This window comes from Tenrec ecaudatus, chromosome 5, assembly GCF_050624435.1.
Source record: "Tenrec ecaudatus isolate mTenEca1 chromosome 5, mTenEca1.hap1, whole genome shotgun sequence".
In the NCBI taxonomy this organism is placed as follows: Eukaryota; Metazoa; Chordata; class Mammalia; order Afrosoricida; family Tenrecidae; genus Tenrec; species Tenrec ecaudatus.
The window spans coordinates 157,865,607-157,937,695 of record NC_134534.1 but is presented as its reverse complement, the minus strand read 5'-3'; the positions used below and the strand labels follow the sequence as shown (position 1 = coordinate 157,937,695).

The following is a 72,089-nucleotide window of genomic DNA, read 5'->3' as shown; positions in this document are numbered from 1 at the left end:
CAACTTGTGAGCAACAGTACCTGTGGGACAAGCCAACCCATGGATCATGTCACCAGAGCTTGCAGTTCCTTCGAGACCTGCTTCACCACGCTGCTGTTGTGTATATCATTTGAGCTTGAGCCTGGTGGATCCTGTTGTCTTTCATTGCTTGAGTTCAATGTCCCTTCCAGGCCTGCTTCGCTAAGCTCCTGACTTGCTGACTGTTGGTGGCCCACCCTGCTGTTTGCTGCCTGGGGACAGATTCTACCTGCATTGTTCAAGGGAAGACTCAGCTGTTTGCTTCCTTGTCCTTGGACCCAGCAACCCTTGTCAGTTGAAGGGCTTCCAGTTAATTAACTAATTCATGGAAGTGAATTGAACTGAGCCCTCTGTACTGCTGTGTGGACTAATTAGTTGTATATTCCTTCATGCTCTATAAACCTAACTATCTATACACACACACACACTATATATATACTCACGTATAAGCCGAGTTTTCCAGCACATTTTTATGCAGTTTTTGTGGTGCCTTGGCTGATATTTGGGTCGGCTTATACTCGATATATATAGCAATCATAAGTGTCCTGGTTTGTTTCTCTAGAGAATGATGCCTAACACAGACCCATAGTGACACATGGGCCTGAACTGACTTTATGGCACTTTACAGCATTAACAATAACAAAGGAAGTGATTACTAGAGATTTTTATATGTATCATAACACCTAAATATTAAAATTCATTTTAAAACTTTCCCTTGTAATATACAAACTTAAAACAAAGGGAAGACATTGATAAGCAAATGAAGCAACCTCCTATGGCTCAAAAAGTATCGTAATTTTATATGTGAAACATCCACTCAGAAGCATCCTCAACTGTTCAATGTATGTTTTGGCAGACAAATCATCTGAACAGTTGGATAGTGGATCGTGGTACCTTCGTATTTGTACTTGTCCTTCCTGCAAGGATGAAACAGATCAAAATTATTAATGTGCTGCTCCCCTAAGATCTACAACTACCTACTATTGCTATAAAAGTGGGAAATCATTTACTGAATCTCTTTTAAGTTGTTAATAGTGAAGTATACAAAAGTGTTTTCAATTCCGTCATCCTAATGTTTCACCCCCTTTGTCTTACTAAATCCCAATATAAGTCAACTCAATACAAAACAAACTGACTGGCTAATGAATGACGTAGCATAGTACTCCTAGCGAAGAATACCATTCTACAAGAGTGTGTCGAAAAGTGCAATGGTGGGTCAAAACGTTGTGTCCTGGGGTTACTGTTCATACATGGGTGGGTTTGCTACAAACAAGGCACGTTTTAATATGACTCTTCAGTCAGTGGATGGTGGCTCACAAGTTCTCTCAGCAATATATATTTGTCTGGGCCTCGCGAGGGTGGCTTAACAAAAAGGATACTTAAACAGAACTGTCTTCTGACGATCAGCTTTCTCAACGAGCTGATATTTCCATCAATCTGTTAAGTAAATCAAACTAATGGAGACAGTTATGGAATAAATCGTAACTGAGGGTGAGTTTGAATGTCCCAATATGATGCAAAGAGCAAGATCCAACCAGAGCAGTGTCTTCTTGGGGGAATTTCTGGGTGAGTTCAATTTAAAGCTAGGGTCACCTCGAAAGGTTACAGCAAATGTTTCCCAGGATTCAAAGGAAGCAATCATGAGAGATTTTCTCAAAGGACACGGGATGACCACGGGGGCTTATTAGGAAGGAGTTTCCAGAAAAATGAAAACCGAATTGGTGTGAAAAAGCCAAAGAAGTGTCACCCTTGGATATACACTATGTCGAAAGGGTCGCTTGGGTATCCTTGATGAACACAAATTGTGTCCCTTTGCAATGTGCTTTGAGTTTGGAGAATAAAGGTAGTCTGAAGGGGCCAGGTGAGGGCTGTAAGGTGGATCTAGTCAGGTTTCCCCATGACAATGTCCTGAGACAACCCTGTGACCCTATAAGAATGAGCATGTGCATTGTGGAGGTAGAATTCCCTGGAGGAAATGTCATGGTCCTTTTCTCATCGGTGCTATTTTCAATTTTCTTTAAACACTTTCTTAATACACCTCCATGATCACCCTGTTTCATCAGCAGCAAAAAGAAATCTATCAAGATGACTCCTTTGGAGTTCTGAGAAGATCTTTCTGCCTTATATTGAACTGACCGAGCAGATTCTAAGACAAGTGTATTACTGAGAGAACTTGTCTGCAGCCATCACTGACCACAGAGACAGGGGTTGCGTAAGTGTGGGACCGTAGACCTCAAGTTGGGAATTTCAAACCTACCATCCATTCGTTGAGAGGAAGATGAGGCTTCCTGCTTCCAGAAAGATCTACAGCCTCCGAGATCCTATGTAGGAACTCTATGAACTGGAATTGACCCCGTAACAGTGGGTTTTGGGGGTAATGAGACTATAACAAATTTATTGCTGTGAGAACTGTCCACAGTCACCTACTGGTTCCAGACACAGGTTCAGACCAGCGTTGTCTGCGATGAACCCACACATCAATAGAAACCCTAGTAGCAATATTTTTAATCTACCCTTATGCTCGTGTGAGTGTATTTGTGTATGTACAGATATTTTCACCATAATACATATGCATGTATTTGCCCGTGTGTGTATGCATATAGGAAAGTTCCTGATTTGTTTTATCCCACAGAGGACTCCAGTCCCTGGACAGCAAAGCTAAATGTCAGACAGAAACTCCATTTTTCTAACTGGAGAAATCAGGAAAAGGGGTCACTATAGACTTAAGCTTATGAGGAAAATGGCAGAGCCAGACAAGGGACTCCAAATTCTATCTATGACTTTACACAAGCATCATCCTCAAGTTATGCTAACACAAGGAGAGACCCAGGCCAGAACGGAAAGGGTCCTAAGAATAAAACTGACATCTGGAACACATGCCCGAGGCTCAGCTAACCCCTGGAGTACCTCATAAAGATGGCAGATATCAGCCATTTAAAGAGACATATCACAAAGCAATGTATATAGAAGACAAATAAGGACAAGAAGAGAATGCTCAGCATCTTTAATTATCAGAGAAAGACAAATTAAAACCATAAGAGACATGACATTACTTGCTTTCAATGGACTCAAATGAAAAAGAACAATGACACTACTTTTGAGCAGAGTTGGGACAACTCGAGCACTTTTCCACAGCTAATGGAAATGGGAAATGGCACAACCACATTGGAAAACCATTTGGGAGCGTCTTAAAAGCTAAACATACACCAGCTATACAACCAGACCATTCCATCCCCAGCTATTTATCCCACCCTCAAGCCCAACCCACTGCCATCTCCTTGACTCTGACCCATAGCACGCCTTAGAGAGCATCGTCTGTCTCCAACTGAGCAGCTGGCGGGCTTGTTGGGCTGACCTGGTGGTTAGTGACCCAACTCCTAGCCCAACAGGACTCCTTCAGTGTTTATTATCCTAGGGGGAAATATATACATTCCCAACCTTGTGAGGCCCAAACTTGTGAAAATAAATATATCCACACAAAGGTTTATGCATGAATGTTCATAGTAGCTTTTTAATATTTTTTTAATAGTAGACTCAAACTGGGAACAAGAAAAAAAAATGTTTTACCAGGTCAAAAGATAAGCAAATTTTTATATCCAAAAATCCAAACCAACCCACCCCACTACCAGGGAGTCAGTTTGGAGTTAAAGCAGTGCTGTAAGACAGGGTAGAACTGCCCATCTGGGTTTATGAGACTGTAAATCATTATGGGAACACAAAGCCTCAGTCTCTCCCACAGAGCCACTGATGGGTTTGAACTGCTGACATTGCATTTAGATGCCCATGGATAACCCATTGTCACCAGGGCTCCTCGGTATATCCATAATCTACCACTTAATATTGTGTTACCAATAAATGAACTTACAAAGATTAATATGTTACCAATAAAATGAATGAATAATTGATACATGCTACAACATGGATACAAATTTAAAATAATTAAATCGAATTAAAGCAGTAAAAAAAAGGATATAATGTAGGATTTCACTAATGCAGATTAACCGAAAATTATAGAAAGTCAGTCAGTTTTGCCTGGGCATAGGAATAGAGAGAGGGTGGGATTACAAAGGTGCATGGAGAAACCTGTAGGAATGGATGACAACATGCTTGCTACTTGATTGTGGTAACAATTAATTAGGTATATGGTTATGTTAAAACAGATTAAACTGCACACAGTAAATATGTTAATTTTATTGTTTCAATTATCTCTCATTATCACCTAAGTGAATCAATTGGTAGCAATAACAGACAAAATATTATTTCCCAATGTGAGATATTCTTCAGAGGCATAAAAAGATCATTAATTCTTCTAGTAATATATTAGTGAAAATAGAATATACTTGCAGTGTGAATAATACAATTCAATGTATATTTTCTACCTGAATCCATATGAAAGTGACTAAAGTGGAACGGAATTATAAAGTAGTTCTTGCATGTGTTGAACCAATGTGCTGTCAATCATCAACGTGCCAGACATAGTTGTCAGCTCGGGGGCATAGCAGCACTCCAAGCACACAAAGAGCCCGCTCCGGGGTACTCGAATTCTACAATGGGGGTACGACAACCTGCAAATAAATATATTGTACGATGATCATTGATTTTAAATTGGTATTGTTACATTTCAGAGGACAGCAGGTTGTGGGGCTAGAGAGGGGCAGTGAGTGACCAGTCCTAGTGGCATGACCATGATGAACAATGGAATGAGGAAGGAGAGTTTACAAGCAGTACAGACAGCAAGTGCAAAAGCCCTAAGCAAAACACAGAAAGGTGAAGTTTCATAAAGAAAGAGAAGATGGTAAAATAAAGAGATGAGATTTCAGTCATAGGGAAACAAACTAAAGTTTGATACTAATATCAAAATCATTTTTCACAATCCAATATACCTAAGCAAAATTTTGCCTAAGCAAAATTTTTTGTTTCCTTTTACCTTCCAATTCGTAGCTTATGTACTGGATATTTTGCCCACACAATAAATCAACCTCGTTATAGAGAGGGAAGACGGTGCCTGCCCTTCCAAAGCTGATGAAGGCAAGCATTTACAGATATCTATCGCCATCCCTTCACACAGATTAACAACCCTCCCCCCAACACACACACACACACACACACACACACATCTGTACATCTCTCACCTTCTGTTGGTCCAAAACACCACAATTCTTCAACCCAAAGCTCAAACTCATTGACATCAACTTGAGTTATAGTGGCTGTATAGGACAGAGTCCAACTGCCCCTGTGCGTTTCCAATACTGGAACTATACGGAAGTAGGAAGCCACATCTTCAGGCAGCCCAAATAGTCTCAGGAAGCACCATTTGGAGAAAGAAGTATGACCACGATGCCATCACCAAATTTCCCCACCACCGAATCAGCCATGAGGAAAACGGAAGGCAACACTTGTGCTTATTGCTGCAAAAGCAGCCACGAGGTCACATCTGACCTTTGTCTACACACAGGAGGAGAATCCACCTCCCCAATGGCCCAAGGCCAATCGCCGCAAGGCAAGGTCAGACGTGCCTCCACCCTCCATCTTTCTTTACCTATTCTGCCACCAACCATTCCTCCCACAACACTGCTTTTCGGGTGGGTTCAGTGATTCCTTTTAATGGCCACACAGAACTCACAGACGACCCTCAAAAGTCTAGGGTTCATTAGGGAAGTTAACAGGTGACCAAAGCCGGGGTCAGAACACATTAAGTATGTCATCATTTGTCCACAGTGACACCTCTCCTCAGCCAGCAGCCAAGTCTATCTCTGGTCCTTAGTCATGATGGTCCATTGGGCACTGCTTCCATGGTCTAGGAAACCCGCCCACTGTCCTGCTTCACAGGCTCTAGTCTCAGCACTGCTCCTCTTAGGTGGTTCATGGTCTCTGCTTCAGCCCCTGGTCTCGGCTCTGCCTCCTCCACCCTTTGAAGCAGGATTTCAAACATATTCCACCAGTAGCTCTTCTTCCTTGATGGTCCTAGGAATTCCCTTTCCTTGCTCCCGAGATGTCTCATTCTTACAGCCGGGGAATGGCAAAATGGACCAATCTCCAAAGTAAAGTGCTGTACACCATATTTGCATGGTCCCACCCAATAAGTTGGTGGGAGTGATAGAGAAATTGACAGAGGAGCCATATTAAGAAATTTCACTTCACCACAAATGTGGATGCCTAGATCAACAGGCAGCAGATTAAATAGGCTGTGACGCAGCTCTGTGACATGACATTCTAAGACCTGGATCACCCAATGAAGAGAAGAAGGCCTATGCTCAACTGACTTTTCACTATAAAGCTTTGGGTGTTGCCCACGAAGTCAGTACAATCTGATCCGAGTACAGCCGGCTACTTTTAAACTGTCACCCCATACACCAAAGTCAAAGCTCTTCTTCCCAGGACCATTTAAATGTGGGTGCAGAAGAAAACGACCTTCCCTAAAATGACCAACACATCCAATCAGTCATCTCAATCTTTATTGAGGGTCGTTGGGGTGAAACACAGTTAAGAGCTTGTCTGACACCTGCAAGTTTGGCACTTCAGATCTACCCTAAATCACCTCTAAAGGAAGGCTATCAACTTAATCAACCACTGCAAACTCTGTGCGACAGAGTTCTAGCCTGGCCCACATGGTGTCTCTTTAAATTGAGGGCAATTGTGTAACTGGCTTTCTATTGTTTTTGTTGTTCAATCATGCTAACCTGTGTGTAATGATGGCATATTTTGACTGAATACACTATGCACTGAATTGTGTATGCTCTACATCAAATTGCCTGGCAGATGACACGTGAAGGTTGGATTAGCTTTTGCTACCCACTCCAAGTCACGTCTCCTGGTGCCAGTCTTCATTCACTCAGTCAAAGAGACTCCTTTACCTGCACCCAAAGGTGCCCTCTGTTCAGAAAGCCATGTGTTGTGTCTCGACTGCTAGGTCTTCCAGAGGAAGTGCCACTTTGTAGTTCCTATGAAGTTGCCATGGAAAAATGATGAACCTGATTTAATTAATCAGATTTCAAAAAGAATAAATGCAGGTGTTATCAGTAGGCAAAACGGAGTTAGACTTAAAGAGAAATGGTCATATGTAGGGAATAAAAAGAATTATCTCATAAACAGCTGGAAAATATTTGAACACTTCATCCTTGAGAGAGCTTTGCAGTATCATTGGTTGGTATATATTAGCTTGATAAACCATTCATCCCAAAGGAGCAGACTAAAGATCCCATGCTTTTGGTAAAATAAAGATTAAAAATGCAATGCATAAATCAATGGGACTAATTGCATTGCTATACAATAGAATAATTTAAGCACCATCAAACAGGAATAATTTCTATGGAGACACGAATCAACAGCAGCCCGATTTCATTTAATAAGTACTTGGAATGATTAAACTGAAGCAGCTCCAGCGCTCTAATTAAAAACAGTTTCTGATTGCTTTAACATTTGGGTCTCATGTTAGTTTTGAATGTCTGTATTATACTTGATACAATTAAACAATGTATAATACACATATATATTGATATATATTTTCTCCACAATATTCCAAAGTTACATCAAAATCACTTAAAAGAAGCAGGTTACAGTGGGGCGGGTGGGGGTGGAATGTCATCTTGAAATTATTCGTGATTCTGTTTCCACTACCTATTTAATTCTCTGGCGGGGCTATCAGGAAGTACCTGAATCGTTTGAAGGACTGCCAAATCACTCATGTCCAGCATTTCTCTCTGGTGAGGCTGACCTGGGAATGAGAGCTCTGGGCCTTAATGGTTTGTCCTTTTATGCACATTCCTTGAGCTGCCAAACCGATAGGAGGTCTTCTTAAAATTAACAGCAAATTACTGCGAGGTTTCGCCAGCATTTGAAAAGGTCAGCAATATCCAGTATATTAGCACTTACTTGGCAAGGTATTAACTAGAACTGGCTTTTAGGATACAATTAAAATTTTTCCTAAGAGCTTAAAAAGACTTCAAGCACCACATAAAAGATGTCAGTTCAAAGAACCGAATTCCCCAAACTCAATGAGACGGAATATATTGTAGCGTTTCGTAGTTTCTCCTGAATCCCATTTCTGTGACTATGGTTTATATAGGGCAACTCCTCTGATTATCTCTGTAACAAGGTCCCTAATAACAATGTGTTATTTGAGTCTGGATCCTGAACTTGCCACTCACCCACCATCTGATTTTGGGTAAATGGTTTAGTTTTATTTGCCTCAAATTCTTTACAGAATTGAATTCATTATTGATGTAAGACATTTAGGAAGGTGCCTGTTACATATTAACTACTTAGTAAGCGTTAGTCATTATAATTTTAATGGCTAAAATTTTTTAATGTACTGTCAAAATAAAGTAGAAAATATATTTCAAATTATTTACTTCTAAGTAATAAAATCCATGGAAATGATACCCCAGACATGCCTCTATTTGACCTAAGATGAATTTTATTTTAGTAATGACTCCTAATGCATATAAATAAATATATAATACAAGGGAGTATGGGTCAAATTGTCTCTAGACACAGACTGAATAGGATTTGAGAAACTATAAAGAGAAACTTATATAATAACTTCATAATTACCTTTAAATGTAAAATATTCTTGCCATGCTGTGATAAGCAAATATACAATTGAACCTGCTTCATTGACTGGCAGCTTCATGAGTCTGGAGGACTCATGGACGTGGGTTGAACTGCGCTATTTCAGTATAAAGTTATTTTGTGTGTGTGTGTGTGTGTGTTCTGATTTTTATTTCTCTAGAAAATTCTGCCTAATACAACATGGAAAGTTCTGGATACTTCAATATGCTAATATAACAAGAGTCAAAAGGAAAGAAACAGCTGTGAATGTTCATGTAATTATTGGAACATGGAGGGTATGAACTATGAATCTAGGAAAATTGGTAGTTTTCAAAAAATGAAATGGAATGCCTACAGATTGATATCCTAGGCATCTGAGAGCTGAAGGAGACTGATCTTGGCCATTTTCAGTTGGACAATCATCTGCTTTTATTATGCTAGAAATAACCAATTTCAGAGAAATGGTATTACATTCATTATCAAAAGGAAATTTCACCTACCTTGTACAATGTTGTCTGTACTTCCATAGAAGGCCTTTGACTATGTGGCTCATAACAAACAGGATAACATTTCAAAGGACATAAATATCAGAACACTTCATTGTGCTCATGAGGAACATGTATATAGTCTTTCAACCAGACAAGGGGTAATGAATGCTTTGAAATCCAGAAATATGTGCATCTGTGTTGTATCATTTCACCACACTTATTCAATCCATATACCAAGCAAATAACCCAAGAAATGGATCTATATGAAAAAGAATGCAACATCAGGATTGGGGGGAGGCTCCTTAACTACAAGCAATATGCAAATAAAACAACCTGTCTTCCAAAACCAGGAGGATGTGGAACACTTACTGATGAAGCTCTCAGAGCACCGCCTTTAGTATGAATTATAAGTCAACGCAAAGAAAACAGAAATCCTTACAATTGGACCAATACTGAACTTGTCCAGAATTTCATTTACATGGATCCACAATCAAAATGCATAGAAGCAGCCACCAGGAACTCAAATTAGATATTGCTTTAGGCAAACCTGCTGCACAAGACCACTTCCAAGTATTAATGAGCAGAGTTGTCACTTTGTAAATGAAGGCTTGCCTGACCTAAGTTATGGTATTTTCAATCACCTCATAAGCATTTGTAAGATCGACAGTGAATTAAGGAAAACTGGAGAATGATTGGTGTATTTTAATTGTGGCATTGATGAAGAATATCAAAGATACTGTGGACTTCCAGAAAGACCCTGGACTAGGACATACTTGGTCAAGTAGAGGTTAGTGACACAGCGGAAGAGCCTCCATGACATGGCTTGACCTTAGTGACTGGGATCAGATGTAACACTCAGTGTGAGCGTGGCACAGACTGGCAGTGTTCCCTTCTGCTGGCACGGGTCAGGAAGAGTTGGAAATGACTTGGTGGCCCCGATCAACAACAATAACAAGGTGTGTGGAATCTAAGAAGCCCACCCCCCAAATGCCTCTTTTCCAGATATTTTCACCCTTATGAAATCCTACCCCATGAGTGTGGGCTGTACATAATGACTTGTTTCTAACGAATAGAGTGCATCAGAAGTGACAACCTCCTGTATTAGGTAATAAAACACTGATTTCTCTCCATGTCCATTCTCTTAGGGGAGCACTGTAAAAGCTGTCGTTCGTTGCCATCAAGTTGGCTCTGGCTCACAGAAACTCATTACAACAGAACAAATGGAGTGCAATCTTTCTGGCCAGCGGTATCCTCAAGGCCATTGTAGCCACTGTCTATTTGGACAGTCTTCTAACTTAGTGAGCTCGTCTTTTAGCACTGTGTCGGTGATAGCAGAAAACATTCTGTTGTGATCCATTAGCCCTGAGAGGCTTAGTTGTAGCGGTAGCTGACTAGGTCTTTCTCCCTAGCTTGTCTTAGTCTGGAAATTCCATGACACTGTCCACTAGGGATGACCTGCTGGTGTTTGAAATATCTATGGACAGCTGCCAGCATCTCAGCACTACTCAAATCACTCTAGTATGACAAACTGACATATTCCAGGTAGAGGGAAATGTACGCCTTTTCTAAATAATTACCTCTTTTTACTAAAATAAAATAAATGCTCAATCTAGAGAAATATGCTTTTGTTATTTTGTTCTATTGATTATTTACCATTACTTTACTCAATTATTTATTAACCTCTCCATTACCCCCTCTCTCTTTCGCCCAGTCTTTCTTTCTCACTTACAGGGGAAGTCAACTACTACATTATGAATTACCCCATGGAGAGGTCCATACGACAATGAACTGAGGGAAACCTCCGGGCAATAGTCAGGATAGAACCGAGGACCTCTGTCCAATGACCTACAAGGAACCAAATCTTGCCAACAGCCATAGGCGTGAGCTTCAGAGGAAACTACCAGCTAGACCTTTGGAGGAGACAGCATCCCCAGATGGCACTGTGCTTGAGGCTTGTGATAGACATTGAGTCCAAAGCACCTGCTAAGCCGTGCTTGGATTCCTGCCCTACCTGAGATGTAGGGCAACTGTTGTTCTTAACTTCTGAATTTGGGGTGAGTTGTTGCACAACAATAAATAAATGATACAAGCAAACAACAAAGGCATCTATCTCTGTATGAGTAATTATTTCATTTAGTAAGGGAGGTAATTATTTCGGGAAATCTAATAATGCTTTAACTCCAGTTTTGCGATTATCAAAATATAATTCAATAATTATGAATCAAAATGACTGTGGAATTATTTTTAAAAGTTATCATCAATAAATGTAAAATCTAAAAGTATATATCCCTAGCATTTTGGTAACTAACACTACTTCTAATGGGTTTGTGGAAAAAACACAAGGGAATGCATTTCATTCATAAATAACCAGCTTCTCTATCCATAAATGATGAGTATATATATCTGATTGTAGTGAATTCAGAAATGCTGGGAAATATGGAAGTAAGTAATGTGGGGTGTAGATTAAGTCGACTGGTTGACTACTAAGCAGTCTTTTTGTTGACCCAGAAATAATTGAAGATTCTCTTTGACCGTGTACATAAGGAAAACAGAATTCATTTATAATGGCTATCCATACTGCATTCTGAAATTTAAAACACATCATTTAATTGTCTATATGCAGATTTATGAATAGTTACAGTTCTCTAATGTTCTCAGCAGTACATAGAACTACCTATAAGGCAGAATCATAAAGGATAAGAAGTGTTGTTGTTTCTTTGTTTTCAACATTCTAGAAACATCTTTTCAGCAAATAAATTAAAGAACCACTATTGACAATCTCTCTGATCATTAATACAAGTATACTTAACAAAATGGAAATATTGTTTCAATAGATGATCACATATTCAAAAATATTGCTGTTATTATTCCAATTCACACAAGCCAGGGGTTATTCCAAATAAAGCATGTTTTAAGACATCTTTGTGGCTGCAGACAAGTTAGCAACCTTAGCAATTCAAACCCATAAGCTGCTCTATGGGAATAAGACAAGACACCTTCCATAAAGAATGACAGTCTTGGAAACCCCGTAGAGAAATTCACCTCTGTCCTAGAGGGTGGCTATGAGTCAGAATCATCTCTATAGTTAGGGGTTGGTTTTGGGGATCAATGCCTCCAAAGTCAACCAGCTTAGACAAACTATCCCAAATTCCACCCTTGGAAGTCAATTGAATGCACCCAAATCTAATATCAATTATTACACCCATCAGAGTTTGAACAGTAAAAACCAAACACACCAGAAGCCATCTTAGATACTCTGTGAGGTGAATGTTGTTACCTGTGATGGAGACTGCACTGTACAGCAGAATGAAAAGCTGTCTGATTGGCTGGGGACTTGACTGTTGTGATCCATCATATTTTCACTGGTTGATTTTTGGAAGTAGATCACCAGGTCTTTATTCCTCATCCAGCTAAGTCTGAGAGTTCCACTGACACCTTTGTAACATCGTAGCAACACATGAGCTCCCACTGGCAGACGGGTGGCCGTTGTGCAGGAGGAGCGCTGGCTGGAACTTGGATCTGGTCCATTGCACGTAGGGCAAGAAATCTGTTACGGAGCCAACTCCGCCTTGAGAAGGGAGCATATTATAGAAAATTGCTTGCCGTTGTCAGGTGCCATTGAGTTGGCTCCGACCCACAGCGACCCTGTGCACAACGACAAAAGATTGCTCTGTCCTGCACCCTCCTCACGACCGTTCCTCTGCCTGAGCCCATCGAGGCAGCCATGGTGTCAATTCATCATGTTCAGGGCCTTTCCTCCACTTTACCAAGCATGATGTCCTTCCCCAGGGACTGCTTTCTCCTGACAACATGGCCAAAACATGTCAAATAAAATCTTACCATCCGTGCCTCTCAGGAGCACTCTAGCCTTACTTCTTCCAAGACAGATTAGACTGTCCTTTTAGCACTCTGTGGTACTTTCAACAGTCTTCCCCAGCCCCACACTTCAAATGTATCAATTCTTCTATGGTCTGTCTTAATCAGTATGAATTTTGGGCTCTAGAAAATGATAGAAAGATGGAAGGAGCAGGAGTCAGAAGATCAATACTGGAACTACTGAGTCGATGAACACATCACTGTACCTATGATCCTCGCCTTTAAACTCACTAGCAGCACCATGCTAGTGGTACCACGACTGCCTCCATGCCCAGGATGCTAATGACCGGATACTGGCATTCCGAGCCAGATAGAATCATACCCACTTGACCTTCACTGCCTGGCAGAAAACAGCAACTGAGTATGACGTCTGCCTCACCTCCACCTTAAGACTCTAGAATAAGGGAATGCCAGTTAGGAAAGACTAACTAGCCCTGCTTGGCGAGGACTCCAGTACAGGGAGCCTCCGCAAGAGAGGAAGACACACAGGTGAACAAAGGTTGAAAGATCCTCGTTACAAACATATAGTGCTCTAAAGGTATTTGTTTTATAGTTCTGAGACAGCAATACCAGCTGGGGAACTGGGAAACGAACTCAACTCTCTTGGAAATAAGTTAAACAAGCAAGCAAAAAAATTAATAAGAAAACAGAGAGCTTAAACAATACCTATAACAAACTTAATCTAATGTGTAATGGATGAGTATAAAACAATCTTCCAGAAGCAGCAAAAAAAATTTTTGTTTTGTTCCCAAACACAGAGGCATTCAAAAAACTGACCACATGATAGACAGTAACTAAATTGTCTCCATAAACTTCAAAATTTGGTATGAAATTGTGTTGACTTCAATGTGATTCATTTTTAAATTTATGTGGAAATTATTTTATATATGCTGCTAAACAATTCAAAGACTAAGAAATAATCATGGCTATCAGCATACATTTCATTGTAGAATTATAAAGAAAATGCCATATATGAAAACATGTAGGGTGTGACTAAATGAATACTTGGAAGAAAACAATTACAGCCTCAAACGTTATCAAAAATAGAGAGACATTGTGGCGAGTGTACAAACTGGAATATTACAGGGAAATTTTTAAATTAGCAAGTGGGAAATGGCAAAAATGAGAGGAAATTTTAGAAAAAATGTATTTTAAATAATATGAAGGCTAAAAAAAAATCCCAAAATTTGGTTCTTTGAATGATGCTGCTGTTCGGAGCTATCAAGTCTGTTCAGTTTTATAGCAAGTCTATGTCACACCGGCAGAAATTCTGCCATGTCCTGCAGCATCCTCACAATTGCGCTGTGATGCTTCAGTCTACTGTTGCACCCATGTGGCAACCCATCGCATCCAGGGTCTTCTCTTCTTCAACGCCCTTCCACTTAATCAGGCATGCTGTCTTTTTCCAGAGACTAGTCTCTCCTGATGACTTGTTCAAAGTGCTGGATACAAAGTCTGGCCATCCTTGCTTCCAAGGAGCATTCTGGCTACACTTCTTACAAGATGGACTTGTTCACTCTGCTGGCCATCCGTGGTATACTGAATATTCTTTGTCAATTCCAAAATTCAAAGGTATCGCTTCTTCTTTGGTCGTCCTTATTCGTTGTCCAGTTTTCACATGTATATGAGGCTCTAGAAACTACCCAGGGTTAGGTCATGTGTGCTTTAGCCTTCAAAGTGGCATTCTGTGGCTTTCAAGCTTCGAAGCACTGGGGAATTTTGCAGATTTGTCCAATGGAATTCATCACTTGACTTCTTAACTGCTGCTTCCATGAGCAATAATTAGAGACCTAAGCAAATAGAATCCTTGACAACTTCTATCTTATCTCGGTTTATCATGATGTTGCTTCTTAGTCTATTGGCCTATTTTATGTTGAGGTGTAATCAACACTGTCGGCTGCTGTCGCTGAGCTTCAACAGTAAGTGCTTCGAGTTTCCACCACTTTCAGTCATCAAAGTTGTGCCATCTTGCATATTGCATGTTGAAGTTGGATGAGTCCTGTATGCTCAGCGTATAGATTGAATAAATATGGCTACACGATACAACCCAGATGCATACCTTTTCATAGTTTAAGTAATGCAGAAGCCCATTGTTCTGTTCCTCTTGGTCTATGAATAGGTTCCATCTGAGCACTATTAAGTATTCCAGAATCCCCATTCTTCAAATGTTATCCATCATATGCTGTAATGATCACAATGTCATTACACAGATACCCATCTTTCTGTAAAAGAAACACAGATCCATATCTTTCTGAGATTCTCTACTTTAATATAAGCAAAGATATTCTTTGTTCCACTTCCACTTCTGAATCTAAATAGAATTTCTGGCAGTTTCCTTTTGATTTATTGTCATGACTGCTTTTGAATTTCTTCAGCCATATTTAAATTTTGTCAAGGTGGGATCTTCTCCAAGTTTCTTGACAGCTCAGGAATTAGAATTTCTCAAAAAAACACACAAAAACCCCACTTATTTAAGTCTTGACCCAATTAACCTGTAAGAGGGAATAGTACACAGTAAAATATATTTAAAAGATTACATTAAAGTGCTTCCTCCCCCACACTATGATGACCTCAATTCTACCTTACAAATCCAGCTAGACCAGAGCATGTACACTGGTACAGAGGAGAACTCACAACACAGGGACTCCAGGACAAATAAACCCCTCAGGACCAATAATGAGAGTAGTGATACCAGGAGGGGAAGGGGAAAGTAGGGAGAGAAAGGGAGAACCAATCACAATGATCTACATATAACTCCTTTCTAGGGGGATGGACAACAGAAAAGTGGGTGGTGAACAGAGACAATGGTTGGTGTAAGACACGGTAAAAAAAAAATTATCAAGGGTTCATTAGGGAAGAGAGTGGGAGAGGGGGAAAAATAGCTGATACCAAGGGCTCAAGTAGAAAGAAAATGTTTCGAAAATGATGATGGCAACATATGTACAGATGTGCTAAGCACAATGGATGGATGCATGGATTGTCATAAGAGCTGTAAGAGCCCCCAATAAAAGGATCTATTTAAAATTGTTAGAAAAGATTGTATGAAAGATTTTACATAAATATCTCATAATTTGCCTCCAGTAATTTTGAACTGATTGGTCCTAGGAGCTGTTTTAAGGAGCTCTGGTGATGGAGGGGGGTACTCATTGAGATTTAGCCACAAGGACAGAGGTTCGAATCCCTCAGTTGCAGCTGCTATGCAGGAGAAGCCTGTGGCTGTCTACTCCTGTAATGATTTACGTTTCAGAAACGGAAAGGGGCAATTCTACTCCTACAAGGTCACTTTGAATCAGAGTCATCTTGATGGCAGTGGGTTTTTTTTAGGAGTTATTATATCACCCCTGCCCAAGAATCCAATAGTTTCATCTCAGACTTCAGATCTTAATTACATTTCTAAATATTGAAACGTCTTTAGAACAACTCTCTATATATGAAGAATGTGTTAGCCTATTTCTTCAGATAAATCTAGTGTTTAAAAAACAAGACTAGATGCTGGCAAGGCCTTTGCATAAAAACTGAGAGAGAAAAAGACAGAGAGTTGGTGCTTCTTATCAAGCAAAAGATCATTAATGTGTAATGGTTTGAAATTGGGCCAGACAAAATGGGTGAAATTGATGTCTCTCCGAGGCAAAAAAACATTTATAAGATTTAAAAGCATCAAGCTCAGCTTGGAATTTGAAATACCTATCTACATAAAAATAGCTGTAATGCATTGCAAGTTCTTGAGTTAACGTGAATCATTTTTTCTTCTTGTCATTGTAATGAGATAGAACACTGGCTTAAACCCTTCCACGCTTTCAGATGTCTGAATTTTTACTCTAACTCTTTACCTTAATCTGTTTTCACTTGGTTATGCTGGTCTTGCTTGTGGTTCATACAAGGCACAAGACTGTTGACAAAAGTCAGCGGTCCGTTTTTAAATTATATTTATATATTTTATTTATGAAAAGTGTAAACTACTGGGGGATGACATAATATACAGCACTCTTTGGAGTTTCAGTGAACACTTTTGCAATCTCTCTGCAGGAAAATTTGTTAGGACTTAGCAGACCCTTAACCCAGAAGCATTATTTTTAGATACTTATGGGAAAAATTAGGGGAATGTAAACAAAAATGTAGCCATAAAATTGATGGCATAGCAGTCCCTGTACTGGGCACATATCCAGAATAGGTAAGAAATAGTCTGTGCTCCAATGTTCATTGTGGTGCAATTCACAATCGCAAAGAGTTGTAGATGAGTGGATTAGAAAACTCTAAATTTCCATCTGTAGGTGAGTGGATTAGAAAACTCTGCGACATACACACAATGGTGTACACACCACTAAAAAGCACTGATGATCACATGACGCACATCGTTTCGTGGGAAGAGTTGGAGGAAATTATTCTAAGCAAAGTTAGCTCATCACAAAAGGGCAAATACAACATGAATCCACTGACGGAAGTATAATCAGCACAGTAGGTATAGAAGAAAATCCACTTATTTCACTTACACAGGTTGAGATACAGGCATTTGGGTGGGGGAAAGTCCAAACCCCAGGATGCACATGCCATCTCAACACCAAGAAAGGGAGATGGTGGGGCAGGGGGAGTGAGAAGAGGGGGTAAAAAGGGGGAGATGATGGCATGGGGAGAGCAGGACACTAATCTACTCGGGGGGGGGGCGTTATTATTTATGTCTCCACAGAAATGGGAGTGTGAGTAGACCCTACCACATCGGGCCAAACCTTGAGGGTAACGTAACCCCATGGAACAACTCATGACAGAGAGGTCTTCTACAGGGCTGGGCCTAATCAGAGCCAAACGACCCCATTCCTAGAAGTCTGTGCTACTGAGAACAACACTAAACCTACAGGTTGGGGAGAGGGGCCAGCCTTCCACAGCCCCACAGAAGCAAAGCAAGAAGGAACAAGAGAGAGCATGGCACTAGACCCCTTACTGGCACATCAAACCCATAGGGGATATGCTATGAAATGCTAACTGCAAGGCCCGTGGTTCAAACTCACCAGCTGCTCCCGGCAAGAACGATAAAGCGACCAGCTCTTGTGAGGATTTACAGCAATGTTTCCCAAAGTGGGTGGCCACCCCTGGCAGGCACGTGCATGGTCCAGCAGTACAGCAAAGGCAGATCCCTGCATTTTATGGATTAGGGGCTATAGTATAAACATTTTTTAAATTGCCATAAGGCACCGAGTAATTTTTTTTCCGAAAAATAAGATGGTAAGTCAAATAAGTTTGGAAACTTGTAGCCTCAAAGACCATGTACACCGAGCAGCTGTGAGGTGGAAGGTTTTGCTTTTCCTTAGGGACACTGTCTGAGGATGCGGAGCGTTTAAAAATCTCCCCAAGTGCATCTACTGTGCAACCAAAGTTAATAAATTAAAAATGGTTAGCACATAATTACCACGTCTTAGGGTAACTAAAAAAGTGGAAGGTTTGTGTCTACCAAAAGTACCTCAGAAGACAAGAGCACAGTTGTACTATGACAAAGATAAGTAACATCGTGATAAATGGAGATGTGGAACCGACTAAGGATTTCGTCTTTCTTGGATCCACAATCAATGCTCACGGAAGCAACAGCCCAGGGATCAAGCAATGCAGTGCATATGGGCACATTTGCTGCACCAGACCTCTTTCTAGTGTTGAAAAGCAAAGAAGTCCTGCTCTTTTGAGAGGACTAAGGCACACCAGTCCAAGCCACAGTATTTTAGGTAGCTTCATATGCATGCGGAAGTTGGATATTGAATAAAGAACACTGAAGATCCCAAATGCTATCTTTTGATAGCTGGGCACCATCAGCTTTCTTCACCACAATGGATGTATGTATGTATTGTGATAAAAGTTGTACAGGCCTCCAATAACATGATTTAAAAAATAAAAATTAAAAAAAATAATTTAAAAGTTTTAATTAAAACAAACAGAAAAACACACTGAAGAATTCTATTGCAGGAGAATATTGAAAATGCCATGGGCTGTCAAAAGGACAAAGCAGTCTTGCTTGGATCAAGTGCAGCCAGGATGCTTCTTAGAAGCAAAGATGGTGAGATTCTTCTCACTTATTGTGGACATGCTGTCAGGAGAGACCAGTCCCTGGAGAATGACGTCAGGCTGGGTAAAGTAGAAGGGCATTGAGAAAGAGGAAGGCTCTCAACAAGATGGATTGACACAGTGGCTGCAACAATGGGCTCAAACATAAAAACAATTGTGAGGATGGAGCAGGGCAGGAGGGGGCTTCATTCTCTTGTATGTAGGATCATGCTGAGTCACAACCAAGTCAACAGCACCTAACAAGGACGATAGCAACTATTCATCACCATGTCCACCTCCACTCATCCCATTCAACTCATGATTTCTCCAAAGAGAATTGTTGTAAACGCTCCTGCAGGTTCTTCTGTTTCTTCAGTCCCCAGATGCCACTGACAGTGTTGTTCTCTACACAGCTCCGAGTCATTTGTATAAACCATGTCAGCTCATGCCTCTTCCCTGCATAAAACTTCCAATAGATTCACCTCACACTTAGCATAAAAGCCAGACTCCTTTCCCAGACACAGCTCTCTGATGGTCTCTCACTCACCTCAATGATTTTCTCACCCTGCTCTAGTCATAAGGCCTTTTGGTGTGGTTTGCTTATACTGGGCTTGTTCCTATCCCACGGGCTTTACACGTGGGAACCTCACATGAATGACCACTTCCTGTCTCTCATTATCTCCTCAAAAATCATCGCCACAGGACCCTTCCGGATCACTTAGACTCTGCCCTTTTCTCCACAACATTTATTCTTATTTCAAATTCTGTGCTCTTTGTTTGCTTCCTAGAACTTGCGCCTACTTGAAATTTCAGCATTTACTTATCAACTTACCTGTCACTTCTATTAGAATAAAAACCTCCTCCTATGCCGCATTCACCATGTGATCTGCAGTGAGCACCGAGCGACTGTTTGCTGTCATTGCATCAGCTCTTGTTCACAGTGACTTCATGTGCAACAGGACAACGTGCTCACGGGCTCTCTGCCACCTTCAAGATCAATGGCATGCTCCAGTCCACTGTTCCAATCACTGGGTGTTTTGAGTGTCTTCCAACCTGTGGGAGTTGTCTTCTGGCACCATATCAGACATTATTCTGTTGCGACATAAGGAAGTTATTCTTTAATTTTAGGTAAATCAGCAGCTTCTCTTCCTTGTCTTTCTTAGAATGGAAATTCTGCTGCTATCTGTCTACCTTGACTGACCCAGGTGATAATTGAATGCCAATGACATAGCTCTCTACATTACAACAACTTGTAAGTCACCATGTACAACCCACTGATGGATGGATGGTAGAAGCATATGATAGGTATTTGATTACAAGGTTTGCTTGAATATTAGTATGACTCCTAAGCAATGTTCTTTATGACTACATTGCACCCCTTTGATATGGAGAACTCTAGAACAGAAACTGAACATTTCCAAGGAAAAAGCCTAAAAAGAGCAATACATTTGCATGTGAACATGTCTGCTGTGCTTCTCTGTTCTGGCCAGCCACCCACCCCCCATCAAACTCCACCCAATACAGATATATTGGAAATTTTAAAAAGATAGCAGCAAGATGTTTATCCAGAAAGTTTCAAATCTTAGAAGACTTCATCTTCTTTGGCAATTGATTAGACTAGAGAGGAGCTTAATAGCAAGTTATGGTCCTGGCAGAATTACTTTCATTTGTTTTAATAGGAATATTTACATTATGATATTTTCCAATAAGTTTTAATTAGAAACTCAACCAAAAGACATGCACAAATCAGATCTCATATACATATTGGGCTCCTCAGAAATTGCCCCCGGGTAGACACTCAGCGCCCACACCGTGGACATTCTTCCAAAGGGAGATGAAGTTCCAAAGCGGCAGACCCTGATTCTTGGAGCTAACTTGTAATACTCAAAGTCAGTATTGGGCTGATCAGAGTAAATATCAATTACTGAAGGCTCATTTTCCACAGACATTAAAACGTTGCTGTGACTTGTTGGGTGGAAGATGGTATGATTTTACAAAATCATAATTTATTTCTTTAACATCAACAGAGGGCAACCCTTCCCACAGGAGTCAGTTTTCCAAAAAGCAGAAGTATATTGTCCATCATTATAAGGACACAGGCCTTCTTAATCAGAGAATGCTGACGATACTACAGATTTAATCTTATGACTCAGGGTCACTGAAATAAATGTCCAATCCTTTACTGAACTAAGAAAATAATATCCATGCTTGTATATTACTGAGAGGATTTAATAACAATGCAGATGAAGCACAGTGCCCAGGTCCTACCTTGTTCATATTAAATGCTTAATAGATCTTGGCCCTTTCTAGTCCCCTTATTCCTTAAATGTATTTTGTTGTATAGCTGTTTCTCTCTCCTTTATTTCTCTCTCTCTCTCTCTCTCTCTCTCTCTCTCTCTCTCTCTCTCTCTCTCTCTCTCCTGCCAATGCTTTGATTTGAAATCGAAGAATCTGGAATAGAATTCACACCTGATATGCCTGTCATTTTCAACAAATACTATCTCTGGGTTTCAGTTCCCTCATTTATAGGCTCTGGGAGACTCAAACAGTTCAGTTCAGCACTCAATGACTACACAAAAGGTTGGCGGTTCTAACCCACCCAGAGGTAACTTGAAAGAAAGACCTGCTTCTGAGAGACCACAGCTAATAATGACCTGTGGAGCACAGTGCTACTCTGACTCATGGGGGCACCATTCCAAAACCAAACTCCTGGCCACAGAGTTGATTCTGATTCACAGCGACGCTGTAGGACAGGGTAGACCTTCGTGGGTTTCTGAGACTGCAGCGCTTTATAAGAGTAGAAAGCCTCATCTTTCTCCAAAAGAGCACCTGGTGGTTTTGAACTGCTGACCTTGTGGTTTATGGTAAGTGTAAAAAAGTTCTTAGCTCTCTTTTCTCCACAACTACCCCAGGTAGTGCTTTCTCACGGTATAGCCACAGAGCTAAGCCATGTTTCGTGCATCACCTGGGAAACGATTGCTGTTCATGGGACATAGGACCCCTCCTCCGACAGTCAGGGATTCTGAGGCAAGGTCTTTTTCTCGTCTGACCCGAGACGATGGGTCTGTGAGACAGAACAACCGGCATAGTCAGAACAGAAGTCAGAACAACTGCCCTCTTGGTTTATGGAGGCAAAGGTCAAGGGAACACATGGCTGAGTGGCTGGGGACCAGAGAGACTCGCCAGCTGGCTGAGGAGAGGGGATGCTCTTCGTCAATGACTCTACCGTTACTGTCTGCTGATCCTGACTTGTAGTGACCTAGGAACGTCCCTAGTAATCCCCTTAGGTTATGAATATTGTCTGAGTTCTGTGAGGCTGTTGCACTGAAGGATCGATCCCAGGTGTGGGAGGAAGAGTTGATAAAGGATGGTGCGTGGAGGTATGGCTCACCCCTGCCCTGTGGCAATAGAGAAGCCAGAGGAGGTCAGAGAAGGCCCCCATTGCCCTCGGTCCACTAGCCTCCTCTCTTCACACAGTGGTCAGTCCTCTAGCCCACCCCACCCCCGTACCAGGGTTCAGGCATCTCTTGAGTGACACACTCCTACCAGCTCAAGAGTTCCTGTGCTGTAGCACATGATAAGTTCTCATCTTCCCTCCTTGGGCCATCTAGGACAGGCGGCTTAAAAATGAAGGTTTGCCTGGACTTGTATGGAAAGAATAGCACAGAGGCTGGCAGCTAGGCATCATCAGCCTTCTGAAGTGTGTGCGGAACAGGCTCAGTGGTGGGCCGCTCCGCTTAGTTCCTGGGACCTCGTGGATGCCTAACAAATACAGGACAGAGTGAGCGCCATTGCTTTAGACGCCGTGTGTCCTGCTGCAGTTCCCTGGCTCCTTATTTAGGAGGCTGGTTTTCATATATTACTTTGGTATTGTTGCTTTTCACATTAAACAAGACTGAGGAATACTTCATGGTTTGAAGGTCTTGGGTTTAGCTCAGGGATCGGGGACATGCTGGGAAACAGGTAGTGAATGGACATTTGCCGCGTGCGCCACAGAAAGGACGAGAACTCAAACAAATGAAGCTTTACTGGCTTACTAAGCCACATTTCGTTCCTTTATTAGAGATCTGTTTTCCCAGCACAGCACTTCTGGCAAACGAGCTAAAGGAAATCTCCTGTGGTTACTTTGTCGTCTTTTCTCTAAATGGGTTAGGTTTGCAAACTCATTGCTCACCTCTAGATGATGGCTGCTTTAGCACCGTGTCTACAATTTTAAAAATTCCATACAAGTATGCCTTTCTTACTGTGCATAAAACGTTCTATAAAATAAGACATTATTTGCTTTTGATGTGTGAGGACATCTGTGCCCATGGGGACAGGGCTCCTCGGGCACTGGCCCAGGGACTGCTGCCCTGTGCACAATCCCAGCACCGCTTGCTATTGAAGCCTTGCTTGGGTCCCCCTAGCTGTTGATAACACCCCCGTAAAGCCACCTGCGGGGAAGACTAGTTCACCCATAAGAATCCACCTATGGCCTGGGAAGAAGGGTGTAGACCAAGGAAGCAGAGGGTGCAGGAGTCAGGACTTGGACACCCAGGGCACATACCCTTCCATTATTGCTCCACACAAGACAAGCACAAGAACTAGGCCTATCTAGCCTCAGGGTGTCAGGAAATGAGGGACACGGGTTGGGATTTTGGGCTTGGGTGTCTATCTATGCCGACTAGTGGTTTCTGTCCCAGGCACACGGGTAGAAATGAGACTCTGACTCTGGTTGCCTGGCACTGACATATGGACAATCTAGCCCACTGATAAATATGCAGTTGGTCATTACCGACAGGGACAGTAAGCAGCCTATACCTACAGAGATAAAAAGCGAGTCTCCTTGTGCTCAAGACTAATGACAGTTTCCTTCTAGACCTTGTTTTTCTTTTCAATTATGTCCATGTTACTCTAAGAAGCTCCATATTGTCATAGCTTGGGTTCTTCAGAATCAGATATTGGACAGAGGTTGAGGTGCAAGGTTTTGATAAGCTATCGACACCTGTGAAGGAAAGCAGGCAAAACAGGATTGGACCGAAGTCCTAGTCCCAGGTGGACGCTGAGTTTGAAGTGCCCATCTGAGAACCCCATGGCCCCAGTCATTAGTGGGGTTGCCTTGGGAAGGATATGTTCTGAGAGTGGTGGCTCTGGGCAGCACAGACAGACACCGAGAGAATAGAGAACAGGAGACGGCTGGCTGCCTTCACACCCACAGCTCAGCCAGGGCTTTAAGGACATGGTTTCATCAACCTGTCCAACCAGTTGGCTTAATGCTGTTGTTAGGGTTTGCTGATGGCATAGTAGTAGGCACTGGGCTGCTAACCACAGGTCAGCCATTGAAAACGCCAGCTGCTCCTACCTGCACTATACTTTGTACCCTGTAAAGAGCTACAGTCTTGGAAACCCACGGGGGCAGTGCTATTGGGTCCTATGAGTGGAAATCGACTCAAGAGCAGTGAATTTGGCTGTTGTTTTGTTCTCTCTCCTCAGTCAGTCAGAGGTGCTGAAGGCCTTGGAAGCATTGGAGCAGCTCGTCATGAAACGACCGATCTGATTCACCCGAAACATCAGAGGAAGGAGGAAATCAACCCAGGAATCAGACTCCAGGCCTGACTGCCCTCCATGACCTGCTACCTCTTTTATCATGAGCCCAGAAGAAGTTGAATAGTGCCTAGCTCCTATTATTAAACGTTTTGGTCAAGGACCCAACAGCCTGATCATGATAAAAAGGAGGAAAAACATGGAATAGTATTTCAAATTCTCATTAGAAACTAGATTTTAAAATTAAACTGAAGAGATTCCTATAGTTATTGCCTATAATTAACCTGCAGCGAAAACTATACCAGAAAACCACCTTTAAACAACAATTTACCTCATTTAATAGACAATGATGGCCTTGGGCATGGTACACTTTTTGAATGTATTTATAGGAGATTAAAGGACAACAATTACTCTAAATCAGATGAGAACCTTAAGGGGCAAAGAATCTAAGTCAAGGGTGTTAAAGCAACATACAGAACAGAAAGGATGACACACTGTGAAATACATAGCCATCGTCAGTGAGCCACACATGTAAAAATTGTCAATTGAGTACATTATGCTGCTTATATTTTCACCAAAAATAAAATTTTAAATATAAGCTAAAGTTCCCTGAATTAATGTATTAGGCTGGGTTGTCTAGAGAAACAAAATCAGTGACAGTCCTATATGTATAAGGAGCTTTATAGCAAGAAGTGATTGTATACCAAGAAGGTGTCCCAGCCCAATGCAACTCAAATCCATAAACCCGATACTAGCTGGGGCCCACCTTAGACTCACTGAGCTGCAGACCAATGGAGGAAGATCATAGGCCAGTGGGTGCAGAACTGAATGGATCAAAGGTTGGGGGGAGGGGAAATGGCAGGGCGCCAATGGCCAGGAAGTCCACATGCACTGCCCCTGGAGGCAGCCGCACAGTCCCAGCAAGCAGGAGGTGAAAGGTAGAGAGGATAAGAGAGACATTCTCCATTTCTTCCTTACAAGAAGGACACTCCCAACTCCCCCACCCCCGCCCAAGGAGGCATCATCGTGACCTGGGTGACGGGGTGGGCTCCAGCTCTACATTTTCATACAAATTCAATAATCACTTCTAATGACCACCACTGAGTTGTTTGTTTGTTTCCAACCAGCCTAGTTTTTAGGCAGAGATAAAAAATAATTTCTCTCAAGCACCATTTTTCAGATAGGCATACAAAACTGAATGAATGAATGAATGAAACAAATGTCAAGCCTCCTGGCCACGGGCCATTCCCCCTCATAGCAGGCCTAAAGGATAGAGGAGCACTGGTCCAGAGGGCCTCCAGGCTGTCCGTCTGTTCAGAAGCAGACCGCCCCATCTTCCTGCCACACACAGCAGCCAGGGCACTTGGACCACCACCTTTTGGGTGGCAGTGAACGTCTTTGCCACAGCACCCCCAGGGCTGACGTACTGCCAGAGTGAGGACATTTGGTTCCTGTGTCTCCTTTATACTAGAGCCATAATTTCTGTCAAACTTGCTCACCTCTGAACTAGCAGGAACTATGAAGAGACAGATGGGAAATTCCCAGCAGCTATTCCCGGGATGGGTTTGTGATAAAGAGGACTGGGTGCAGAGGGCTTAACTTGTTCTTTTTTCTTTGATGTGCCTCTTTTTAATCAACAGCCCAAACTCACAGGAAACCATGTCAGAGGACACCTCTGTGGGTCAACAAATGACGAGAAGTACTTAGAGCAATGGGGCTTCAGAAGGATGGGAACAGCTAACACCTGAGCGAGGTCCAGTGAAGTTAGGAAAGACCAGGAATACAACTGATTGAATACCATTGGCTCAGGGTGGATATAGAAATATGCAAGCCACTAAGACTACATTTGAGGAATTCAAGAGAAGCCAAATCGCCCCTAAATATCTTCACCCCATCCTCCCAGTATCCAAGGACCAAGATATTTATTCTTTGGGGGTAAAACATTGAGAACTAATGAAATACAAATACCCTCTTGGAAATAAGATATAAGGTTAATTAACTCTTTAGTTAGATGGCGAGAACCTTTCTGCCTAATAGCCATGGAAGCAAGTTCTATTGGAGGAGAAAAGTAATCTGATTTCACACACTGCAATCAAGAGGAAACACTGGGAAAAGCAGGTGGCGCCTGAGCAGCCCAGAGCAGCTGGAGAAATAGCAGGTGAACGGAGATGGGTTGCAACCCAAAGTAAAGCCACCAAAGTAAAGCCACCCAAAGTAAAGCCACCAACGCTACGGTTTTACTTACCGAGGAGCCTAAGAAGAGACATTTATAAAATGACCCAGAGAGAAGCTGGTGTTGAGATGCAAAGCCAAGCTTTATCAAATTCTCTAAGTGACACTTTAAATACTTCAAGAATCTTTTTTTATAAATCATGTTATTGGGGCTCATACAACTCTTTTCACAATCCATACATACATCAATTGAGTAAAGCACCCTTATACATCCGTTGCCCTCGAGAATTTGATAAAGCTTGGTTCTAAAAGAAATACCTGGCTCAACGCATGGGCCCAAGGAAATATGATGAAACATCCGAGTGTTTGTTAAAAGGTGTCTTGTGTGTTTCATCATCTCCACTGTGTTGTCCTGGAAACTGCAGCAGTTCTGATACTGATGGTGGTGGTGGTGTGGATCGTGGTGATGGCAGGACCGATTTAGAAGGGATTGGCTGTTCTATAATACAGTGGACACTGTTTATACTTCCTTACTCAAGACCACTCTGTAAGTCCATGCCACAAGTGCTTCCTCATTTTATAGATAAGAGAGCTGAGAATTAAGAAAGAATGATTTGATTAGATCTAATTGCTAGGATACAGGTCCATCGCTACACTGTAACTACCTGACCATTATATTTAAGTCTGGAAAATCAGAGAAAATTGAAATTGTGGATGATGGGGAGATCCCTATTGCCTTTGGTTGTTTTGTGTTATTTTCTTCTCAGTTTAACAATGTTCTTTAGCTCTCTTAGAGCTGAAATAGGAAGACCATCTGGACTCCGAGTGAATGACCAGCTAGATGGAAGAAGGTTGGGTACCAAGCAGATGGTGCTAAGGTCCCTCAGAGTATGTAGTGTCATGCTCTGCTCCAATCAACCACTTAACCATCCTACCATCCATATCGCAACTTAAAATGTGAAAGATCAAAAAAAAAAAAAAGGGGGGGGGTACTTGCCGTAAGCTTATTTTCAATATCAACGATGCTCTTATAGGATAGACTATCACTCTGACTTTGGCTTTGTTGGGTATGCACAGCAAGTATTTCATAGCCAGAAACAAGAGTTTAAGATATAACATTGTTGTTTTGAGTTTGTATAGTATTGACAGTGTACATGTACTCCTCCCCTCAATTAGTTTATGATCTCATTGATAAGATAATATAAAGAAAGCAAAAAAGTAACTGAAAAAAGACAAGACCTGTGGTGGGTGTTTTAGGTTGAGTTCCGCTAGACACAGACTCTAAAGCCAAGTACCTGTAAGCTCGATGACTGGGAGGCATTTGCACTTCCTGGTGCAAACGGATGAGTGGCAAAGAGACACTGGAAAGAGATGGAAGCCCAAGAATGTATCACTATGGGCAACTGGATTCAAACTTTCTGAGGAACTTTGGAAGATAGTAGAGAGCAAGACCCCAAAATACCCCAAGCAAGAAGTGAAGACACTAGGACATTTATCCACCAGCTCAAGTCACTTATTGTTTCAGGGCAATTCCCAGGTCATCTGGCATACCCTCTGGGCAGTTAAATGGGTTACAGAAGCTAAACAACGATCTCATGTAAATTGTTATAAGTATTTGCAGTTAGAAAACAACACATTGTCATGCAGAGAAGATTAAGTGCCAGAGGGCTGTGGACAGAGTCTTATGAATGAAAAGGCTTCTTGGAACTTGAATCACTGAGGAAGTCTTCAGAGGGACTTAAGTCCTGAAAAAGAGTTGGTGATTCTGGGTGAGAAGGTAGAAAAAGACAACAGCACGGCCAACGAAATGGCCTGAACAAAGATGAGCAGCCGGGCCATTGTGGGTCAATGACTTGCAGAACCATCTGGATGGAAAAGAGACTTTTAATTTTATATGGAAAGAGTAGCCGAGGATTACGTAATGGAAGGACTTGATTTCATACGTTTTAAAAGTAAATTAAAAGCATACACCTAGATCCTATATTCCATGCTGCCACGACAGCTTACACCGGGAAGTAGGCTAGTTCTCTTATCCAAGGCAATCTCAAAGATTTGAATTGCTCTCAAACTTTACTGACCTTTAAGACAAGCATTAGGCCTTTTGCTACCAGGCGGACACCTCTTGTTTCTATTAGAAACAAGAGGCCATAGATTTGAGCTGTGTGCATTTCTTGGCTTGTTTGTTTTTATTCAAATGTACCTTGTAGACTAATAGATGTTGCCTGGGAATGAAAAGGTGGTAGGGATTTTAGAGTTGAAAACCTGTTTTAAGTATTGTACTAGTGGGCTGCCTCTACACCATGGGCAGTCAGTCCTCTCAGGGATGGAAAGCTAATTCTGCTGGACAAAGGCTTGGGCTGCAAACCTCAGGTCTCACTCAGCATTTCCCCCTCCTTCTGCCCCCTCACAATCAGGCAATTACTAAGACCTCAACTACTAAATGGGCCCTTATTTTCTCGTCATGATTTTGTGTTTTTAAGAATTTTGCTTTTCCCCTCAAAGCAACTGATCAGCTGCAGGGTGTCACTCGTCCCCAAAAAGCTCAAGGTTTCATTTAGAACCTGTTCAGCGCTTTCTCCTTTCCCAACATCCAAACCGGGAGACAAGACCCCCTTCTCTTATTGTTGTTACTTCTGGGTAGTTAGTCTACAATTGGCTTGGGAGGATTCTGCGGAGAAATAGCACGGCCCATTAACTTGTTGCATCCTGAATGGCATGTGCCTCTAGTAGCTGGCTTTCCCACTGGCCCAAGTCCGGCAGTCTCCCGCTGCCGCATAGCACACAGTTCTCAGAGGGCCTTTGGCTGGTGGCTCAGGCCTCAGGTTCCTCGAAACTTGAGCCAGAAGCGTGTTTTTTGAATATCCACTTCTCCTTTGTGACTGGCTGTGACCCTACCACAGGCAGAGAAGACTGGCTTTCCTGTCCAAGTCAGAGGAGGAAGAGTGGAAAGATGGCTTAGGGCAGGATACCAGGGACAGTGATTTATCCCAAAAAAGGAGTGGGGGAAAAACCTTCCCAGGAGAACTTAGTAAGGGAATGAGAAAGCAGATAGGAAAGAAGGAACCAAGCAAAGGTGAGATTCGGGTGAAGCCTTGTGTCCATCCGGAGCTCCAGACATTCCATTACAGCCCAGTTTGTCCTGCATCCAGGGGAAGTAGATGGACATTTGCCCTCCTAGCTCAGGGAATCATTGGCCTCAGGCTGCCGTAAACTGAGGGTCGATCATAGAATTCCAAGAATTTTTTTCTCCTTTTGGGTGAGGAGTCTTCCGCCCCCAGGGGCAATCTTTTGGGTGTCAATGCTACCAAAGCACCTTGGTCATCAGATCAAGCAAGTGCAAACAACCGAAACCAAACCCACTGCTGGCTCGTAGGGACATTAGTACGAGTAATGGGTAGGGTAGAACTTCCCCTGCACGTTTCCAAGACTGACACTGTTTGTAAGAGGATACAGCCCTGTCTTTTACCCTCCGAGGGGGCTGGTGCTTTGGAACTACTGACTGTGGTTAGCAGCCCAACACTCTCAAACCCTCTATGCTAAGAGTCAGTAAAAACCACGTGAAGGGACCTGGGAGGGGCATTTGCACACTCTACTTGAGAAGACAGGCAGCCTTTTGTTTGGGTGTTTGGTGGTGTTTTTAATGATTTTTTATTGTGAATTGGGGGTGGAAGGATGGCAGTTACATTTCCGACCATCAAATGGGAGGCAGAAATCTGATTTAAAATTAGTCTTGGCCTTCATGCTACGAAGCAGCCTAGAGGAAGAGGGACAAACAGCGAATGCACTAGGAGATTTAAGCCCGCCCAGTGGAGACTGATGATCTGCTTCCCAGACTCTTCCCTTGAAGACCGTGAGCAGCACGGGTCACTTCTGCCACAAATGGGGTCACCAGGAGTCAGAATTGACTCTACCGAAATTCTTTTTCTTAAGTAGAAGCAGCTCCCCTGAGTGGCCTTTATAGTCGCCCCATAAGCACATGCAGTCCGTGCCATCTTTACGAAAAGCATTCACCAATGAACCCAGTTCATGGCACTATGGGATGAATGATGAGGATAGCCAATTAGAACAATCGATGAACACGAGGTCCAGACAGTGGAAAACATTTTCGTGTTTAATGTGACCATCCTCGTTTAGGCATGAAGAAAGAAGAAATTCCAGATCAGAATTCTGGGAGAGGATGCAGGTGATGGCTGTCTTTCATTTGTCCTTCAAAGCCCTCTCTGCCTCTGGTGGCCCTAGCCTGAGCCCTCACGATCCAGGTCCCTCCATCCTCTAGTGTTCAGAACATCGGAGGTGGAGAGGGGAGCGAATCTCACTGGCCGTGAGTTGATGCTAACTCATAATGACCCTACCGGACAGAGTAGACATGCTGTGTAGGGTTTCTGAGACTCTAAATCTTTACAGGAGCAGACAGCGTCAGCTTTCTCCCGTGGAACGGCAGATGAGTTTGAACCACACATAGCAGCTCACTGGTTCTCTCACAGTCCCATCGGAGCTCCATAAAGAAAGAGAGAGGAGTGGCTTAAGTGGAGAGCAAATGCCTTGAGAATGAATGGGGCGGGGAATGTATGGATGTGCTTTATACAATTGATGTATGTATATGTATGGATTGTGATAAGAGTTGTATGAGTCCCTAATAAAATGTTAAAAAAAAAAAAGAGGAGAAAAAAATGATTCGGGCAGACTGTACAGATGTGCTTTATACAATTGATGTATGTATATGTATGAACTGTGATAAGAATTGTATGAGCCCCAATAAATTGTTAAAAAAAAAAAAAAGAAAGAGAGAGGAATATTTCTTTTCTCTGCCTTCTCCCTTCCAGGCATGGGAGCACATGGATTACTCACATTTTGGACCAGTTCATTGTTTGGGGAAGGGGCGATTCTGAGCGTTGTAGGAGGTTTGCAGGGTTCGTGGGCTGTACTCATTAGAGGACAGGCCCCTCCAGATATTGTTAAATAACCTCTAAACCAACTCAGTGCACTGCCATCAGGTGATTCTGACTCACCGCCACCCGAGAGGGCCGGATGTTTCCAAAGCTGCACTATTTCACTGCGGCAGACATCCTCATCTTTCTCCCGCCGAGCAACTGGTAGATTTGAACTGCCGACCTTCTGGTTAGCAGCCCAGAGGGCAACCCACTCCACCAGGGCTCTCTAGATATCCTCTAGGGGACACAAAAGAGCTTTAATTGAGCACTTCAGAGCCAAAGCTCTTGTTGAGCGCTATTGTTTGGCTAGAGCTCTCGCCAGTTTCTGGAAGCACCATTCTCTGCCTTGTCCCATGAAGATGAGTATTAAAGACTTGCTGTTGTTTCTAGCCTTTGTGTATTTCCCTGACATTGACTGTTTGTTATCATCTTCTCCATATCTTGAAAAAAAATGCTTCTTTAAGTCCTTGGGCTATGTCTTATTTTATTTCTCCTAATGGAACCTTGGCCAATGCTTTCCCTATGTGTCTGTATCTTTTGAAATGGTCTTATCACAGACAATCGGAAAAGTCCTAGATCATTAGCTAAGTAATTTAATGGCCCTATTTTAGAAGAGGTCTATAGATAGTATGCTACCGGATGGAATGGCTACCTCTTCCACCCGAGTTTGGTATCGCTGATGTTTCTATTGTGCTTCTTTTGTGGGTCCTCTGACAGGCTCCCGACCCATGAAGCTCTCCCTCTCCGGCTTCATTATAGGTTTCTAAGCAGGGGATAGTGTCAAATATATATTTTTAGGAAAAGAACTCATGATTCATTAAGCTTTGGAGATGGTTGCCAGAATTTAATTGATAAATATTTTGGTTTTGATATCTTGACTAAAACTCTGAATCTATAAAATGGTATTTGACCACGGAAGTAACCTGGCATGTTCCCGAGGATAAAGCATAATAGTTAATAAAAGTTAATACCTTGTGTTGCCGCTACTAGTTGTCATTCAGTAAGCTGTGTAGCTGAGCCCATGTGCAACAGAAGAAATATTCCCAATCCTGCAGCCACCTTCCAACCTAGTGGTTGCATCTTCCAACACTGTACAGAACCATGTTTTGTGAACCATAGGATTTTCTAGGCTAAGTTTCCTAAATAAAGCATTAAAGTTTGGTTCAAGACCCAAGGGTGTGAGTTCAGATTGGGCATTCTGAGGAAAGGAGGTGGACCATCAAGCTGTAGTGATCTTTATTAGATCAAACATTTTCAGCTTAGCGAGAAGGCTAAGCTTTAGTTAGAGATTTCTTTAAAGATAGTTTTTCACAATATTGACCGGTTTCCCCCCACCCCTCCTCCATGTGAAAGGGAGGTGCTACTTCCAACCCACCTCAACCAAGTGAGGGGATCCTCCAGCCAAGTGAGGGGATCCTCCAGACAAGTGAGGGGATCCTCCAGTCAAGTGAGGGGATCCTCCAGCCAAGTGAGGGGATCCTCCAGACAAGTGTGCTGGATGGAGGTGGAGGCATCTTCCAAGAGTGTGGGTGGATATCACTTGTCCTGCTGAGAGGCAGGCACTTCCTTGGGACAAAAACATTGTGCAAAAGAAACTTTGGATGAACTTGACTGTGGACCTTAGGTTCCAGAACTATAGCCATCAGCGGTTACGTCTATCCCGAAGGATGACTAAAGTCAAATATCAAAAGCTATGCTTACGTAAATGGCCCAAGACTACCACTGCCCTGATGTGAGTTGATTTCAGTAAAAAGGTGAAGTCACCAGTCAATCATGTTAAGATTAGCCAACTGTTGATTTTCTTTATTCCTCACTTTTTCTTATGTTTCACCATCTATACACATATATTCTGTAGTAAAGTATCGAATAATATAGGAAGCAACAAAAGAAGATGGAAGGAATACACAAATCACTGTGCCAAAAAATCATTTAAGGACGTGTTTAACCATTTTACAAGATAGCATATCATCAAGAGCTGATCGTATGAAAGGAAGACATCCAAGCTCCACTGAAGTTATTGGTGAAAACCAAGAATCCAAGAACTAACAGAACATCAACTGAAATATTTGAACAAACTGATACAGGGTTTGAGATGCTCAATATTCGATGCCAAGCATTTTGGAATCTAACTGTCTGGTCAAATGACAGGAAGAGATCCATATTTGTACCCATTCCAAAGAAAGGTTATCTAATGGAATGCCGAAATTATTGAATAATTTCACATGCAAGTAAAATGTTGCTGATGATAATTTAAAAATAGCCACAACAGTACATCTACATAGAACTACCAGAAATTCAAAATGTGTTTAGAATAATGTCAGATGGATCCTATTGAAAGCATATATGTGTTTGTGTTTTATCAACTAAACAAAAGCATCCAACTGTGGGGATCATAACAAATTATGGATAATTTTGCAAAGAATGGAAACCCAGGACACTTAGTGTGCTTAGGAGGAACCAGTATATAGACGAAACAGCAGTTAGTTATTCCAGACTACGAAGGGATATTGAATCCTTTCACCCTGCTTATTCAATCTATATGCTGGGCTGGTGTGTTAGTCTGGATTGACTAGAGAAACAAATCCAGAGGCATTCATATTGTTTGATGTGAAGAATTTTCATTCCAGTTGGAACCCTGTGATGTCCGAATCCGTAAGCAAAATCTAATCAGGACAGGCCACCCATAAAGTCAGCAGCAACATGCACCAGTTCACGGGCTCAAATATTTTCTCTTCATCTGGTCGGGTTCTGGTCAACTCAATGTGGGCTGCCTCACTTAGCCTCTTTACCAGGATGCCCATTGGATGCCTTGCCTTTAGACCATGGGCCCCATCACACATTCTCAACCATCCTAGCCCCCTTGGGCTAGGTCATCAACTTCAGAGCAGACAACACTTGAATCATGTCGCTAGAGCTTGAGGTTACTTTGAGGCCTGCTTCCTCACGCTATTGGTATGTACATTGCTTGAGCTTGAGGCTGGTGGATCCTGTCATCTTGCATTGCTTGAGTTCGATATCCCATCAGGCCTGCTTCACCTAGCTCCTGAACTGCTATTAGTGACCCACCCTGCTGTTTGCTGCCTGTATACAGACTGACTGCATTTCCCAAGGGAAAACTCAGCTATCTGCTCTCTTGACCTTGGACCCAGCAGCCCTTGTGGGTTGAAGAGCTTTCAGCAAATTAACTGTTCCGTGGCTGTGATTTAAACTGAACCCCCTGTACTGTTGTATGGACCAACTAACTGCTATATTCCTGCTTGTTGTATAAATCTATTTATCTATCTATAATCATAAGTATCCTGATTTTGTTTCTCTAGTGAACCCTGCCTAACACAATTGGTACAAGAAAGGTATTTATTTGTGTTTTATTAACAAAACTTCCAGCTGTGTGGATCCTAACAAATTTATGGATAACTTTGCAAAGAATGGAAGCCCAGTCCACTTCGTTGTGCTTATGAGGAATCATTGTATAGATGAAGAGGCAGTTAGTTATTCCAGACAACAAAGGAATATTGAATCCTTTCACCCTGCTTATTCAGTCTGTATGCTGGGCTGGTAATATGATAAGCCAGCCTCTAAAAACAAGGAGCTTCCCATGAGGATTGAAAAAGACTCATTAACAGTCTGCAATATGCAATATGCAAATAGCACAGCTTTGTTTGGTAAAAGAGAGGAGAACTTGAAGCACTTACCAATGATAATCAAAGACCTACAGCCTTCAGTATGGATTACACCTCAGCATAAGAAAACAAAAATCCTCACAACTGGATCAATAAACAAGGTGACAAATGGATACAAGTTCAAAATTTCCAAGGATTTCATTTTACTTGTATCCATAATTAATGCCCACGGATGTAGCAGTCAGGAAATCAAGCACATATACTTGCACTCATAAAGCGCTCACTGAAGACATGTGTGCTAGAGCAAAGTGCAGTGAAGAAATCATATGGTGCTTGGCTATCAGAAATAATGGTGCCTGGGGTCATAAAGGCTTGCCTTAAACAAGCAGCTATCTAAGTGAGCTGTCAACTAAACCTATAGAGAGAAGCATACCAGCTTCTGGGATCCAAGGACTGTAAATAATAAAATCCAAAATCCAGAGGAGGAAACATGTACAAAACAAACTCAAGATAAAGACCTAAATATAAACCCTAGAATCATAAAGACCATCAATGAAAAAATATGAATAAACTTCAAGATCCTAATACAACACATACATATACTCCCAAATGCAAGGAAAAATACCCATAGTATAGAAGACTGGGACCTTCTAAGATTACAACATATTTTCACACTTTCTCTTTTTTTAATAAATCATTTTGGGGGGGCTCTTACAGCTCTTGTAACAATCCATACATCAACTGCATCAAACACATTTGTACATAGGTTGCCATCATCATTTTCAAACCATTTTCTTTCTAATTGAACCCTTGGTATCAGGTCCTATTTTTCCCTCCCTCGCCCACCCTCTCACCCTCGTAAACCCTTGATAAATTACGTATTATTATTATTTTCATATCTTACACCGTCTGCTTTTTTCCTTCACCCACGTTTCTGTTGTTCGTCAATCCTTGCTATACAACAATCATTGTGATCGGTTCCCCGTTTTTCCCCCCTCTGCCCCAACCTTCCCCCTACTTGCATGGTATTGCTACTCCCATTGTTCCTGGGGGGTTTATGTGTCCTGGATTCCGTGTGTCCAGAGCTCTTATCTGTCCCAGTGTCCATGCCTCAGTCTAGCTGGCTTTGTAAGGTGTATTTGTAAGGGTCATGATGGGGGTGGTGGTGGAAGCATTAAAGAGCTAGAGGAATGTTGTGTGTTTTGCCGGTGCTCTATTGCATGCACCCTGGCTGGCTCATCCCTTCTTCTAACCCATGTGTGAAGGGATGTCCAGTGGTCTAAAGATGGGCTTTGGGTCTCCACTCTGACCCCCCCTCGTTCACATCAATATCATTGTTTGCTGTGGGTCTTCTGATGCCTAATACCTGCTCCCATCAACATCTCATGTTACACATGCTACTGTGCTTCTTCCAAGTGGGCTTGGTTGTGTCTTGCTAGATGGGCACTTGTTTAACTTCAAGTCTTTAAGACCCCAGATTCTATGTCTTCTACTAGCTGGCACCATCATCTTTCTTCACCACATTTGCTTATGCACCCAGTTTGACTTCAGAGATCGTTTCAGGAAGTGAGCATCGCAGAATGGAGGTTATTAGAACAAAGTGTTCTTACATTAAGGGAGGACTTGAATAGAGGCCCAATGTCCATCTGCTACCTTGATACTCAACATATAATTATGTGTACATAGACTTATATCCCTATCATTATATATATTATATATATATATATGCCTACATTTATACCTCTATAAATGTCATTTGCCTCTGAGTTCTTTCCTCTATTTCCTTTTACTTTCCTCTTGTCCCACTCTCATGTCCAACCTTCATTCGGCTCTCTGTACTTCCTCTTGGCTACATTGCACTTGATCAAATTCCATCAGGTGTTCTACACCTTCCTTGCCATCAATCCATCAATTCTAGATCTCTTATTGTTTCCTTGTCCCTGGGTTTGTTGACTGCCTCCCTCCTTTCCTCCACCCCTTCTTCCCTGTCTCCCCAGAACCATCGGTTCCACTGTTTTCTCCTTGGGATTGTGTATCTTGCCTTTCTTATGTAGATAAACATGGAAGAATAAAAAGAAGGGGTGGGGGGAGACCTATAAATAATTCCAGGTTTGTCTGCTGACCCTTATGTATGTTTGCTGATCAAGTCTGATGTGGTGCCAAGCCCTGCACTCTGAGTATGAAGTCTATTTTGGGGATTCCTCAGGGACTTCATTGCCTTGCTCCCCATGCTGTTCTGTTGCACTCCCTTCATGCTTCACCCAGGTGTGGAGGAGTCCCACGGGACACAATACCTGCACTGTCTCCAATGCTGTCCCCTGCAGTGCTGTGGGTCAGTGAGGGGACGTCATGTCTCATGGTGGGGCCTGCCCTATGGTCCTCCCTGTGCCTTGGCTTCTCTGAGCAGGATTGTCATCCTTGAGTCTTATGGGCCAGGAGATTGTTGTTCTTGGGGGTTGATTAGCCAGAATTCAGTTCATGCTCTCTCTCTCTCTCCCTTCCCCCCCCCCCCCCTCTCTCCCTCTTAGTTTGCTCCTGTGTAATCTGGGCAGACCCACCACTCTCCCTGGGGCTTATCTTCAGTGCTGTCCCCTGTAGTGCAATAAATAAATGGGTTTAAGACATAAATAGATAATTTACTAACAATAACATCCAGGTGGTTAACAATTATAGGAAGAAATGTTTGCATTTATGAACAATAAGAGTAATACAAATTAAAATTATAACAAATAGCACCTCACACTGGCACTCTCAGCAAATTTTTTTTAAAAACAGAAAATAATAAATGCTAGAAAGGGTGTGGAGGAATTGGAAGGCTCATATATTTCTGGTGAGATTGTAGAATTGTAGCACCATTATGGAAAACTGTGTGAGGAGGTCAGATGCTCACAGGCATCTTCCCTGGAGGCAGTCCCTGCCAGACTATTGTCTCCCCACACCATAGGGGTGGGGGCCTGTGGCCATTAGCTTGGTTCCTGTAGGTGGAGTTCACATCCCACCCCACAGATAATGGTCTCTATCAGTTGAGCCAGGGAACAGGCACATTTCAAGGTAGCATGCTCACCCCCAGGATGGCCATGATCTCAGCAGCCAGGTCCGTGCAGAGAGAGTATATTTCCAATCACAGTTTATGTATCCTTAGGGGGCATGCAAGCCACCCCCTCCCACCCCTGATTACAGGTAACCACAGATGTAACAGGAAAGGGCTGTCCAATAGGCATACGTGTGACAGGAAGGGGATGAGTTAGGGGTGTACACGCAGCAAGAAGGGGAGGGACTAGGGGTACATGTGTGATAAGAGGGGCAGATCCTATATTCAAGATGGCAGCCTAACCTTAGTCATCCTTGAGTGGGCTTGACCTTGCCTGGGCTTTCCTTCAGAGAAAAAATCCACTATCCTAATCAGCAGGGAGTGGGCCTTACCTATGGTGGGACAATAGGGTCTGATTGCTCTAGATGGCTGGTGCCCTCAGGGAGAATACCTCTAAGCGCTGACCTCCCATGCTAGCAAGCAGTGTCCTAGGCTGGGCGTACAGTATAGGAAACAACCTGGGGGAAAACCTTTCTGTATCCCAAGAACGGTGTACAATCAACTCTCATAGAAGCAATAGTCTAGAAAGTAAACAATGTTTGCATTGGGAAAATTTGCTGCAAAAATACTTTTTTGCAGTGTTAAAGAGCAAAGATATCCCTTTGGGGTCTATGGCACACCAGACTCGAGTCATATTTTCAATTGCCTCATATGCATGAAAGAAACCCTGCCCCCATAAAGATTTATAGCTTCAGAAATCCCACAGAGAGTCACTAAAATCAACTCCACTGGCATGTGTTTGCGTGTGTGTGTGTGTGTGTTTTGATTTGCTTTGTTTCATATGCATGGAGCTAGACAATGAACAAGGAAAATCAAAGAATAATTGATCCATTTGAATTATGAGGTTGGCAAAGAATACTGAAAATACTATGGATTTCCAGAAGAACAAATATATCTGTCTTATAAGAAGTACAATCAGAATGCTTCTTAGAAGTCAAGATGTTTTATGTACTTCGACCATGTTTTCAGAATGACATAAGACTTATTACAGTAGAAGGGCAAAGGAAAGAGGAGACCCTCAATAAGATGGGTTGATGCTGTTACTACTACAAGCAGGGGCTCAAACAGAGCAATTGTGAGGGAGGCACAGCACTGGTTAGTGTTTTGTTCCGTTGTACATCAGGTGACTACGAGTTGCAACCGACTCAATGACACTTAACAACAGCCATTCCATAAAGTTCTCCTTCCAAAATCAAAAGCTAAAGATGAATAAAGAAAAGAAGAGGTCAACGTTGCTAGTCAATTTGAAAGAAGATATTACGTGCTGGAAGGAGTGAGATCCCATTTCATCTTAACATAGCAGGGCCCTGATACTGGTTTAAAAGATCAGAATCATGAACAAATCTACACATTCTTCCTTAGTAACATTGTGTTTCCCTCTAAAACCTTTAAGGGAGGGAAATTGTTTCCATAGAGCCAATATCTTTCAAACTATGTTGGCCACAGTAATAACAATGATCTCTATAAAGGGCCAGAGAGCGTAAAAGTGTAGAACACTCTGGGGCCAGGTTGCAGCACATAGACTTTAAAATAGCCCCCAGTCATCTCGCTCTCTGGCTTCCACTTGTCCTCTTCCCCAGGTGTCCGCAGGAACTGTGACTTGCTTAACATTAGAATATCAAAGATGCTGAGACATCATTTCCATGATGACATTACATAAGATGGTAACTTCCATACTACTATACACCCTGTCGCTTGTTCACTGTGATAAGCAAAGGGGGCTAAGCAAAGGGGAATCTGAGAGTCACATCAACATGCTACCAGCATTCTTTTGGGGTGGCAACTGGTGTTTGACTGTTGTTGCCTTCCTGATATGATCAGCCAGGAAGGGGAAATCACTAAGATGGGTTTTTTCCCTCACCGCCAAGGATTTCATAGTGGTGTGGTTTTTGCCTTCTGATATCACAAGATTAGGTAGAAGATTCAATTATTTCTGTGTATCTTAGGTGGGTCAGCTCTAGGGTCTAGCCTCACCCAGTTTTATTAAACCAGCCTCTTAAAAAAATCATTTTATTGGGGGCTCTTACAAATCTAATAACATTCCATACATTAATTGTATCAAGCATATTTGTTCATAGGTTGCCATCATTTTCTAAACATTTTCTCTGTATTTGAGCCCTTGGTATCAGCTCCTCTTTTTCCCTACCTGCTCTTCCCCATGCCATAATATCTTGATAAATTATAAATTATTATTATTTTCATATCTTATACCAACCACTGTCTCCCTTCACCCGTGTTTCTGTTGTTTGTCCTTCTGGGTGTGTGTGTGTGTGTGTGTGTGGTGGTTGTGGGTATGTGTGTTATGGGTTGATCATTGCAATCAGTTTCCCCTTCCTGTCCTCCCCCCACCTTCCTCAACCTTCTTGGTATCGCTATTGCCATTTCTATTCCTCAGGGGTTTCTCTGACCGAGATTCTGTGAGTCATGAGCAATTTTCTGTACCAGAGTACATGCTCCAGTCTAGCCAGAACTGAAAGGCATGACTGGGGTCATGATATTGGGGGGGAAGGAAACCTCCAAGAACCAGAGGAATATTGTGTGTTTCATTGGTGCTATACTGCACCCTAGCTGACTCACCCCTTCCTTGTGATCCTTCTGTGAGGGCATTTCCTATTGTCTACAGATGGGTTTTCGGTCTCTGCTCTGACCCCCCCCCCCATTCTCAACAACATATATTTTTGTTTTGGTTCTTTTGGTGCCTGTTACCTGATTCCATCTAAAGTGTTCTTGCATCGAGAGAAAGCTTGAGCAGAGGCCCAAAGTCCATCCACTTCCTCTATGTATTGCCATATAAGTATATGAACATTGGCCAATATTTCTATTTTTATGAATTAATTTATTTACATAAATGCACACCTATGTCTATACCTCTCTGTTTGCTTCCTAGATCGTTCCTCTGTTTCCTTTTACCTTCTTCCTGCCCCACTATCATGCTCTCCCTTCTTCTGTCTCTTAGTAATTCCTCTCAGCTAGATTGCTGTTGCTCCACCCCCACCCGACCCCCCCTCAGGATCGCTACATCCTCCTCATTGTTGATTTTCACTGTTTGCTTATTGCTACTTTCCCCCACCTCTTCCTCCCACAAGTCCTTTGGGAACCATTGGTCCCATTGCTTTCTCCTCAGGCTTGCTTCCTATGCCTATCTTATTTAAGTAGGCAAAATAACAACAGAGACAAGACAAAAAAGAAAACAAAAGATTGAATAAAAAGAGAAAGAAAAAAAAACCAAAAGAAAAAACTAGCACAATAAAAACAAAAAAGCATGCCTAATTCCAGGTCTGTCCGCTGACCTTTATGACTATAGATGGTCCTGGGGGTTTCTGGGAACTGCCCCTCCTAGCCTGAAGTCTATTTTGGGGGCTCCTCGTGGGTTTTGTGGCTTTACTTTGCTCCCATTGTGATCTATTTAGTTCCCTTCTTGGTTCGCCCACTTTGGGGGTGGTCAGACTGGACTCATTAATCCAAAGTCTTACTTTTCTCAATTAAACAGACAGCTGGAAGTTTGGCTATTAATGGAACAATTTAAAACTGGAAGTTACTTCTTATTTTAATACAGATTATGACCACAGATATAAGGCAAGAATTTGCAATAAATCACGAAATGGAGAACGATGGCTAGAAGGGCCACATTAATTGACTACATCACAAAGACAATATCATTATTTGGATTCAAGGCGCCTACAAGAATGTTTCAAAATTGGTGTTTGTTTGGGGGGAAACGGCTTGTATGGTACAATATGTACCCATCATGAACGAGATGTCAACATCTCTTACATGTAGATGAACCAAGAAGTGTATCCTTAATAAGTTTGTTGGAGACAAAACGTTGTGGGATTAACTGAAGAGAAAATCATTAATAGTAAACCAAAATAAGAATTTCCAACCTATCTTTATGCCCCAGTTGTCTGTTCTTTTCCTACCCTTTCTTGTTTCCTTTTCTTTTCTGAAAGAGTAATGTAAGAATAAGATAGATTTCGATATGCTGGTGATTGTTAGCTTTTATAATCTTTGTCCTCAGTACAGACTCAACAACAACACTCTGAACAGTGTCCCTTTTTGCTGAACTTGAAGTATTCATGTACAAAGCTAGGGAACAATTACTTAGAATTCTTATATTTTAAAAGACAGGGTATTTGCTCTCTTGATTTGGGACTGACCTTCTGGAAGGAAATAACTCAGGAATAAGCAGGTATAAAATGACTAAATTGAACCTTTTAGCAGATTATAAAATAATTTTTAACTCTAGATATATTCTTGGAGGTGGAAGTAAGGATGGTTGGAAGCATTACAGCAGAAGTAATAGGAGGGTGTGAGGTGAGAAACTTGTAAATGATAAGACTAGTTCTTAAATATGTAATGTTTTTGTTTTACTAGGATAAATATATGCAACAAAAGTGTCATGTTTTAAGTGCGCCGTTCAGTGACATCAACTGCATTCACTATGTTGGGTAACCATCACTGCTATTCATTGAGAACTTTTTCATCAATCTTAATAGAAACTCAATATTCATAAAGCATTTCCCCATGTTTTCAGCTTCTGGTAAGAAACAACTTTCTGTTTCTATGCAGTTGCCTAGAGAAGGTACTTCGTGTACGTGGAATCACACAGACATATGACATTTTTCTTTTTGTGTCTGGCTTATTTCACTAAGTCAAATGTTGTCAAGGTTCACTCACATTATAGCATATATTAGAACTTTAATTTCTCTTTATGGCTTAATAACATTCCATTGTAGCACATACGTTTTGTACGTCAGTTGGTGGACATTTGCACTGGTTCTACTCTTTGGCTATTGTGATTAATGCTGCAACAAACAGACATGCAGGTCTGAGTTCCTTTATCACTATAGTGAAATTGCTGGGTCATAGGATAATTCTGTTTAATTTTTCTTAATAACTGTCAAACTTTCCCATGGCAGTCACACCATTTTAAAATCCCTCCCGTCATGGATGAGGGTTCCACTTTCTGCCCATCTTCTCCCACACTTGTTATCGTGCACTCATTCCTTCTAAGAAATGCATCCTAGTGGGCGAGAAGTAGGATTTCATGGACATTCTGGTCTGCTTTTCCCAAATGCCTAATTACATTGAGCATACATGTTGCTTATCGCTTTTCTAATTAAGTTGAGCTGCATTATTGGATAATTAGTGCTTATTGTCCAGATGTACATATTTTTGGAGAAATATCTTTTCAAGATCTTTGTCCACTTTTAACAATTTGACTGTTTGTCTATTTGTTGTTGCATTATAGGAATTCTTTGTGTACAGGATAGTACATGTATATCAGAGCTACAGTTCCCAAATATGTTCTCTTATTCTTCAGGGTGCTTTCCCCCTTTTTTAGTAAAGTCTTGTTGCATAAAAGTTTTTCATTTTGATGAAATATGATTAATCAATTTTGATTTTTGTTGCTTTCTCCTCCCATAACTAAAATGTAGTGGTTAAAAACAAGGATGAAACCTTACCCTGATGTTTTCTTTTCTTTCTTTTTGTTTAAACAGGGGAGAGCAGAAATATAGTGCCTGCTACCACAAATTATGCAGTCGAGTTTCCCACATTTGGGGAGATCACAGGGGTCAGCACATCTGAGTGCAATGGACACGTCTCGCCCTGGGAAAAACCATTGTCATGGTCATGGTATCTCCCCTGTCAGGTAAGGATACGCTTATGTTTTCCTCTAAGCATTATATGGTTTCAGCTTTTATATTTAAGCAATGGATCCATTGAGAGTTTATTTTTCCAAATGGTTGAGGCATGGGTCCAACTTCATTTTATGTGTGTGAAGATCCAATTGTCACTGCACCATTTGTTAAAGAGACTATTCGTTCCTCGTTGAATAAACTTGGCACCCTTGTTAAATTAATTGGTCATAGATGTATAAATTTAGTTCTGGAATGTAATTCTATTCCACTGGTCTAAAATATACAAATTTGCTCTTGGTTTCTTTCTGTCAGAAATTTGGAAAATATCTAAACTCTTTCTCTTGAGACAATGGAATAAATTAACTATCTTATAAAATACTAATAAGCTTTCACCATTCACAGGGATCTGAAGGGGGAGTAAAAGGGAGACTCTGTCAAGGAGTCCAGGGAGGGAAGAATATTTGGAAACTGACTGTGGAAGCAATTGTACAATAAATACTGCTTGATGTGATTGAACTATGGAATGATATGATATCTGTATTAACTCCCAATTGATAATAAATCTCTTGAAAAGCTGAAAATAGCTATAACAATAGAAATATAATTAATTATATATGTGTGTGAATGTTCAGAGATGTATAGATACCGAAATATAAACTTATTGCCATTAAGTCGATTCCTGTTATGTGACTTTAACAGAGTAGAACTGGCCGATATGTTTCCCAAGGCTGGAAAATATTTGTAGAAGCAGACTGAGGAGCAACTCATAGGTCTGAAATGCCCACATTTTGGTTAGCAACCAGACTCGTGAGCCACTGTGCCACCCAAACAAACAAGCAAACAAACAAACAAACCATCAACTTTGAGTCAATTCTAGTTCCTAGAAACCCTACATAGGCCCTCTACAAGAGCAAACAGCCATCTTTCTCTCATGGAGGCTGGTAGGTTTGAACTGCTGATGCTGCAGTTAGCATCCCAACACTCAACCCGCACCACCGACAGGAGTCCTTAATCTGCACTGATGCTGAGACAAGTCACAGAGTTGTGGCTACTAAAACAACGCTATCCATATCCTATTGAGCTTTCCCACAGAAATCTGAAAAGAAACACAGGGGTAGCTTGGAGAGCAGTCTAGGAACAAGTCAAGGACTAGAAATGCAATATTACACAAGCTCTTCCCTAGAATACATTTAATGAACATCCCTTAATATAAAAACGTATTTTATACCAATACAAATATATGCTAATTCTATATTAATAAGGAATACAAATACATTCATAATAAACCGTCATAGACATATGTTAATATAACATAATATAAAATATAGTTTTATATTATGAAATGGTTTAGGAGTCCTGGTGGTGTAGTGGTTATGTGTTGTGTTCTGCAAGGTCTGACGTTCTAAACCGGCAATGCCGCAGGAGAAAGAAAGGGCTTTCTACTCCTGCTCACAATAACAGTCTTGGAACTTGACAAGGGAAGCTCTATTCTGTCCTGTAGGGTCACTAAGAGTCGGCATCAACTCAATGACAATGAATTTTATGAAGATAGTATGCTGTGATATTAAAACCACATAAGAGCAGTAAGAGAAAGAAAAATGACAGGGTAATCAATATCCCAAATCCAAAAAACCTGACCAAGTTAGTTTTGTCCCTGTAATGTGCAGTGGATTCAGTAATAGAAATTTACCTTATATGTTTGTCACATTATCAGACTAATGAAAAAAAGGCCTGTGATCATTTCCCTAGATGTAGAAAAATATTGAATAAAATTACCATTCATTTGCAACTAAACCTTTAGCAAATTGGGAATAAAAGGTTTTGTAGGCTGGGTTCTCAATAGATGCGAAAGCAGAGAAGTTGATACATGTATATTTAAGAAGGAAATTTTAACATTTGTGGGAAAATTCTATTATCTTTAATCCCATTTTCCTAAGAACTTTTTGAAGCCCCTCATACAGAGAGAAATTCATCTCCAGGAAATGGCTCATGCGATTCTAGAATCTGGCAAGTTCCAAGTTCATATATCAGAGGCCAAGCTGGACGCTTCTCCTGACTTGCTTAGCTCCAGGGGCTGATAGAGCCAAGAAGGGCAGCTCAGATAGCAGCTGCTGCTGTGGAGGTGAATGAATTCAAGATTGGCAGTTAAGATGGCAGGCTCTTTACTCACAGGCTGCACGGGATAACAATTCCCAAGACCACCAGGTAATCTGGTAGGCCACTGGGTCAAATCCAAAGAACCAGAGATCAGATGATGCAGGATTGAGATTCAGCAAAAGCAAAAGGGTTTTGCCCAAACGTCAAGAAATATGGGAAGCTGGCTAAATTCCTAGCAAGTCTTTTGCCATTGGTTGGCTGCTCACAACCAATCTCAGCATAGAAACCATTACATGATATCACATGTCATTATGTGAGAGGCAACCACTGAGAACCATGGCCCAGCTAAGCTGATAGATAACCTTAATCATCACAGAAGGGAATTTTCTTTACCCAACAGAGCATATTGTTGAACAACAGGACTTGGGATGAATTCTGTTGTTTTTAGGACCCATCTAGCTGATTCCAATCCATAGTGACCGTAGGCACAACAGAAGAAAACACTGCCCAGTCCTGCACAACTTCACAATTGTTCCGGTGCTTGAGCCCATTTGTGTGGCCACTGTATCAATCGATCCTGTTTAAGATCCTCCCCTTTTCCGGTGGATGAATTCTATAATATCCTAAATGCTGGTTTAGAAGATTTTATTGGAGAAACTTTGAAGGCAACAGTGAGAAAAAGAATATGTCCTCCTACTACCTTCCATCAAGTTGATTCCAACTCATAGTGGCCCTACAGGCTAGAGCAGAGTTACCCCTTTAAGTTTAAGAAGCTTTGAAAAGCATCATCTTTCTCCCATGGAGTGATTACTGGAAGAAACTAGTTACTTCAAACAGCTGGTAAGTAACCCAACATATAATAATACACGATACTACCAGGATCCTGAAAAGACAAAGTTCCTCAAAATTCCCATTATAGCCAATGCAAACCACAACCCAGCCCCAACAACATGACCAAATGGAACAATTATTATATTGCATGCTTAAAGTCAAATCAAAGCTATATGAGACACTTTTCTTTAATATTTTATCAACCAAAATAATCTCTTTCCTCATTGCTGCTATTTATGTTACAAAGAAATAAGACTCAGAGTCTGAAAGACCTAAAAGTATATATTTTTAATCTTTCATTATCGTCAGCGCTACATGTTTATTGTTTTAAATTTGGAAATAATTTTTCACATAAGCAAGTTACTGCATCCTGTATAAGACCTGAGAAAAGAATGCATTGTGCTCCAAAGTTAAAAAGAGGCAAAAACCAGTAAAACAATACACCGAGTAAAATGAGGCAGCTGTGGGCCTTTCCCTCACCGCCATAGCTGAGCAAATATTTTATGACAATGAAAACTTAATGAGACATATTAAGGAATGTTTTTTTCACTAAGAAAAGGGCATCTATTTTTAAAATGTGACTTGATAAACATAATTAATGTCTTAAAAAACATACATGTGAAAAATGTTGAAAGGGGAAGTGTTTTGTCTGAAATGTTTGAAAATATTTAAAAAGAAATTTGGATTCTTTGAATAATCATTTCTCTAATATACCAGCAACATAATTCCATTCATAAAACAGCTACTAGTGTATTACTTTTCAAACGCATTCTACTGCTTGATCAGAGGTACTCCAGTGTTTTCAAAACATTCACCAAAAATACCAGTGAAGGATAAATGTGCTACATTTAAACAGCTTAAAAATATTCAATGTAAAAATAATATCGAGATAAACTTGATAGTGATTGTGGTAGTTACATAATCTGGTGTCAATTTGAGATGTAAGAGTGAAGGGGTGGAGTATAGCCTGTCAATCAGGTCACACCTTGATGACCTCATTTGGAGGCACTAAGGAGATAAATGGCTCACTAGAGGTGGGACACAGGCTAACTCCCTGTGAGATATCCTTGTTGACTAGTCACATGAAGCTACACTACAGTCCTTGAGCTGAAGGAGCCATGTGGAAACCCCCACCAGCACTGAGATGCCTCCACTGACTCTGGATCCACAAGACTTTCCACCCACCGGCCTGTGATCTCAATGCATTCTGCATCATTGCCTGGCTGCGTGAGTCTGAGGAGGAATTCATAAATTGGTATCAGACATATGTGCTAATATCGGAATTATGGACTTGATCTGCACTGGGATGTTTTCTGAATGTGCAATTGCTCTTTATTATAAAGTTCTCTCTTACACACATATGATTATCTCTCTGGATTTGTTTCTCTAGTCAACCCAGACTAATTCAGTGATGCATCCCACCAAAGATTTTGTGTTATGGAGTATCTCAAACTCGGCATGCCAGAATCAGTGTTGAATTTGTTTATTCCCTGGATAGCATGGTTTTCCCTGATTTTTTGCTTACATTCTGATCTCCATAGAGATGACCAAAAAAAGATTCCTTAGGGAAAAGGTCAGGTGAATATATCTAAAATGACATTTAGTTCAATAATTGGGTTGAATCTCAGTTAGTGAGTTTCATATGGATATCCTAGAAAAAGTTAAGTACTGTATCTTGATCACGCAACAAATAGTGCGGACTACTTGATTTTGGTAAAATAAAGGGTCAGCAATCTTCAAAATGCGTAAGCACAGATGAGCGAGTTTCAAAACGTCCTGAAAACGTGGAATGAAAGCATAATAGAATAAGCCCCTTCCTCCCATGAACTTTTTAAAGCCCCTTCATACTCCTCAGCATCTACAAAGACTGCCATGGCCATGAGTAGTTTTCGAGATTATCAACTCACACGTGCCCCTTGGGGTGAGGGACTTACCTCAGACCGCACCTGTCACCCAAACGCAGGCTCTCCGCACTGCGGGCCAGTTCCAAGTATGAATATCCGCTGCGGAGGAAAGTGACTTCCAGAGCTAAGTGGTGGATTGTTTGCTAGTTGGGTAGTTTCCAAGTCCTTTTTCTCCTGTAAATTTGAATGGGGATCACTCAGTTCCTCAACTGGTGATTAAAAATCATCTGTGTTGATTAAAACTGTGAATTTTGCCAAAACATTTGAAGAGGTCAGATCATTTAGTAATATTGTTGTAACAAAGTTCCTTCTGTTTGCCTATGTGTACAAGATGTCTTCGCCTAAACACTTATGAAAAGAGAAACTGGGAATAGAATTGGGACTTAACCTTATCATAGTCCAGCAATAAGTGACATTCATCAAAAGATACGTGAACAATTACAGAAGAAAGGCACGTTTATTTCATGAAGAGGGGAAATTTTTTTCATTTTCCAGATTTCTTTTGGGACTTTATAGTTATACAAATTATATTTTTAAGTTTGGAGCAATTGTCAACTAATAATAAACGTAAGAATGATGATCTACAACAGTAGTTCTCAACCTTCCTAATGTTGCGACCCTTTTAATACAGTTCCTCATGTTGTGGTGATCCCCAAACCATAAAATCACTTTTGTTGCTACTTCTTAACTGCAATTTTGCTACTGTTATGAATCGGGCAACCACTGTGAAAGGGTCGTTCAACCCCAAAGGGGTCGCGACCCACAGGTTGAGAATCGCTGATCTAGAAGAAGATCTCTAATGTTCTTTACTTTATGGTCCCAGAATACATTAGGAAAAATACTTTAACTTAAATTATATACAAACATTGATCAATGAAGGTGCTGCAGAATAGAAATGTTACATTGGGATGAAAATTTGCAGAACTGTAAATAAGAATTTAAGGAGAATAAAGATCTATGTAAGCTTTCCATCTGTTATGATACAACTTGTTCGTGTATTTTTATCTGGATGATGGTAGGTATCAAATTGCTAGAGTATTTAAATTTCACAGGTGACATTTAAAAGAATCGTGTAACAGTATCATTTAAAAATGTCAACATCTACAATCTTCTGGAAATTAGTTCCTTTATGGAAATTACTTTTTATTACTACTTGTACTGAAAATTTTAACTGTCAATTTAAATATATGCAAATAAGTGCATAGCACTGAATTACTTTAATATAAATGAACTAAATAAAGTGTTTTATGCTCACTAATCTTACATGTGATTTAAGATGTGTTGTCATAATAAATATCTTGGAAAGACATCAGCAAAAAGGGCAGACTAAGGACCTCAAAAAATCCTCCCCTCCACAAAGCAATGAGGAAATTGGCACAAATCACCACAGTCAACTTTATCAGAATTATGGAAATCAGCTGAAGGCTTTCAGAAATCTGGAATGACTTTCCTCAACAAAAGTGACTGAACCTCAGTAAAACTGTCAGCTTCGTGGTCTTTTTATTTGCCCTCATCCTATCGACCATTTTCCAGCTTCAACGTAGACTTGGAGAAATAAAAATCCACTCTCAGGAGTGAAAACCAGAAACCTGGCATCTACTCGAGGAAGAAAATGAGGCTGGAGCTCCGTCAAACGGATCCTTCTCAGTGCGCTGTCTCCATAGTTTCCACGAAACTGATTTGCAGGCACAAGTCACCTGTGGATGGACTTGAATCTTCAGAATTTCAGGTAACATCCACGCATGGTGTTTACAACGCAAAAGAAAACTGGGAGGAAACACCAGACTTAGCAGGGAGTGTAAAAGGAAAACCTGTGCAATGAGATGTCAGCTTCACTTTGTGAAGCCCCGAATATCGTGGGAATCAAGGAGACCTTGTTTATGTCAAAGAGGACGTGCTAAGAGAAGAGAGGGTTAAAGAAGAGAGAGAGAAGGTCCGAAGATCTCCCCTCTGACTCTTAAGGTATTGAGAAATCAAAAAGTGATCATGATTGTACAACTCATTTCAAAGGCAATTTAACCACGTTGGGGGGCGGCAAGCCTCTAACATAGATTTGGGGGTGAATCTACAATTCCCATGATTGAACAATTGAACCATTCAATTGTATGATATGTCAATTATGTGCCAATAAAACTGAGGGGGGGGAATAAATAATAAAATCATTTTTCAATAGTTTTTTGTTTTTTAAAGAAGTGAAAACCAAGGCCAAGTTGTCCATTGCCTCACTGGGTTTTGAAGGCATGCCCCAACATGCACACAGCAACACTGGAGAGACTTATTGGTTCCCTCTGGCACATGAATACTAAAAAGCACTGGGTACTGGCATCACTAAAAAGCACTGATGGTCGCATGAGCACATCATTTCATGGGAAGGGTTGGAGGAAATTATGCTAAGTCAAGTTAGCCAATCACAAAAAACAAGTACAACATGAGTCCACTCAGGTAAGTACAATCAGCACAGTAGGTATAGAAGACAAGTCACTTACCTCACCCTTTATGGGCTGAGGTATAGGCAATCAGGTGGGGAACAGACCAAACCTAAGTGTCTGTATGCCATTCTAAGTCTAAGACAAGGAAGGGGAAAGGTAGGGGAGGGGGGAAAGTGGGGGAACAATTGCACTGGGGGAGTAGGGCACTAATCCACGGGGGGGGGGGTATTGTTCATGACTCCACAGAAATGGGTGTGTGAATGCAGATCCCACCTCCGCACACCAAACCTTGAGGGCAATGTAACCACATGGAGCAATGCATCAACAGAAAGGTCTACTGGGCTGGCCCCAATCACAGGCAAACTGGCCAACCCCACCTCCCACTCCCAAAAGTGTGTTACAGAGGACAACACTAAACCTACAGGTTGTGAAGATGAGCCGGACTGCTGAACCCACACAGACGCCAACCAAGAAGGCAAAAGAGGGAGTGAGGGACTAGACCCCTATTGGCACCCCAAACCCTGAGGATGACACCCCTGCATGGAGCTGCTAAGACACAGAGAGGACTGTAGGGCCCCCAAGAGCTCGAGACATGATGTCCCCTCACTGGAGCAAACTGGGGACACACAGCGGGGAGTGAGTCTGGTGTGACCACCCCCACAGTGGGTGAACCAACATGGGAACATAACAGATCAGCAACGGGAGCAAAACAAAGCCATAAAACCCCTGAAAATCCCCCCAAACCGACTTCAGGTTAGGAGGGGCAATTCCTGGAATCCCCCAGGACTGGTGGGGAGACAGTCATAAAGGTCAGCAGCAGACCTGGAATTATGTATGCTTTTGCGTTTTTGTTTTTATTTTGCTAGGGTGCTTTTGTTTTTGTTTTTCTCTTTTTAAAAAAATCATTATTGGGGGCTTATCACAATACATCCATCCATCCATTGTGTCAAGCACATTTGTACATTTGTTGCCCTCGTCATTTTCCAAACATTTTCCTTCTACTTGGTATCAGCTTCGCATATTTCTCCTCCCTTCCCACTTCCCCCTCCCTTATGAACCCTTATAATTTATAAAGTATTACTATTTTGTTATCTTTTTATTAAATCCTTTGTTTTCTTTTTGTTTTGTCTCAGTTACTGTTGCTTTGCCTACTTATATAAGATAGGCATGGGATGAAGGCCCAAAGGGAAAGCAATAAGACCAACCATCTGGTGAGACCTGGGTGGAGAAGGAGGCAGAGGAAGGGAGGGGTGAGCAAACATAGATGGGGAACAATTAGGGAATAATTAAAAGCAACAATGGGGAGAATGTAGAGATCCTGGTGGTGTTGGAGCAACAGCAAACTAGCTGGGAGGAATTACTAAGAGGCAGAAGAAGGGAAAGCATGATGATAGGGCAAGAGAAAGGTACAAGGAAACAGTGAACAAAATCTAGGAAGCAAAGCTATGGTATAAAGCTATAGTTTATAGGGGTATAAACATAAGTTTATATGCAAGAACACTTTGTTGAAACAACCTGGCCTTCTGTGATGCTCAACCTCCCGATACAATCGCTGAAGACAAAATTCATGCATAAGCAAATGTGGTGAAGAAAGCAGATGGTAACTGGCTATCAAAAAATATAACATATGCGGTTTTGAAGATTTGAAGTTAAACAAGTGGTCATCTAGCAGAGAAGCAATAAGCCCACATGGACGAAGCACACCAGCCTGTGTGATCCTGAGGTGTCAATGGAATCAGGTAACAGCCACCAGTAGGACCAACACAACAATATAAATACATATTGTTGAGAATGAGGCAGGTCAAACTTATCTGTAGAGAATAGGACATCCCCTTAAGAAGGGTCACAAGGAAGGGATGAGTCAACCAGGGTGCAGTATAGCACCGATGAAACAAAATATTCCTCTGGTTCTTTGAGGCTCCCTCCCCTGCCCTCTCCCCACTATCATGACCCCAGACCTGCCTTCCAGTTCTGGCTAGACCGGAGCATGTACCCTGGTACAGGTAAGAGCTCATGACACAGGAATCCAAGTCAGATAAATCCCGGAGGAACAGAAATGGGAGTAGCAATACCAGGAAGGTAGGAGGGAGGTGTGAGGAACAGGGGAGGAAGGGGGAATCAATCACAATGATTGATGTATAACCACCACCACTATCACCACCACCACCACCACTATCACCACCACCACCACCACCACTATCACCACCACCACCACTATCACCACCACCACCACCACCCCTGGGATGAACAACAGAAAGTGGGTGAAGGGAGACAGTAGTCAGAGTAGAATATGAAAATAGTGATAATAATTTATAATATATCAAGGGGTCATGAGAGTGAGAGGCAGGGAGGGAGGAAAAAAGAGGAGCTGACACCAAGGGTTCAAATAGAAAGTAAATGTTTACAAAATGATGATGGCAACATATGTACAAATATGCTTGATACAATTAATGTATGGAATGTTATAAAAGCTGTAATAGTCCCTAATAAGATGATTTTTTAAAAAAGAAGAAAATCCAATATTTCATGGCTATACACAACATAAAATACCAACTTGTGTACAGAATTAAAGTTAGTTGAGAAATGGCATTAAACAAATAAATTACTTCTTTTAAGGCAACAACCACAAATTCGAGACAATATGACTTTTAAAGTTGCTACATGGAATTATTTAAAGTATGTGGTTTTCAGGGGAAGCTACAAAGCATACCAAAAAACCCACCAAGAATATATAGCCTAATACAGGAAGAAAAGGCAATCAATCAAAATATCTTCGAGAAAGCCCAGATGTTAGACTAGTTACGTGAAGATCTTAAATCAATTATTTTAAATATGTTCAAATCATTATAGGGCATCTTGCCTAAAGAACTAAAAGAAAGTATAAGAACAACTTCATCAAATAGAGACCAACAATAAAATGATAGAACTTATTTTTTTTAAAGAACCAAATAGGGATTCTGGATCTGAAAAGTTTCCTGGTATGTAATTAATTAAAATCCTGTCTAGAATCCTCCCAAGTCATTATTGTTTTGTCTTAAGCTCTATCAATTGGAAATTAATACATTGCATTAATTTGCTTTATGTAACAATATAGGTGTTCCTGAGATGAAGTTACCCAATGCCACCAAATTTCTTGTGCATCCTTTCCCAGTAGCTGACAAAGATGGTCACTCTTAGAACAGAGGGTTTTTGTTCTGGTGGTTGGTACAGAGGAGTGGGGGACAAGTTCAACACCAACCCTTGGCTCTGATAAGAGAATGTCCTGAAGTCAGAATGCTCTGATTTTGAAATTTAGCCTGGACTGATTCGCCTCCATGCCTCAAACAAGGCAAAAAGCCAACCGGACACCCCTCACTGAAGGGTTGTGGGGAAGAGATGAACCAGGCAGGGTGCAGGGTAGCAACGATGAAACATATAACTTTCCTCTAGTTCTTAAATACTTCCTCCCCCCACTATCATGATCCCAATTCTACCTTACAAACCTGGCAAGACCAGAGGATGTACATAGGCACAGATAGCAACTGGAAACACAGGGAATCCGGGACAGATGACTCCTCCAGGACCAGTGGTGAAAGTGGCGATGCCTAGAGGGTAGGGTGGATGTGGGGTGGAAAGGGGGAACTGATTACAAGAATCTATGTATAGCCTCCTCCCTGGGGGAGGGACAGCAGGGAAGAAGGTGGGGGGAGACCTCAGAGAGTGTAATACATAACAAAATAATAATAATTTATGAATGATGAAGGGTTCATGAGGTAGGGGGAGTGTGGAGGGAGGGGGAAAATGAGCAGTATATATTAAGGGCTCAAGTAAAAAGCAAATGTTTTGAGAATGATGATGGCAACAAAGGTACATATGTTCTTGACACCATGGATGTATGTATGGATTGTGATAAGAATTGTACGCGCCTCCAATAAAATGATTAAAAAAGAAATTTAAATAGATGGAAAAAATGAGGAGCCGATACCAAGGGCTTAAGTGTACAGCAAATGTTTTGAGAATGATGAGGGCAACGTATGTACAAATATGGTTGACACAATGGATGTATGTATGGATTGTCCTAAGAGTTTTATGAGCCCCCAATAAACTGATATATTTTTAAAAAGAACACTTTAGACAATATTAAAGTGAGCAGGAAAGTGGGATATACCATGAGGAAGCACCACCAGCACAAGCCATGGGACCGATGGAGAAGAAACAAGTTTGATAAAGACTATTGTAATACGATCCCAACAGTTCATATTTAACTCTATTAATATAAAGTAAACACAAGTCAGAACAAACATTCCTCCTAGGGCTTCTTTCTCAAACAAAATAAAACAAATATTTAAAGTTCCCAGTTGGGTTTGCTATACATAGCCAGGAGAAGGTAGGCCTTGGCCAAAACACCAAGATGTAGCCAAGAAAGGATGAGAAAGTATTGCAGGAAGCTGCCTTCTCACTTCCCTCCTCCAGGTCCTAAAAGCTGCTGAGCATTATCACCCAAGATCAAATAAAGTCAGTAAAATGTTCTTAGAACTTTTTTCTTTTTCATTTAAAAAATAAAATCCCAAATTCCAAAGGCAAGTCTTGAGAACAGGTGAGTGCCCAACTTCATTGTTGGGAGTGGGAGGGAAATCTTGCTAAATGATCTGAAAGTCCCTAATAAAATGTAAAAGAAGAAAAGAGAAAAAAATGATTAGGGCAAAGACTGTACAGATGTGCTTTATACAATTGATGTATGTATATATATGAACTGTGAAAAGAATTGTATGAGCCCCAATAAATTGTTAAAATTAAAAAAAAATAAAATAAATAAAATAATGCCTGGAGTCTTACAAAAAAAAAAGTGTTAAATTGTTGGCCCAAATCTGCCATTTTTAATTGCCCCCAAGAATTTCTATTTTCATGCAAATACATGAATATATAGGAATATATATTTTATATTATCAGGAATATATATTTTATATTAGTCAGAAAAGTGGTCATCAATTATCTCACAAGAACAAAGCTCTGGAAAAATTAAACAGGAACTCAGAGGGATCTTATTGAGGGAAATTGTTCGAGCATCAGAAGCTGCCTTAACCATTCAGGCCTGTTTGAGATTTCTTGGGAGTCAGGGCCCAGGGAGAGCGCCAGGGTGCCAGGGAGATTGATACTGGATAAAAATGGAGCTCCCCACACAGGGAGACGGATGGGAGCACACTGTAGCCCAAGAAGCATGAGGTCATTTGGGGAAGTTCTGCATACGCTGAAACTTCGGTCCTTGGTCCAGAGGGTGGGAAATTACACAAAGCAAGTAGTCAGGCGCCAGAAGAAGGACCCAGAGCAGCAACCACTTCTCTGAAATCTGCAATCAGCACAGAAAATTAATCTGGTAGTGAACTTGTGACTGGCTATCTGTAGTCTGGGTCTCAACGGCACTATCTGAATTAAATATGCCAGACCTGATAATTCATTCCGTTACTAACATCTGCAAATCAGACTGAAAATCAACAACTATCGAGTCAGGTCAGACTCACCACAAGCCCTGGAGGACAAGGAAGAACAGCCCTGTAGACTTTCTAAGACTAAATCTTTTCAGAAAGAGGTAGCCTCACCTTTCTCCCCCGGAGATGCTAGTAGGTATGAACCACTGATCTTTCACTTAGCAGCCCAATACTTAACCCCTGTGCTACTAGGTGCCTGACAGACAGAATGACGTTTCAGCACTTGAGCTCCAGTGAACTTGTCCCCAACCAATCTGAAATGACAAGCCAAAGACGTGTCTGAACGACTACTTTCCCCTTCTCAACCGTCATGGATTCGCCTACATGAGCCTGACCTCTGCCTTTGACGGAAGAGGTCGTTTCCACAGGGACTGTTTTCTCCCCGGCACTTACTTATAAGTAATTCCTCAATGCTCTGTCTCTGCGGCTGTTTTTTTCTTTTAATAGTTCCTCTGAATGTCCTAACTCCTCAGTGCTGTCAGGTTTGGCACTTTTATACAATACAACAGCACAGATAATATTTACTATGTTGCAAACCTGTCTGGACAAAAATCCTTGCACCTACCATCTTAAATAGGGATATATCCCAAGGGGTTTTAAGTTCTTCAAAATACCACTATTTAAACACATATAGATGTGTTTGAACACAAATACAAAACTTGCTTCCGAGTCACTCAGCACTGAGCATGTTCTGGCTCACTGACCCTCTTCCAGGAACCAATGGAGGGAGTTAGAATTAAGACCTCTGAGAACAGAGGTCAAGGCCAGAGGACGCTCAGGAGCAGCAGGAGAAGAGAACTCTGTTGGGCAGAGTCATTTCTTAGATTTAAGATACTAGTAGTTTCATTTCTATCCATTGATACACGAACTAGTTCTCTACTTTGTATCATTGGCTTTATCTCTTAAAGTTGTAGATTTTCCTTAGAATTAATTTTAAAAGCTTCGTGTAATAATTCTGAAAATCTCCATAACTGATTAGCAGAAAGATTTTTTAAATATTTTAAACTCTCTGCCATTAAGTCAATTTCTACTCATAGCAACCCCATATAGGGTTTCTGAAACTATAAGATCTATATGTGATAAAAGTCTCACCTTTTGCTGTTAGCAGCCCCATATTCATCCCTTTTCATACAGGGCTCTTTTTCATACGAAGTACTGGAATAGTTTGAGCATTTACCTTCTTTCTTTGTTAAGATTAAATAGTACAAGTGAATGCCAAAATAATTACAATACAGTAATATACCTCCTTGGAATGTTCAAATGTTGACTGGAAGTTATATATATATATATATATATTCAATGCAACATTCATTTTATGTGCATACATTATTTGTGAAGGGAACTTCATAATATTCATGGAAAATGGAATTAAAGGATGATGATTTCCCTCTCAAATATTAAAAATGTAAATACCTGTCAGCCCACATGTCTTAAATCATAAAAAGTAGTAACTAGGGTAGAATGGCCAGTGTTTTGACAGATTTCCACTCAGCTTCATTATGTGCAATGATTAAACTAGACAATTTTAGTGTTGATTGAGAATAGTAATCTGTGACTATCTCGTATTTTAATGAAACTCAGAAAAATACAGCAAAAATAGGATATGACAAAGACAATAATAAGAATTAATTACTGTGGCTGAGATGCAATTACAAATTATGACGCAGAGATAAGCATAGCTAGTACTCGCTATGTATCATACTTTTACTAATAATTTTCTTTGGATTCATCACTCAAAGCAAAAGAACATTTTAAATTATATGGCTATAAATTTGGGGGAAATCAAAGGGCTATGTCAGGGGGCTTAAGGGTTCCACATGGGTTTATCACTAACCAGCTGTATGAACCTGACTAATGCATCTTCCAGTCCAACTATTTCATGGATGCAGATGTAAAACAACTTTGCAAGATTCACGCCAGGTCATTACATTAAATGCAGATATATCATTTATAATGCATCTCATCTATAGAAATGAGTTCATGCCAGAAGCATCCGAAGAGGATGCAAGAATACTCAGAGTCCCTGGACCAGAAAGAACTGGTCAACATTCCACTATTTCAGGAGGTGGCATATGATCAGGAACCAATGGTGCTGAAGGAAGACATTCAAGCTACACTGAATGCACCAGCCAAAAACAAAGCTCTAGGAATTGATGGAATACCAACAGAAATGTTTCAACAAGCTGATGAAGCACTGGAAGCACTCGCTCATCTGTGCCAAGAAATTTAGAAGACAGTTACTTGGCTAAGTAACTGGAAGAGCTCCCTATCTGTACCCACTCCAAAGAAAGGTGACCCAAAGGAACGTTCAAGTTAGAAAACTATATCATTGATATGAAATGCAAATAAAGTTTTGCTGAAGATTTTCCAACATCAGTTGCACCAGAACCTTAACAGGGAACTGCCAGAGGTTCAGGTCAGATTCTGATGAGGACGTAGAACACGGGCTACCATTCCTGAGGTCAGATGGATCTTGGCTGAAAGCAGAGAACAGCAGAAAGATGTTTGCATGTGTTTTATTGACTATGCAAAGGCATTTGACAGTGTGGACCATAAGAAAGTACAGATAACCTTGAGAAGGATGGGAATTCCATAGCCCTTCATTGCGCTCATGTAAAACTTGTACGTGGATTAAGAGGCAGCTGTGTGAACAGGGAATACTGCATGGTTGAAAAAAAGAAAGGTGTGTGGCAGGGTTGTATCCTCCCGTCACATTTGTTCAAGCTCTAGGCTGAGCAAATAATAAAAGAAGCTGGAAGGAGAAGTGGCAACAGGATTGGAGAAGGCTTATTACCAACCTGCCCTATGCAGATGACACCACTTTGCATGCTGAAAGCGGGGAGGACTTGAAGCACTTAATGAGGAAGATCATGGATTTCAGTCTTCAGGAGGGATTATGACTCATTGTAAACAAGACCCAAATCCTCACAACTAGACCAATAGGTAACATTATAAATGGAGAAAAAATTGAAGTTGTCAAGGATTTTGTCTTGCTTGGATGCATAATCAATGCTCATGGAAGCAGCAGTCAAAAGATCCGAAGGTGAGCGGCATTAGGTAAATCTGCTCCACATGTCCTCCTTAGAGGACTGCAGAACAAGGGTGTTAATTTGAGGACTAAGGTGTGCCTGACCCAACCATGATATTTTCTTTCTTTTTAAAATCATTTTATTGTGTGCTCATACATCTCATCACAATTTTCTAGGGCCTCCTATGCATGAGGAAGTTGGACATTGAATAAGGAAGACCAATTCAATGCATATGAATTGCGGTTTTAGCAAAGAATATTCAAAGCGCCGTGGACTGCCACAAGGACAAAATACTCCAGGATGATGAAACTTCTCCCCGACATGCTGTGGGCATGTTGTGAAGAGAGACTGGTCCCTGGAAAGGGAGATGACGGTTGCTAAAGTGGAAAGGCTGTGAAAAGAGGAAGGCCCTCAGGAGGATGTGCTGACACACTGGTTACAGCAATGGACTCAAGCAGAGGATGGCGCTGGACGGGGCAGTGCTTCATTCTGTGTGCACAGGGTTGTGATAGGTCGGAACCGACTCAACGCACCCTACAACAACAACAACATTGAAACCAAGATAAGCATATTCCTGAGAGAACTTGTCTTCAGCATCCATTGATCACAGATCTATTTAAATGTTTGTTTGGAATAAACATGCCTATAGGAACTGTCATGCTAGTAGTAATACTTCTTTACTTACCTTCAAATGTTTATTGTCTGTTATTAAATTTAGTGCCTTAAACTTATGCGTTTACCCCAAGGAAGATTAATTCCAGCTTTAAAAAGTACACAAGTACATGCGCCTCAGAGAAATGCAAGAAATAGAAATTTAGGAGACTGCAGAAAATAACCATTTTCCTTTTGTGAGTTAAGACTTAGTAATACCTGCAGAAAATAAAGGGGTGTTCCCTGTCATAAGGTTACTGATATAATAAGGCCTCTTCTCCTCCTCTAACTTGTGACAAGTTGGGTCACAGCCAAGGGAATCCTGGTGTTTGAGGTCATCTCAGCACCTTGCCATCAGTAGACTCCCCATTCTCTTCCTCTACCCTTACTTTTATCAAATGAAAAAGCAGAACCCCCCCCACCCTCCCCCCAAATCGGCAGATAACAAGCAGGGAAAGGAGTGGTTTAGTGGGAGAATTCTCACCTTTCATGCATCAGACTTAGGTTTGATTTTGGAACAATGCACCCTGTGCGTGCACTGTCACTCATCTCTCAGTGTGTGAGTTGCTATGATCCTGAAGAAATTTCAGTGCCATTCCCAGTGTCAGACTCGAAAGAAAGGCTTGACAATCTACTTCCCCAAATCAGTCAGTTAGCCCCTATGAATTGGCAAATGTGTGTTCTCTGTATACTTTCAACCATATATATTCTTTAATAGAAAAAAAAAGCAACGATACAAGTAGATCACAAGAGTCTGAGTCTCAGCCAAACATGGGGATGGAACAGGATGGGCAGAATTTTCTTCCATTGTTCATGAAGCCACCATGACTCGGGAGCTGACTAACGTCAGCAGGGACAGATAGCTCAGAGGCTATCAGTATCTATTAACTGAATGGCCTATGGTATGGCTGTCAGATTCATTTCAGTCACCATCATGATAAATGGAGGTGACCACGGCCTAATACCAATTGCCAGAATGCTGACTCATATTGCTCAAAGCCTCCTGGAGGCAGGCAAACTGAGTTCTTCAAAACCAGTGTATGTTGTCTTTCCTAGATGCTAAGTTTCTTCAAAACTGGTCTGATGCTGCTCCTGAGCAGGAGCAAGCACTGGCTTCCATGTACATAAAAGCAGCCACTGAAAGGCTCCCAAACATGGAAAAACAAAATTAGGACTGAGGTCAGAGAAAAATTCTTGAGCACTTTTTCTTAGTGCTCATAGACATCTCTGTCCTTTGCCTATCCAGTAGGCTAACCGGCTAGTAGGGTCAAGGAGCATTCTCACAAACACCAGTAAACCATTGTGCTCTCTGCCCAGTGAAGACACAGTCAAACTTGGTCATGGCTGCGGAATGAAAGCCCTGGTTCCATAAAGCCACTATGAATCGCTCAGTTCCTTGATAACTTGAACATAGAGATCAAAGACCTGAGTAAATGAGATATAGGACAGGTTTTTATTTCCAGCATTCAATCTAGGACAGACAGGACATTCAATGAAATGTTTGTGATGGAAGAATATCACAGCAACTTGGCAGGACCCAGTGGATGATAAACACAGTGATATTCAAGAGTCTTATGGTAGATTAGTGCCCTGCTCCTCCACTGATGTCTTTTTTCTTCCCCCCACTCCTCTGTGGGCCTTAAAGGCAAATGGCGGGGGGTTTGGAGGGGTGTCATTCAGCACAGGTACTATCTGTATCTTATTTGTTAACTTATTTTTTGCACCTTATTGGGAGCTCTTAAAGACATTATGCAGAGGGCTTAAGTGGAGAGCAAATGCTTTGAGAGTGATTAGGGCAAAGAATGTACGGATGTGCTTTATACAATTGATGTATGTATATGTGTGGATTGTGATAAGAGTTGTATGAGCCCCTAATAAAACGTTTAAAAAAAGAAAATGATTAGGGCAAAGAATGTACAGATGTACTTTATACAATTGATGTATGTATATGCATGGATTTTGATAAGAGTTGTATGAGCCCCTAATAAAATGTTTAAAAAAATAAAATCTTGAAACGCAATAAAAAAGATATTATGACAATCCATAGTTCAATTAGATGAAGCATAATTATACAATTGCTGCCATCATCATTTTCAAAATATTTTCTTTCTTCTTAGACTCTTGGATATCAGCTCTTTATCCCCTTTCTCAACCCCTTACCTCCGAGGAACCCTTCTTGTTATGTTATATTATTATTATTACCATTCTTACACCATCCAATGTATCTGTTCACCTACCAACCTGGTCTCTGTGCCCCTCAAGTGGGGTTATGTAGTCATCATTGCTATCTGGTCCCTCACTCCCCTTCTGTGGCCTCAGGGAGTCATTACTCCTGTTACTGTTGTTTCTGAAGGGTTTATCTATCTTGGATTTCATGCATCGAGTGATCTTAATTATACAAATGAACATACACAGGTCTAACAAGATTAATAAGGTAAAACTAAGACCACAATAGTAAAGGGGAGGAAACATTAAGAACTAGAGGACAGTTATGTGTTTCATCAGTGCTATACCACTCCTAGATCTATCCTTCCTTCTGTGAGGGACTGTCTAATTATCTTACTGGTGGATTGATTCCAATTCATCAATTCTTCTTGGGTCTTCCTTATTCAATGTCCAACTTTCACATGAATATGAGGCCATTGAAAGTACCATGACTTAGATCAGGCACACTTTAGTGCTCAAAGTAACATCCTTGCTTTTCAACACTCCATACTGAAAATTGAAATCCTTTATCCTCCTCAGCAGGTGCCTAGTGTTCTCACTTTCAGCAAACAAGGTTGTGTCACCTGCGCAGTGCAGGTTGTTCAGCCTTCCTCCAGTGCTGATGCCACATTCTTTTTCATGTAGTCCAGCTTCTCTGGATATTTGGGATAGATGATCAACCACAATAACATATATGTAAACTCTACAGGAGACAACGTTAAGGGGAAGAAGTCACACAAGAATATAGTAAATGACCCATTTTGCATACACCGTTATTGTTATACAATGAGCAGAAGGCAATATGAGATGAAGGAAATAGTTCAACGTCCATTAGGATCTTTTCCCCCAGAAAAGTATTTAAGTTCAAATTTTGTGGCTTAAGGTATGATAATAATTTTTATCTTTCTTTCATTTCCAATATGTGCCTATTATTTCTTTGATGTCAGACATGTAGTAATCTGCTTTATTTTCTCACCTCTCACCTGTGAAATTAGACATTAAACTCCTAACTTTACATATTTCAAAAATGTTCCCCATCTTCTTTCTCCTATAGTCCAAATGCACACACTGGCACGCACACATGCACACACACACACACTAGGGAGTTTCAGAAAACTCCATTATCTTTTCATTTCATTTTTATAAACTTTTTGTGTTTCATGCATGTGCACACGCACATGCACACACACAAAGTTAAGTCAAAAGATATCGCTACTGGGGTTTCCAGTTCATACATACACAAGTTCATTCCAAACACAATGTATTTAAACATGTCTATGCAATTAGTAGATGGCTGAGGACACATCCTCACAGTAATGCATTTTCTTACTCTCATTAAAGCCGCCTCCAAAAAAAAGTCCAATCAAAACAGTCATTTCCAAGGACATCTGTGGGGCCAGTTCAACTCAAGGCTGCAAGATCAGCTCAAAAGGTTATGGGGTGGGGTTTTTTTTGTTGGTGTTTTTTGTTTTTAATTCTAACAAGTCATTTTGATAGATTTTCTCAAAGGACACAGGAGAATCAGGGGGTCTTGGTGGGAAGAAATTTTAAGAAAATTGAAAATGGTGCTGGTGAAGAAAAGGCCAGGGCACTTGTGTTATGGATTCCTGCCTCCCACCGCACCCCACAACAACAACATCCCACAACAACAACGCACCTGCCTATTCTTCAAGAGTGGCAAGGGCTGCCTTAGGAGAATGTCATTGGGAACATTGCCTCGTCTACCTTAAAGCCATGAACTTGCTCCTTCAGACTTCTTATTGCCCCCCATATTCAGTGAACACAATCGTTGGAGTCCTCGGGATACCATAACTGCCATGTTTACATGGTATAAATCGGAAGGCGGGACTTTTCAGAGAAGGAGTAGAGAGATGAAAGAACCGCATCCACAAATCTAAAGAACTGGATGGAGGGGGAGGTTTGAGGAAAAATAGCTTTGAATTTTGGTGTTCTCATTTAATAAATGTTTCTATAATCTGTTGGCAAAGCTTTTTGACTCACAGCGATATAAATTAAGTTGGTTTGGCTTCTCAAGAGAACCAAGCCTAACATCCTCGCAAGCACAAGGGAAATGCTGTTCAAGAGTTTTAGTGGGCTTTTTATATTTTTAGTTTTTAATTTTTCTAGTTTCCGAACACCGTGCAAGAAATTCCCTTTTGGGCCAACATGTCCCTGAGGAGAAACCTCTCTGGCTTACTTGGTATTAGTTGACTGCTTAGGCCTTTGGGGTCAGCCTTACATGTTCTGTTAACTGGGCCTGCTGCATCCTGAGACAACAGAGCATTTTAAAACTTAAAAATGTAAATGCAAGAGAAGGGGAAAATGCAAAAGAAACCAGAAGGTTCGTGGCTGCCCCTCATAGCGCAGTGGCTTCCAGTTGAGTGCTGCACATGGGAACGGGCCACACAGGCGGTTGAAGCACTGCAGCCCGGAGCAGTGCGCCTCCCCACAGCCGTTCGGTAAAACCTTTCAGTGTGTGCCCTTTTCTTCCCACTGCGCCAGGTACAACTTCTCCTGACTCCATCTCATTCCGGGCTAAAAGGTCATCTCAAAACTGCACCTAGTCCATTTCTTTACATCAGTTTCAGGAGCAGAGATTTCACTCAATAATCCTGACCCAGGCTATTTTTTTTTCTGTCAGCACTTGAATAGGTTGCTAGTTCCTTGTTTGACATTAATGTAGATTCTGTTAATGGCTGGGTTACACGTATACGTATTGTTAACACTTGGCTCAATCTTGCCCCCCAAATACCATATTGAGCAAAGCAAACTGCAAGCACTCAATGCTTAACAGATGAGCACCCCCCCCCATCTTGCTCTTCCTTGGGCACACACGCGCTTTGTTGTTGTTGCTCTAGTTGATTGCACGTAATTACATGCACGTAGGATGTGAATCTACTGTATGAGGGGTACCCCTCACCCACGGTTGAGAAAAAGCTCCCCGTGGCAGAGTTTTCATAGTATCCATTTTTCCTGCCAGGCAAGCATCGAGCATTGTGCTCTAAGTTCGTGCACCCACTGGTGTCTTCTAGGAATGTTCTCTGGTCACGGTGCATTTTTTTGGTAAAGCAGTTTCACTCGAAAGTCGAGTGGGGTGGGGTGGAGTGTGTGTGTGTGTGTGTGTGTGTGTGTGTGTGTGTTGGCCGATTTAAGAGAACAGCATGCAGCTGTGAAATTTTGTTTCTTGCTCGGGGAAAATGCTGCAGAAACTGTTGTGATGTTGAACACAGCTTACAAGGACATCGCTATGGGAAGAACCCAATTTCCCAAAAGGTAAAATGTCAATGGATGACAAATCTTGTACTGGATGCCCTTCAACTTCCCGAACGGATGAAAATGTCAACAAAATTTGTGCACTCTGCTCGAAGACTGAAGACAGACCACTAAAGCGATGGGGAGATGATCTGGACTATATTGGAGCTTGATTCGGCAAATTTTAACGGAATGTTTGGGAATGAGAAGTATCTCTGTGATATTTGTGCCTTGGGTTCTGACTGAGCAGGAAAAAGAGCGTTGAATGGAAACATGTCATGCTTTGAAAGAACAGCTCCAGCAATCGTGTTGGGAAGGTGTGTATCCTGGAATGCCAATTTAATAGAACAAAGTGCTCTTGCATTGAGTAAGTGCTTGAGTGGAGGCCCAATGTCTATCTGCTGCCTTAATACTAAACCTATAAATATATGCATATAGCTCTATTTCCCTTCAATCATATAAATATATTTACATATGTACATAAACAAATGTGGTGAAGAGAGCTGACGGTGCCTGGCTATCAAAAGATATAGCATCTGGGGTCTTAAAGGCTTGAAAATAAACAAGAGGCCATCTAGCTGAGAAACATCAAAGCCCACATGGAAGAAGCACACCAGCTTGGCTGACCAAGAGGTGTAGAAGGGACCAGTTATCAGACATCAAAGAACTAAAAATCATATCAGTGGGTGCCCACCTTCCTGCTACGACCACTGAAGACAAGCATGTGCATAAGCAAATGTGGTAAAGAAAGCTAATGGTGCCCAGCTATCAAAAGATATAGCATCTGGGGTCTTAAAGGCTTGAAGATAAACAAGTGGCTATCTAGCTCAGAAGCAACAAAGCCCACATGGAAGAAACACACCAGCCTGTGTGACCACGAGCTGTCAAATGGACCAGGTATCAAGCATCAAGGAACAAAATATCAAAATGTGGGTGAGTGCAGAGTGGAGACTCCAAGCCCAATGGTAGCCAACCGGGCACCCTCACTAAAGGGTTGTGGGGAAGAGATGAACCAGGCAGGGTGCAGGGTAGCAACGATGAAACATATAACTTTCCTCTTGTTCTTAAATACTTCCTCTCCCCCTCATTATCATGATCTCAATTCTACCTTACAAATCTGGCAAGACCAGAGGATGTACATAGGCACAGATAGCAACTGGAAACACAGGGAATTCAGGACAGATGACTCCTTCAGGACCAGTGATAAGAGCGGCAATGCCTGGAGGGTGGAGAGAATGTGGGGTAGAAAGGGGGAACTGATTACAAGAATCTACGTATAGCCTCCTCCCTGGGGGAGGGACAACAGAGAAGAAGGCAGGGGGAGACATTCGACAGTGTAACATATGACAAAATAATAATAATTTATGAATGATGAAGAGTTCACGAGGTAGGGGGGAGTGGGGAGGGAGGGGGAAAATGAGCAGCAGATATTAAGGGCTCAAATAGAAGGCAAATAGTTTGAGAATGATGATGGCAACAAATGTATATATGTCCTTGACACAATGGATGGATGTATAGATTGTGATAAGAATTATACAAGCCCCCAATAAAATGATTTTTAAAAAAGAGAGAAAGAAAGAACAGCTGCAAAGCAACCCAGACTTCTTTTCCAAGGTCATTACTGGTGATGAGACATGGTGCTGTTCTTACAACCTAAAAGCAAACATCAAGTCAGTGGAAGACGTCGTTGTCACCTAGCCCCAGAAAAACTCATCAAGTGAAATTAAAGACCAAGATGATGTTCATTTGTTTTGTTTTGTTTTGTTTTTTATGTGTGGAGACGGTACATTTGGAATTCATTCCACCAGGTCAGACTGTTAATCAAGCTTTCTATTTAGAGGTTCTGAAAAGACTGCATAACAGTGTGCAACCAAAAAAGACCTGATTTGTGGCAGACGGGGGACTGGTTTTGTCACCACGACAAAGCAACTGCTCAGGCAGTCTTCTCAGTGAGCCAGTTTTTGGCAAAAAAAATCATGCACCTCTTGCCTCACACACCTGACTCACCTGACCTCACTCTGTGTGACTTCTGTGTCTCTGAACCACAAGGGATATAAAATGACAGCAATGTGATGACATAGAAGAGGTAAAGGAAAAAAAACAAACAAAGGAGGTGCCATCAGCCATCCAAACAGCTGAGTTTGAAAAATATATCCAAGAATGGAATGGCAGATTTGACAAATGTATTAAGTGTAAAGTAGAGTACATTGAAGGTGGTACGGTTGTTTTATAAAAAAATAAAAATAAATTAAGTTCACAGCTTTGAAAAATAGTCCTGGTTTTGGGGGGTTCTCCCTGGAGTACATGAGGATGCCCCTGCAGTTGCATCATGCTACTCTCGGCAGGCAGCTGCTCCCAGAACCGTCAGGGGGATGTAGAAGGAAGAGGGGCAAGTGCCAGCGTAGGACCTTGGGGATCAGTAATATTTGCAAGGGGGCAGTAGAAGAGGGCCAGGCAGAGGAAAGACAGACAAAGGAAGAGTGCCAGAGTCGTCGATGGATAGACAGGAGAGAACAAGGTCTCCAAGTGTCTGAAGCAGGAAGCAGTCACCGATTGCTATAGAGGAATTCCTTATACTGAAGCCTAATGGGAAGCATTGGATTTGGTGCTTATGTGTTGGTTTTTCTCTGGGGTGCCGCAAGTCCACTTCCTCCCTCTTTCTCTTCTTTCTCTTGCTAAGGGTACTCAGGTCGGCTGCTGCTGAGATAAGAGACGCAATCTGCATGGTATTCAACATCAAGGGGATAAAGGAGAGGGGAACCGTCTAAAATTAATTGTTATTTTTCATCACACGGTGGCGATGATCTCCTGGCCTGATTAATATACTGAGTGCCACTAAATTGGACTTGTGGAAAACATATTTTAAAAACATTAAATGGTTATGTTTCATTGCTTGCTGCTTGCTTGGTAGCACAGACACCATCCTGAGCACTCTCTTTGATGAACGGCCTGAGAGTTCATCAGGCACGCAGAGCAAGACAATACTGAATATTGCCCAGGCTTTTCTGGCCTGTGATGAATCGGGCTGCCACCTTTCTATTGTTTTCCCTCCGCTCCTGCCCTCTTAAAGTCAATCTTAGTGTGCTGCTGGTTGGAAAACAGCATGAGGGTGAGAAATGGAGGTAAGCACACTAGCCCTAACTAATGATTCTTCTTACAATGTGTCAAAGCTACCCACATGTTTAACTTTTGGCCCTTCCACATCTCTTTGATTGTTTTCACTTAGAAGCTGCTAGGGACAGAGCATGAATGTGCCATTTTTTGATTCCGCATAAAGCACCACAGAATATGAGTCATTCAGTGGAGACCTGTGGGTGCAGCTCGGATGGAGACAGCCTTTGTTGTAGCAAGGCAGCAGCAAGGCTAGAAAACAGGGATCACGTGGGGTCTATCTACAAAACAGGCACAATGCTTAAAAGCCCAAATCCAATTCTCTTGTCCTATGTAAACCACCAGCACCACCCTGTGAGAAATGACGATAGAATCCTTCCAATTAGTCAAGCAGAGACCACACTTTACATTTTTCACTCCTGTAATAAAATGAACTGATTTTAAAGAAATCTTAACATAAAGGAATACCAGTAGCTCCACGATTGATATTTTATCACTAAATATTAAATGTGTTAATAATTTTTGTAACTAAAATAATAAGTATGTTGGAACATTTACTATATGGTCTTACACATTTTCTATGGATTATCTCACTTTTCTCTTTGCAGCAACCCTCAGGGACAAGTACTTTAATATCACCATGTTAAAGAGGAGGCCACGAGGCACAGAGAGGTTAAGTCATTTGTTCAGGATCACATAAGTTCTACATGAAACACTGTGGCAAATCCCTCCTCTGATCAAACGGCAAAAATAATAGCTATCAACTGCTTATCGCTGATTACATGCCAGTCACTGTTTATTCTTTAAACACATTCATTTCAAGTTTCCATTAGATCCTCCCAGCTTCCGATGCATTAGGATTCCCACTATGCAGCTGGGAAACTGAGGTTCAGAGAAGTGACTTGGCAAACAACTGATACGAGCAGAGGCAGGATTTCAAGTCAGGTCTTTGTGGACTATAAAGTCCAAGTTATTTCTAATATGAGACGGGGATGAAAACTACTAAATTCCTAGCCATTGACAGAAGCTACTGGAGAACAATTAGAAGGGGGCGTGGTGGGGGAGCTTGTGGAGGGAAGGCCAGAAGAAATGGCCCTGAAGATATTTGTCATCTGGTTTGAGATTGTGTGTTGATAGCACAAGAGGTTCAATAAACATAGAGCTTCTATTTATAATCACAACCTTTTTTATACTGGAATAACACTTTGGTCAAGTTCCCAAAACCAAAGTCAACAAGACAGAATTTAAACAGGGCGAATCAACCAAACTACTTCCCTCACCTCCCATAGCTTCTCTCAGCCCCAGGCATTTTCACCATGAGGGGCTAGAATCGATACCATCTCTACACTTGTCAGCCAAATTTCTTCCAATTTTGCCTCCCCTACGTGGGGGAACTATGGTGGCGTTGTATGTTATGTGTTGGACAGCTAGCCACAAGTCAGCCGTTTGAAACCACCATTCCATGAGAGAAAGATGAGACGTTCTACTCGCATGAAGTTAGTGTCTCAGAAATCCACAGGGACAGTTCTACCCTGCCCTAAAGGATTACTGTGAGTCAGAATCAACTCAATGGCAGTGAGTTTGGATTTGGGTTTGAGGTATGGGCCAGGCTACTTTGAGTTCTTTCTTCCTTGCCTATGGGGACATAGACTTGCAGTGTTCTTGTGACGGAAATCAGGGAGGCATGTATTTATTCCAACTTCAGGAACTCTAACCGCTGTGCAGTGTGATCACTCAGCATCAAGGAGGTGCCAGCAGATGCGCAGGCAGGAAGGATGAAACGCCAGCCTCAGCTTTTACCAGGACATGACCAGGGATCTAACTAACTGAAAATGGAAGTCAAATGTGCTTTTTAGAATATTCCTTTCTAACTATGTCAGTCAGCACTCATCAGGCACAACAGTAATGGCCTATAATAAGCCCAATTAAAACCAATTATGGCCTCACCAATTTTGAACAAGTTAATCAGTGTTCAGTTCCCTTTCTTCCCTCTGTCTGAGAACAACATCATGGGCTCTTTGACCACCTACAGAACTAATTTAGATTTTTTTTTTTTTGGCTACAGAAAAAATCTGTTGTTCTCAAATTTACCTCAGAAGATGGCTACTGATTTTAGAGTGTCTTTTGTTCATATTTCTTAGAACTTTTAAAGACAATAAGCTTTAAACATAAAGTTAAACCTCTTTCCTCCAGTACGACTTTACCCTTGGGTTCTAACTGGATAAGACCAGACAAGCCCAGCTGTCTGTAAGTCTAACAGAAAAAAGAACAAATAAAAGTGGTTTGAATAGCTCCATTCAATTAATTAATTAGCTTACCGAATTAAACAACTGAGATAAGTGTTCCAAAGCATTATCACTTTTTCAGATTTCCAACGAGAAATGGAAAGAAGTGGCTTCTGCCCCACTACCGAGTTACTCCCCGTTTCTCTCTCAACGTTATTTCCCACACTTAAGACATGTTATCAGGAGGGAGCAGCCTCGGAGAAGTATAACATGCTTTGTAAAAGATAGGGTCAAAGAAAAAAATAGAAGACCTTACTGAGATGGATTGAGATGGTGGTTTAGCAATGGGTTGGTGCGTGGGACTGATGGCGAGGATGGTGCAGGACTGGGTGGTTTTTCAGGCTGCTGTGTACATCATAGCTATGAACCAGAACAGACTCAGCAGCACTTAACTCTCTCTCTCTCTCTCTCTCTCTCTCTCTCTCTCTCTCTCTCTCTCTCTCTCTCTTTCTCTCTCTCTTTCTCTCTCTCACACACACACACATTCCCACACATGCACTCTGTCATATACCTTCTCTCACACATTCTTTCTTTCCCCCATAAAAAAAGCATGCACACTCTCTTACTTATTCACAAATATGCATTCCCTCATCATAACATTGCTTCTCCCATGCCTGGAACCCAGCCTTCAAAGATCTGTAGACTTCAGATAAATTAAGACTATATCCTCCAAAATTATGATGTGACATCCACCTTCAAAGAGCGTTGAGAAACCGAGTGGAGGTGGATCCCAGTAATTCCACCAGACCTGCATTATGAAAAAAGTTCCCATTACATATTTCTCCTTCTCCACATTGTACTTCTACAGCGAAACATAAAGGACCGGGCTTCTAAAATTTGCTTTAAATTACACTCCTGGTAATTTGTTCACTCAAGAATTTCCTCAGTCTCTAAA

The 72,089-nt window shown here is 41.4% G+C and overlaps 1 non-coding gene across 1 annotated transcript; it reads right to left on the bottom strand.

The window, feature by feature from the left end:
• Positions 1-43,790: 43,790 nt before the first annotated feature.
• On the bottom strand, positions 43,791-43,954 carry LOC142449382 (U1 spliceosomal RNA). Its single transcript, XR_012784575.1, has one exon. It is a non-coding gene; the product is annotated as a U1 spliceosomal RNA (small nuclear RNA).
• Positions 43,955-72,089: the final 28,135 nt, after the last annotated feature.